Source organism: Cibotium barometz, chromosome 4, assembly GCF_041138505.1.
Source record: "Cibotium barometz isolate CiBa-2024 chromosome 4, ASM4113850v1, whole genome shotgun sequence".
Classification (NCBI taxonomy): domain Eukaryota; kingdom Viridiplantae; phylum Streptophyta; class Polypodiopsida; order Cyatheales; family Cibotiaceae; genus Cibotium; species Cibotium barometz.
The window spans coordinates 49,368,021-49,440,109 of record NC_141049.1 but is presented as its reverse complement, the minus strand read 5'-3'; the positions used below and the strand labels follow the sequence as shown (position 1 = coordinate 49,440,109).

At 42.2% G+C, this 72,089-nt stretch overlaps 1 protein-coding gene across 6 annotated transcripts; it reads right to left on the bottom strand.

The window, feature by feature from the left end:
• Positions 1–13,938: 13,938 nt before the first annotated feature.
• LOC147639354 (uncharacterized) lies at positions 13,939–43,385 on the bottom strand. 6 transcript variants are annotated; one of them, XM_086790421.1, is made up of 7 exons: positions 42,022–42,275; positions 41,594–41,925; positions 41,381–41,510; positions 41,098–41,274; positions 14,980–15,078; positions 14,653–14,898; positions 13,939–14,551 (listed from the first exon to the last, which is right to left on the bottom strand). In XM_086790421.1, the coding sequence occupies exons 3-7, from the start codon at positions 41,435–41,437 to the stop codon at positions 14,279–14,281; spliced, it is 852 nt and encodes a 283-aa protein (XP_086646547.1). In that variant the 5' UTR covers positions 41,438–41,510; positions 41,594–41,925; positions 42,022–42,275; the 3' UTR covers positions 13,939–14,278. The 6 variants fall into 6 exon arrangements, with proteins under 6 accessions (XP_086646547.1, XP_086646538.1, XP_086646533.1 ...); XM_086790412.1 differs by lacking the exons at positions 41,594–41,925; positions 42,022–42,275 and adding an exon at positions 43,196–43,385; XM_086790407.1 differs by lacking the exons at positions 41,594–41,925; positions 42,022–42,275 and adding an exon at positions 42,968–43,185.
• Positions 43,386–72,089: the final 28,704 nt, after the last annotated feature.

Below are 72,089 nucleotides of genomic sequence, written 5' to 3'. Positions count from 1 at the left end.
GGTTTTTGAAATGCTATTAAAGTTAATTAATTAATGATAGTAAAGAATTACATAAAATTCTATTTATATTCAATTCTAATGGTTTTTCTCTCTCTCACTTAAGAAATGGTCATACTCATGACCCTTTTCAATCCAAATGAAGCTTTTCATAAGGCTTTTCCTTAATCCAAGATTAAGCTATGCTTGAGGCCAAATTAATGGCTTTTTTCTATGCTTTTAGTTTATGTATATCGATGATTCAATCCATTATGGATTGATGATCCAATTAGAGACCATTCTAATTATTTCCTTAATGATAAGCCTTATCCCTTAAAAAAAATTGAGATTTATCAGTCATAGTAGCGGAGCTATGGCAAAAGTTTTATAGAAATTACGCATAAAATAATTTCATTCAAAGCATAAAAAGAGGACTTCCTACCATATTCTAGGAACTATCATCCTAGATTAATTAAAAGAATTTTATTATGCATGTAGATGTATAGATGAGGATGTAAATGGAGATGTGGATGGATGCATGTAGATGTAGATGTATAGATGTAGATGTGAATGGAGATGTGGATGTATGCATGTAGATGTAGATGTATAGATGTAGATGTGGATGTGGAGGTGGATGTATGCATGTAGATGTAGATGTGGATGTGGACGTGGAGGTGGATGTATGCATGTAGATGTAGATGTATAGATGTGGATGTGAATGTGGAGGTGGATGTATGCATGTAGATGTAGATGTATGGAGGTGAATGTGAATGTGGAGGTGGATGTATGCATGGAGATGTGGATGTATGCATATAGAAGTAGATGTATAGATGAGGATGTAAAGGGAGATGTGGATGGATGCATGTAGATGTAGATGTATAGATGTAGATGTGAATGGAGATATGGATGTATTCATGTAGATGTAGATGTGGATGTGGAGGTGGATGGATGCATGTAGATGTAGATGTAGATGGAGATGTAGATGTATAGATGTATGCATGTAGATGTAGATGTATAGATGTAGATGTGAATGGAGATGTGGATGTATGCATGTAGATGTAGATGATGCATGTAGATGTAGATGTATAGATGTAGATGTGGATGTGGAGGTGGATGTATGCATGTAGATGTAGATGTGGATGTGGACGTGGAGGTGGATGTATGCATGTAGATGTAGATGTATAGATGTGGATGTGAATGTGGAGGTGGATGTATGCATGTAGATGTAGATGTATGGAGGTGAATGTGAATGTAGATGTGGATGTATGCATAGAGATGTGGATGTATGCATGTAGATGTGAATGTACGCATATAGATGTGGATGTATGGATGTGAATGTGCATGTAGATGCGGATGTATGGATGTGGATGCATGAATGTGCATGTAGATGTGGATGTGAAAATAGATGTATGGATATAGATGTGGATGTATGGATGTGAATGTGGATGTGGATGTGGATATATGTATGGATGTGAATAAATGATATGTAATGTGAAGGAATCTGAAGTGATGAGATGGAAAATGATGTGATGGGATGAGTATACATATAAATGGAATATGGAATAAGTAATGTAGATTAATGAGGGATAATGTGAAAAAATGAAAGTTAAAATAGAAACTGTATTGTAAACTGTTTGTAAATGCTGTTTGTAAATGACTGTTTTATGTCAACAATGCTGGGGGAGCATTTTGACCATCTTGTGATTAAGGTCGTGGAGACCTAACTGATAAAGTTGCAACTGCTGTGACGGAGAGTCAATGAAGGACGTCTCGCGTAGCAAGGTCGGCCGAGGTCTTGACCAGCCTCGGTGCGATTAAAATGGTGAGCTTCCGCCGGTGTACGGTGGATGAGGGGCCAAGGAAGCGGCCTATGAGTGAAGCGCTAGGTCACCTGTGAAGGATCCTAGAGGGTGCTGACCATACGGTGCTCGGGCTCTGGGTCGCCTAGGATACCCACGCGTGCGTCGAGGAAGATATTGGAACAAGAGTAGGAGTTGTTTTCTGAAATCGGGCATGGATCTGGTTGATTGACCTTGCTGGTCTTCAATGGATGAGTCCATGGCTTTTTATATGGATCTGTTGGTTGATCTTGCTGATCTTCAACGAGAGTCCATCTTGATAAGTGATTATATTGCCGAGTATTATGGGCTAGGGATTAGGAAACGGCCCCTGAGTGGACAGGTGGTGAGCGTCCTAGTTACCAATGATGCCATAGATACTCTGATGAAGGAATGATGGGAAAATTAAGAATCAACTGGATAAATTGGAAGATGGTGATCAGTGATACTATGGTTTTATTAAAGGATTATTTTAAACTGGTTGAATCTGTGAAAAGGCAATTTCATATTGGGTGTGTGAGTGGTGTGACTAGTTTTATTTTGCATAAACATCCGGCTAGGGGGCCTTGGAACTCTTTTCCTTGGTACCCGGGACAAAACCTAACCAAATTCTTAATTGGATCCCATCACTACAGTGGTTGGGCGGTTGGCTAACCCATGGGACTGGATGGGGTTAGGCTGGACTGATGGATCCGTAAATCGAGACTCAAACTTTTGTTTTTACGATAGATAAAATAAATCCCGGACAGTAATTGTTCTATGGATAGGAATCAACGGCTGTGCCTCTTGAATGGGGAAAAAAGCGTTGATCCCAATGATCCAAGTGCAAGTTTCTTCCTTGATCTGACCAAGTATCTTATAGATGTAATTGGATCAGCTCGATCAGAAATGATCTTGACTACGTTAGAGTAAAAAGTTATCCTGGTGGAATCGCCCGTGCCTTCCGATAAAGGAAGTTTTTTCGGGTTCGGTTTTAGAACAACCGACGGATTAGTCTTTTGTCCGGATATCCGTGGGCGAGGTCCGAATGTGGGACCCCTGTCCCACGCGAGAAGTGCTACTTCCGCTGCTAGTATCCTGAATCCGTTGCTCGGTGGGAACAGGGATCTTACAGAAAGGGTTACCATCACACTGATGAACAAGGCACTTGATACATCTATTGTAAAAGATGATCCTAGATGGTTTAGTGTTCAATCTGAAAACAATATATTGTCGTTGGGATCGTTTAAGGTAAAATTTATTAGACTCGGATATGTTTGTGAAAAAAGAATTACATATAAAAAACACTAATGGGTGTTGCATTCCTATGTTTTTATAAATTTTCATTGGATTTGAGAATTGCCGGGCGAAATCGAAAATTTCGTGAACGATGGGATTCTGCATTCCACCTAACGGGATATGCCCCAAGGTATCTGGACAATGTCTTGATTACAAACAAAGGAAATTCTGCATTGTCTTTCAAGAATTTCTTGTGGAATATAATGAATTGTGGAAACTTCAATCGGTTTATGTACTCTCCTAGTGCTACGTCCATTACGAGTCCTCCCACGCGTTTGCCTACTCCGTGCCCAAGAAACTCATCCTCAAACACAACCTGCTACAAAACAATATTGTCGAGATGAGCCAACACAACAAATAGAAGAACCTACTCAGCCACACCACGATAAAAAGTAATTAACAAGTAAACACACCTTTTGATTTTTGTCATTAACAAGTAAATCATATGTCCATATATTGATTGTTGAGTAAGTGTCTTGGACCGCCGATGAGGATGCCCCTTCCCTTCCCATGTGTGAAATATTAAGTCTTTGCTGAATAGCCTGAAATTCCCCTTCAGTGGTGGGAAGGTTGGATTCATAGCTTTTTGCATCCTTGTACATCATAAATAATGTGTCGGCAGCAAAATGGAACTCACTGTCCTTGACATTTGAATCCAATAAGAGATACTTATCCAAATCTGGATCGACAAAATCTTCATCTTCCTCAAGATTCTATGCAATGATGACCAGATAGTACTCTTCCCTTATGTCAAACATACCTTGAATATCTGTAGTTAACAAATATTCTTTGTCACCAATAGGAATTGTGGGGAGTGGGGCTGGAATGTCCCCTGCTTCCTCTTTCATAGAGGGCTACTCATCACCTGTAACCACTAAGGTGTCTTCTCTTTTGAGTGTGTCAATATCCAACTGCTCACTTAAGTCCCTCTCCATAGCCAAGTTTATCTCCTCCGCAATCTCTTGAACTTCATCTTCTGCTCTTGGAGGTTCCTCTACCTTCTCCTCAATTTCTTCATTTGAAACTTTTTCATCCTCAAGGAGCACATGCAGATAGCAGATAAATCCATAGTGGTAATAAGCAATTGTGAATGGGACACTTATTGTGTGTCTTCTTCTTATCATCTGGCACCTTTAAAATATCCATGTTTAACTTTTGTCTCAGGGTTGTTGAAGGCACAATATCATTCACGTGCACGTACTGGACGCCATCAAACATGACTTTACCACTCAAAGTGATCTGCTGAAATTGTTGCCCTTTCTCCTCAAGATACAAACGAGCAGAAATGATCATGTCTTCAATGGAGAAATTGAAATTAAACATGAATGAGATTTCATGATGGCGATGATGCTGTTGAACTTTATAAAGGAAGTTAAACAACTTTTCATTTGGGGTTTCTTGAAGGCCACCATCAGACTCAACCTCAATCCCGAAAGGTTCCATCTACAAGCCAAGAAATATGTCAGGTCAATGAAAGTTGTGTGTAAGATAATAAAGGATTAGGCAAGATCAATATAACGTGATAAGCATTGGAGAAATCTCATTGACATCTCTAGTTGCGTTGTAGTAATTTGATGAAATATTAGTGAGAAAATGAATTGCAAAGAAAAATGTGCCAAAATCACTGTAACGTGATACGTATGGGAGAATTCCCAACAAGGAGCCCTCTCTTCACGCTATAGTGATTTGATGCAATATTTCAAAGGCAATGATGATTGTAAGAAAAATCACTACAAGAACAACAGTAGGACAAATCACTAACGTGATATGGGTGGGAGAGTTCTCACCGACTCCCCTCTTCGCGCTGTAGTAATTCGATCAAATATTTGTAAGAAAAAAATCAATTTCTTAAAAATCTAAACGACGAAATCTTTGAAAAAGCAAAAAAAAGAACGGTAGTAGGACAAATCACTATAACGCGATATGCTTGAGAGAGTTCGCACCCGAGACCTCTTCTCGTGTTGTAGTGATGTCAAGAAATTTATGCAAGCAAATTACCATTGTGCGCAAAATCACTACAACGCGATATGGGTACGTTAGTTCTCACCGAGATCCCTCTTCGCGTTGTAGTGATTTGATGAAATATTTGTGAGAAATAAATTAAATTCTTAAAAATCTAAAAGCAGTAATCTTTGATGGAATATTTACAAAACAATTATACAACTTCGGCAAAATTGAAACACGAAAACATTTGAAAACATACAATGAAATTCACTGGGAGAGCAAGAAGCAACCAACGAAATTGACTGTAGGAGAGCAAGATGCAACTTGAAGGTGTGATGACTACGAGAAAAATTGCACAAGAGCAAGAAGCAATGAATAATGAATGTTGGTCCACGGAAACTAACGGTCTCTGTACACGTGGCAGACATGCATGATGGCACACCACGTGCTCTGTGCACATATGATGACACGTGTTAAAAATTGATTGATCGTAATCATCCTGAGTATGACCCCGCATCCTCCTTCGCACGTGTTGACATGCCCTTTTGCACGTGCGTCGTGCTTGTCCTCGGTAAATGTGGTACTCATCCTCGATAAATGTCAAGTGTCCTTATCTTTTGCTCCCGTTTCATTCTACCTCCTTCAGTTGCGTGTATTCCTCTGTGTCGTGCCTCATCTATGCCATCTCTGCGATTTATCAAGCAAGCGTCCCATCACTTCAACATTTTCCTTGCGTAATTATTTTGTGAGTTATCAAGTAATCAACTGGTCTTAAATGTTATATTCAATCATATATATCATGTTTTACCTACGTTCATTAGATATTGGGTCAAACAAAAGGCAATGTCTGACAAATCACCACGACGCGAAGAATGAATTACGATTTTTTCTGATGTAGCCAAGCGCGTAATAGTTTTTTGGACATACTTTCTTGTCCTATACATTGTTCTATGTCGTGTATGTTATCTATGACTTATTTCCATGACCTACTTTGTGAAATGAAATGCTCTGTGCAAGAAATCACTACTACAACGCGAGGAGGGTGTGACGATTAGGTCTGATGTGCATGTATCACGTTGTAGTGATTTGGACCTATTTTATCGTCATAGGTGTTGTTAGGTGTATTGTTCTTGTGTTATTTTGTCAAATGAAAGGGTCTCTTTGAGAAATCAATATACAACGCGAGGAGTTGATGTAGATTTTGTCTGAAGTACCCATATCGCATTGTAGTGATTTGAAGCTAATTTGTTATCAAAGTTAACTTTTTCAATAGTTTTTGTATTATTGTCCTATGTAGTTATTGAGAGAAACTTATCATGTAACATTATGACTATTTTCAGATGGCACGTATGAAGAAGACCGCAAGGCTCTCATCTACAGATGATCCTCAATTAGGTAGAGAAGCTAGTTTGGGAAAGAAAATGTCTGCACTGTGCTCAATGAGGAGACGCAGGTACAACCAACATAGATCCGTCCTTCTTGAACTAAGGAAGGTGGAGAAACATATACATTGCATGATTCCAAAGTTGCCATTCTAGCGCGTAGTCCGGTCTACATGCGAGAATTTTGGCATTAATATGCATTGGCAGGCCTCTGCCCTAGGATGTTTGCAAGAGGCCTCTGCCCTAGGATGTTTGCAAGAGGCTGCGGAAGACTGGCTTGTCGAATTTTTTCAAGATAGCTATGTCCTTGCTGTGCATGCACATATAATCACTATGATGCCAAAAGGCATGAACTCGCTTCGTTTGCTCAGGTTCAGATATGACCGTACACTGGAGCCCATCCTACTTAGTGACAAGAGAATGAAAGGAATTTTGGAAATCCCTCCTTTGATGAAGAAAGTTAAGATAATAGAAGTGACAGAGTCTAGTCATTCATGTGACACAAGGCTCAACGTAAGGCTCAATGCACAAAGGATTGGTGACCAAGCCAGGATGCAAGAGCTCTAAGAATTGCGGTTGAAGAAAGCAGCTATTCAGGAAATGCATAAGTCGAATGTGAGAGCTTTGAGTTATTCTGTCCCCTCGTTTCACGTTAGACTTCCAGTGTGAGACACTAGGTAATTTTTCCCTTTCGATGCGGAGGAGATTGATGTTTTATTCAATGTTTTAAGGGAGTTCAACGATAGAATTATCATAGCAGTTCTAAGGTTTGCTATGTCCTTTTCATCATCTTGATTATAAAGTGGGTTGCTTGTCAAAAGTAACTAATATAATGTAATTTTCTTGTGCAGCTTGGTTATATCAAATCTCCCATTTGATGTTCAAAAATCGTGTATATATTATAGATTCCCTTCTTTCCTCGGTTCTTACTGCACAACATACTTCATTGGTTAATGTATGTCTGTGGTTTAGTTCGATAAATTTTGATGTAGCTCAAAAAATTCTAATGGCATACAATGAAGAGTAAGTGACATGCAATCTCATTTATAGTCTTAGTATTGTGACCTAAATTTACTATATATTTTTTATGTTACTTCTGATACTCCTAATTGCATGTTGTAGTTCACACTGGAGTTTGATCCTTTACGATATGGAATCCAAGACTTGTTACTTGGCCAAATCAGGTGAAGAATTCCATGTCACCGTGGTGAGCGTCCCAAAGAGCAACCAACCCAAGAGCATCCCGAAGAGCAAGCACCCCCTCAACACAACAACAAGAATCATCCCACACACAATAGCACGCTTCGTAGGAAAAAATAAGAACATATCAATATTTTAAATATCCAATAAGAAAATGTAAAATATTTGTCTTAGTTTCTATTGCTCTGAGAAATACAAAATGTTGTCATGATTGAAGTAACTATATGCTGTCAAAAATACATTTATCTCCATTTATCTCTATGTGATGATCGTTTGCACCATGAAAACTTGCTTCCTTATAATGTCTTTACATTGAATGGTCCTGTCTTTTCTCCTTGGTACCTATTTCCAAAATCAAAGTAATGTATATAAGTAATAATGATTATGGCGTAGTTTTGGAATGAATACTTTTTTGAGGTTAGATTGAATAACATACCTTATGGTCGTTGCACTTAGTAATCCAATACCATGTGGTGACCTAATCACCTCAATGCCCAAGAAATATCTGAGCTCCCCCAGATCCTTCATCTCGAACTTATGTCTAAGAAAGATCTTTACATCAAAGATCTCTGCATCATGTCCCCCGTAATGATCAAGTCATCTACATAGATGACAACAAGCACAACCCCTCTATCACCATGTCTCACATACAGTGAGAAATCTGCATTGGCTACATGAAAGCCAATAGTGACAAGATATTCAGAAATCTTGTCAAACCATGCTCTTGGTGCTTGTTTTAAGCCATACAAGGCTTTCTTCAACCTGCAAACATGCTCAGGGTGACTCACATCCTCATATCCAGGTGGCTGCAACATATACACCTCTTCCTGTAAATCCCCATGCAAGAATGCATTCTTTACATCCATCTGATGTAAAGACCATTGCTTTGACGCAGCCACTGCTATCACAACTCTCACTGTTGCCATCTTAGCAACTGGGCTGAAAGTTTCCTCATAATCAATGCCATATGTCTGCGCATATCCTTTGGCTACCAATCTAGCCTTGTACCTGTTTATGCTTCCATCACTGTTATGTTTAACTTTGTACACCCACTTGCATCCAATGGCTTTCTTACCTTCAGGCAATTGCACTAAATCCCAAGTCTCATTTTTTTTTCCATAGAGTGCATTCATCTCCTCATCCATAGCTTTCTCCCAATACACATTTCCAACAGCCTCATCAATGCATGTGGGCTCAACAACCTGCACAACCTTTGCCATATATGCATAGTGATGTGCCACATAACCATAATAGGTAAATCTCTGCACATGATTTTTCACTCTCCTAGATCTTCGCAGCTTTTCATTCATGGCTTCCATAGCCTTCTTTACACCAGGTGTTCTCATAGCTGGGATCCCAAGCTCCTCATCAAGGCTTATATCTGAGCCACTAGACTCTCCATCAACATGAGAACGCCCTGCAGAAATGTCAGGCAGACCAAGGGGCTCAGCCACTTTCTCTTTTCCTTTACGTGATGTACTAATCACATTTGCAGGACTGGTATTATGACGCAGCCTCCCACTCCATGGTCTATCAACAGACCCACTAGATGAGGACTCTCCTGGTCCACTCAAAAACTGTGATTGCTGACCTGCATTCTGTGCAACCACACTTCCACTCACATCAGCCCCAACAGCTTCTTTTTCAGCAGCATACCAGCTGCTCATCTCATCAAAGACAACATCCCTGCTTACCCTCAACTCACGTGTAGCAGGGTTATAACACCTGTATCCCTTTTGCTCAAGGGAATATCCAATAAACACACATTTTTCAGCTTTTGGATCCAGCTTAGTTCTCAGCTCATCTGGCACATGCACATATGCAATGCATCCAAAGACTTTCAGATGAGACAAATCTGGTTTTCTGCCAGTAAACCTCTCCTCTGGAGTTACATCATGTATGGCTGCAGTTGGAGTCCTGTTCATGATGTATACTGCTATAGAAACAGCCTCAGCCCAATAGCTATGCGGCATATTCTTCTCTTCCATCAATGCTCGCGCAATCTCAGCAATGTGCCTGTTTTTTCGCTCAGCAACTCCATTTTGCTACGGAGTGTATCTACATGTAAACTAACTCCGAATACCATTCTTCTTCAAAAATTCAGAGAACTCATTGGAGAAGTACTCTCCCCCTCCATCTAACCTTAGGCACTTTACATATTTCCCTGTTTGCTTTTCAACCAAAACTCTGAAATTCTGAAAGTGAGTGAACACCTCACTCTTCTCCTTCATGAAATATACCCACACTTTCCTTGTGTGGTCATCAATGAATGTCACATAATACCTGCAGCCTCCCATAGACATGGTCTTCGTAGGACCCCATACATCTAAATGCACAACATCTAGTGCATTTCTGCTCACATATCTGTTACGTGGAAATACATGCTTTGTTTGCTTTCCAAATTGGCATGCTTCACATATTCTCTGCATACCTTCCACTTTAAATTTTGGCAGCCCTGTCACAATTCCTTTAGTCTGCATAGACTTCATTCTCTACACATTCACATGTCCGATTCTTTTATGCCAAATGTCTGTGTCTGCAACAATTCCTGAACCATTTGTAAACATCGCAGCACTCACTTCAGGCATGTCTACATAATACAAACCAACTGAAACAAACAGTGGAGGCCCATATACGGGCGTCCCCGATATACAGTTGCATAAACGCATGAGAGGATGGCTTCATGATTGGTGTGGAAGACTAGATTTACACAAAATGCAACCAATTAAATGAATGCATGTAAGACGAGTCTAAGTGTCTCATACCATATAGGCGCGTTATATATACACACATAGGATGGTAGAAAGATAGAAGACATAAATGTGTCTGGAGTAAGTATATGAAACCAATCTGATGTCCCATACCACCAGATTAATTCCATACATCACTTCCTTCAGAATAGAAGTTTGAGGCAGAGTGGCCACTTCCCTCTGAAACTTAAATTCCGACACAAATTTTTCCTATCTAGAAATTTCATTAAAGTTATTGAACTTGAACTAATTTTAATGTTGCGTCTATGGTTTATTAATTAGGTTCTTAGTTTGGAAAAATATTATAAAAATATTATAATTAGGTTCTTAGTTTAGAAAAATATTATTATTATATATATATATATGTACATATATATATATATGTATGTATGTATGTATGTATGTATAGCATTAAGCTTTAATTAAAGCCTAAATTAAAGCGTTCCAAAAATCGGTCAGATGAAGCATATATATATATATATATATAATTAAATCTTAAGTATTAATTAATGCTTAATTAAGACAGGCACCTCTATCATGCAGCGCACGTTTTGGAAAGGAGGAGGAATTTTCGGTCATGTGCGCTGCCGGGAAATAATAAAAGATAAAGCTTTATATATGTATATATCTATATATTAACAAAGCTTTGGTAAAAGCTTTACTCTTCAAATCTCATTATTGTGAGCTCAGGGACGGCCACCGAAACAACACACAGCTATTGTGTGAATGGAGAGTAAAATTGCTGGCTGCAGAGCCGCTTTGGTCTAAATGCAAACTTTTTCAATATGCTGCACCGAAATTAGAGCAAGAGATTATATATATATATATATATAAGAGGGTGATTATTAAGCTTTATTTAAAGCTTAGATTAAAGTTTTTTTAAAGCTACAAGAAATAACGTGCAACTTGTGGGTAACCTATATATATATATATATATATATAGATTTCTCTCCACCCATCCTTCTTCATCACGGGCAAGGCAGTTTTGGAGGCGGGCTGCAATGAGGCGGTTTGGCGCTGCTGAATTTCTTCTTCCATCGACTGTTTAAAGCGCTTTGGCAGAGAAATTTACGCCCAGCGCTAAACTGAGGAGGAGAAAAATAAAAATCCCAAAAGTAATTTTGAAAAACAAATTCTCAGAACAATCCTCATCCCTCCATGATGGAATTCTTGACGTTGCAGCAGTTTGCTCTCCATGCTCCTCTCCTTATTGATTCAATCCATACGGACTGATTATGAAACATATTAGTAAAATTAAAGGTGGTTTTGTGGTTTTACAAACCCACTAATGGTTTTCTCCCTTGCTTTATCCTTTGGACAATAGATTGATTATCCTTTGGACAATAGATTGATTATCCTTGCTTTACCCTTTGGACAATAGATTGATTATCCAATGATTAAAAACAAAGTCTTTTTTCAACCATACATAAACATAAATCCATAAAGGTGTTCTTCTTTAATTAAAATTCAAAAAATTTACCAAAATCACATGTTCCTTGGTCTCTTTCACCTCTTTGTCCATAAGTCTTTGATAGCCTTCAAGAAGATTAAATTAAACCAAAACTTTGATACCACTGTCACGGGACTTTTTTTTACTTCTTGAAGAAATAATTAAAAACTCATAAAATATATCAAAATTAAAATAAAGACTTGAATTAAAATTGATGAATAAATAATTAAGCATAACATAAGACAAAAGAATTAAAATAACATCACCATCAAGACAAGATTGGGTACAATCTCCCGACATGAATATTTCAAAAAAATTATTCATAAAAATAACCCAAGGAATTAAGAATAGATGAACGTACAAATTGGGCTTGCTTTTTTCACTTTTGGGGTATTGCTTTACAAATTTTAAATCATATCAAAATCCTTAAGTTTTGTACATATAAAAACTTTTGTCTAAATAAAATTACTAGTAAGCCTTGTTACATAAAATAACTTTATGCACATTTGCACATATATTAATTTTGTGCTCACTTGCACATTCCATTAAGCTGAATCTTGTAACAAACAATGCAACAAGAAATCTACATGCCTCAAAATTTCCTTTACAAATGGACATGAAAGTGTTCTCTCATTTTTGCACCTGTTCACGAGGCATGGTTTGGAGCAATCCATTAAGTAGTATGACTATCTCCTTGCCTTATTATGAAACATATAAGAAGAAGACTCGTCAATCTTACCTCCTTGCCTTATTATGCAAAGGACATGGAAAAAGATGAAATCTAGTCAAATGGAGAGCCCTTGTGTGATGATTTCAAACTTTTGTTTAATTTTTAAATTATAGTTATGATGGATTTCCTTTTTCAATGGACTACTCTTTCTCTAATACATACACAAGAGAAACTTGTTATTTTTTTCGATTTTAGGAACTGTCATGTGATTTTGATAAAACTCCAAATAAATGAATGACAAACTTGTTTATTTGGCTTCATTTAAAAAAGTGACCTAGACGTAACATACAATATATTATCCACTTTGTTTGCAATAGTGTTAAAGTTTAGATTTACTTATAGTTACTCACAATAGATATTTACGAGCGAGGCACTATTTTTCTGTGGAAATCTACCTCAACTTGATTAAAGAGCTTAGTAAGTATCTACACAATTATTGACATCAAATGATTTATAAGCCTTGCAATAGATATTGGGTTATATCAAAATGTATGCAGGTGTATTCACATGCACATGATATGAAACACCACCACCTTGCACACCACACAATCACCCCCTTTTGCAAATTTTGCGGAACGGACCCCTTTATCTCAAGATGGACGGTTCCGATGCATCCCAGATCGACGGACTGGATGTCTCCAAAATGGGCTGAAGCGGATCTAGGTGGCCGAACACTCAATCGTGGCGATTAGCCCTTCAACAACGGCCACGATGCTTTCAACACAGACAGCTCAAATTTTCAGCAAACTAACAGCAGCCATCATCCCATGACGAAGCCTTCCTGCACGCGATGAGGCATGCAGAAGATGGCCCCTACGTTTCAATCGCTGTGCCTTTAACTGACTCTCAGCAGATTTTGTGCAGCTCTATATGCACAATCTAAGGCATTGGTTCAATGACATGAAGGCTCATTCTCACGCCACACATGGCGGGTTGTCAACAATAAAATTAGCAAAACTCATTAATGGTGTCGATTGTGTGAAAGTGCAGTGGTTAGAATGGGTTCGACAGTCCCAAGGTTGTGTGTTAGAATCTCCCTGTGCTAGGTATGGCACTTGTGTGTGGGTGATAAAGTCTGTCCTTTCAGCCAAGTTCAACAAATTTTTTTTTAAAAAAAAACTCATTAATGGTATGTTAAGATTTCTCTGCAATCATCAATGCTAATTTGAGATGGATTAAAGGAATCCACATTATGTGGAGAAGGGCATAGATAAAAGGAAAACATGGATGGGTTGATGACTTACATGGCAGTATGTGGGTGGAGAACTCTTCCTGCGAGCAAGAATACAAAGCTTTCCGTTTAAAGAATCTCCTGTGTGAGTGATGGCACTTGTGTGGGCGGGTGTGGGGGTCCGGGGATAATGTGTGTACTTTCTACTTTCCAGCCAAGTTCAACAGAAAAAAAACTCATTGATGGTATGTTAAGATTCCTTTGCAATCATCAATGCTAATTTGAGATGGATGACAGGAATCCACATTAGGTGGAGAAGGGCATCGATGATGACTTACATGGCAGTATGTGGGTGGTGAACTGTTCCTGTGAATAAGCATACAAATGTTTTTAAGCTTTAGGTTTAAAGAAGCTTCTCTTGTTTTAGAGATAAGCAATGTTAAGCCTTCAAGAGCAGCTTACGGGCTCTTGGCTGAACCTTTTCTGTTTGCACAACAAAGCACAGACCACTATCTCCTACCAGCTTCTGCATGGCATTTGCCATGACATATTTGCCACCCTAAACACCACCATTTGTAACCTCCTTAATCTCTGACGACATACCATTCATGGGCTCAGAGTAAGTATCTGCCTGGTCCCAAAATGCTTTCTTCTTAACATCATCTTCTTGCATCATTTGCCCATACTCTGTGTGATTATAATGGCCATGGAAGTCCAGCTGTATACTCTCTTTGTCAAAAAGGTCCTCTATGATATTCAAGCTGCTGGAATCACTCGTGTATACAAACCTGGCCTTCCGATAAGTGTTTGGATCAATGAAAGGTTTCCATAGCTGCAAGATTCAAGCAATCTAGTTATCATCACATGAAAATGGCAGCTCTCAAAAAGAGTCCAAACAAACAAAAAAACCTTTTTGCATTTGAGCAGTTCTACCTTCCAAGTATACTCAAATAACTTGGGTGCATTTAGCATGATGCCCAAAGCAAGCCTCTCTGGATAGTGGTTTTGCAAAATGTGTGCTGTTTCTCGCACTGTTCTGATTGGAGAGGATTTGGAGAGTGACCAGCCCTCAAAATCAATTATAAACAAGAGTTGATCTTGATCTGGAGGCAAATGGAAGGTAGCATCCTCCATTGTGTAAACCAGATGTCGCAATTGCCCATCATGTGAGCTCGTATTCTGCAGCACAAAAGCTCAGGGGAGTTATCATGCATTATAATCACAAACTTGAGAAACTCCCAACACATCTGCAAAAAGGACCTGATTTCTGGGGATCATTATGATCACTGGCCTCCCGAGCTTATCGGTGAAATTACCTCTATACATCTTTCCTGTTTCAAATTCCACTGCAACTTCTTCCTGAAATACCAAACAAAACAATAATGGCAATGTTTTTATCAATGGTGTACGTGAAAAGAAGCAAGGGAGAAGAGAGCTTGAGCTCTTGCAAGCACACACACACTCACAAAACCCTAAAAGAGCACACACAAGGTGAGAGGCTGAAAATCTTCTTCTTCTTCTTCACACAACACTCAACACACCATATACAAAGATAAGAGTACACACAATATGAAAAGGTACTCAACCAAATACATACTAGGGTTTTCTATAGTGTGAACCCAACTAAATGAGTTGGCGCTATAACTATGCCAGTCTCTAGAATGGCTGTCACACAGCCTGTCATCCCACTGGCCGCATATCACCCATGATCTCACCAACCATGCCAGTGGTGTAAGTGTGGGGCCTATCCCCCACGCGGGTCATCAGTGTCCACCGCCTCACTAGATGAGCTCGAAATCTCAACACTCCCCCTCGAGCTCAACTCCATCTCATGTACACCAAGCGAAGCCCTGAATCTGCGGAGCTTCTCTTTACCCAATGCTTTGGTGAAGATATCAACGACCTGATCCTGTGTGCTGACATAAACAAGGTCAACGTCTCCTGCCAAAACCTTCTCTCTGACAAAATGGTAGTGGACCTCTATATGCTTCGTGCGAGCATGAAAAACTGGGTTCCTGGCCAACTGTATCCTGCTAATGTTGTCATAGAAAATGACAACTAGTCTATCCACTGATAGACCCAAATCTACAAGTAGCTTTCTCAACCAAGCTACCTCACATGCTGCCATAGCAGCACCTCTGTACTTGGCCTCTGTACTGGATAGAGCAACCGTAGGCTGCTTCTTGCTGCTCCAAGTCACAGCAACACTCCCCAAAGAAAACATGAAGCCACTAGTAGATCTTCTATCTGAGATACTACCAGCCCAATCAGTAAGTGTACCCATGTACACATATCTTTGTCTCAGTTTCATAAAATAGTCCACAATGCAAAGTAGACCTCACATACCTCAGTATACGTCTCAATGCATCCAAATGCAGCTTCCGAGGAACCTGCATAAACTGACTCACCAACCCAACAGCATAGCTCAAATCTGGCCTGGTGATCGTCATGTAGATCAACCTTCCTACTATGCGCCTACACAGTAGAATCCCCCAAAATCTCTCCTGAATCTGCACTCAACTTGCCATTTTGATCCAATGGCACTGAGATAGACTTACAGCCTGTCATACCATACTTGGACAACATGTCCAAGCCATACTGTCTCTATAGTAATCCAATACCATGTTGTGACCTAATCACCTCAATGCCCAAGAAATATCTGAGCTTCCCCAGATCCTTCATCTCAAACTTCTGTCTAAGCAAGATCTTTACATCAAAGATCTCTGCATCATGGTCCCCCGTAATGATCAAGTCATCTACATAGATGACAACAAGTACAACCCCTCTATCACTGTGTCTCGCATACAGCAAGAAATCTACATTGGCTACATGAAAGCCAATAGTGACAAGGTATTCAGAAATCTTGTCAGACCATGCTCTTGGTGCTTGTTTTAAGCCATACAAGGCTTTCTTCAACCTGCAAACATGCTCGGAGTGACCCACATCCTCATAACCAGGTGGCTGCAACATATACACCTCTTCCTGCAAATCCCCATGCAAAAATGCGTTCTTTACATCCATCTGATGTAAAGACCATTGCTTTGACGCAGCCACTGCTATCACAACTCTCACTGTTGCCATCTTGGCAACTGGGCTGAAAGTTTCCTCATAATCAATGCCATATGTCTGCGCATATCCTTTGGCTACCAATCTAGCCTTGTACCTGCGTATGCTTCCATCACTGTTATGTTTTACTTTGTACACCCACTTGCATCCAATGGCTTTCTTGCCTTCAAGCAATTGCACTAAATCCCAAGTCTCATTTCCATATAGTGCATCCATCTCCTCATCCATAGCTTTCTCCCAACACACATTTCCAACAACCTCATCAATGCATGTGGGCTCTACAGCCTGTACAACTTTTGCCATGTATGCATAGTGATGTGCCACATAACCATCATAGGTAAACCTCTGCACAAGATTCTTCACTCTCCCATATCTTCGCAGCTTTGCATTCATGGCTTCCATAACCTTCTTTACACCAGGTGTTCTCATAGCTGGTATCCCAAGATCCTCATCAAGGCTCATCTCAAAGCCACTAGACTCTCCATCAACATGAGAATGCCCTGCAAAAATGTCAGGCATATTAAGGGGCTCAATCACTCTCTCTTTGCCTTTATGTGATGTACTAATCACATTTGCAGGACTGGTATTATGACGCAGCCTGCCACTCCATGGTCTATCAACTGAACCACTAGATGAGGACTCTCCTGGTCCACTCAAAGACTGTGATTGCTGACTTGTATTCTGTGCAACCACATTTCCACTCACATCAGTCCCAACAGCTTCTTTTTCAGCAACATACGAGCTGCTCATCTCATCAAAAACAACATCCCTGCTTACCCTCAACTCACGTGTAGCAGGGTTATAACACCTGTATCCCTTTTGCTCAAGGGAATACCCAATAAACGCACATTTTTCAGCTTTTGGATCTAGCTTAGTTCTCAGCTCATCTGGCACATGCACATATGCAATGCATCCAAAGACTTTCAGATGAGACAAATCAAGTTTTCTACCAGTAAACCTCTCCTCTGGAGTTACATCATGTATGGCTACAGTTGGAGTCCTGTTCATGATGTAAACTGCTGTAGAAATAACCTCCGCCCAATAGCTATGCGGCATATTCTTCTCTCCCATCAATGCTCGTGCAATCTCAGCAATGTGCCTGTTTTTTCGCTCAGTAACTCCATTTTGCTGCGGAGTGTATCTGCATGTAAACTGTCTCCGAATATCATTCTTCTTCAAAAATTCAGAGAACTCATTGGAGAAGTACTCTCCTCCTCCATCTGACCTTAGACACTTTACATATTTCCCTGTTTGCTTTTCAACCATAACTTTGAAATTCTCAAAATGAGTGAACACCTCACCCTTCTCCTTTATGAAGTATACCCACACTTTCCTTGTGTGGTCATCAATAAATGTCACATAATACATGCAGCCTCCCATAGACATGGTCTTCATAGGACCCCATACATCTGAATGCACAACATCTAGTGCATTTCTACTCACATTTCAGTCACGTGGAAATACATGCTTTGTTTGCTTTCCAAATTGGCATGCTTCACATATTTTCTGCATACCTTCAACTTTAAACTTTGGCAGCCCTGTCACAATTCCTTTAGTCTGCATAGACTTCATTCTCTGCACATTCACATGTCCATTTCTTTTATGCCAAATGTTTGTGTCTGCAACAATTCCTGAACCATTTGCAAACATCGCAGCACTCACTTCAGGCATGTTAACATTCAATGTAAACATCTACTCACTCTGTTGTCTTTTGCAACCAACCTACACTTGTCTTTAAAGTCTTCAACATAACAACCACCATCAGGGTTAAACCGAACCTGCAAACCCTGCTTAATCATCTAGCAAACTGAAACCAGATTCTTTGTTATGTTCGGAACATGAAGTACATATGCAAGGTACTTCACTTTGCCATCCTGCATAGACAATGCCACATCTCCAACATGGGCAATTGGATGAGCAGTGTCATCCCCTGTTTCCACAAAACCTAGTCTTTCAAGGTTTTTCATCTCCTTGAACCACTCCCATGACTCGTCATGTGATTCGAGGCACCTGAATCAACGTACCATACATCATCGTTATGTACTGCTTCAACATTTTCAGACATGGCATTAACGACATAACAAACAACCTTTCATTATCCTCATTGTTTTTGCTCGAGGATGCATAGTTGTTTTGCTGCAATTTTCCATTTTGCATGTCAGCCTGCTTCTTATAACAATCTACCTGCACATGTCCAGGCTTACCACAATAAAAGCATCCACGTGTATCATTATACTGCCTTTGCTGATTTCCACGACCTCTTTGACTCTCCCTGCCTCTGAATTGGCCTCTGCGTGTTGTTGTTGTGAATTCTGGGACTGTTGTTGTTGCTGCTGCCGGCCATAATTCTGATTACCTGTTCGACCACCTCCTTGGCCACGTCCACGGCCTCCTCTACCTCGTCCTCTTCCTGAACTTGTGTAGAAGGCCTGTTGCTCAGAACTGTTTGTGTTTTGTGAAGACTGTTAGTCTTCACCCAAGCTCTTCTCTTCTATAATCAACATAGACACCAAATCTGTGAAATTGGGAATGTTTTCCCGAGTCTGAATAGACGTCTTGAACGCCTTGTGTTGTGGCCCGAGACCACATAGACAGACTTCCACCTTATCATCATCATCTACTGAAACACCAATAGATGCAAGGGATACCACAATACCCTTGATCTTCAATCCATAATCATTCACAGACACTCTTTTTCTCCACAGTATGAAGTTCATTGTTCAACTGTATCTTTCGTGCCTTGGTATTGGTTTCAGAGTTTTACCAAGGTGTCCCACGCCTCCTTGGGGGACTTGGCATCTTGTATGTGCCCAATCATGGTGTCGTGTATACTGATAGAGAGCCAATACATAACTTTTCTGGCTCCTTGGTTCCAATCCGTGAAGTCTTTCACGTTTGCAGCAGTCAGATTGATCTCTGGTATCTCCGGTGCCTCTTCATACTCACCTTCTATGTAGTCCCAGTAACCCTTTCTCATCAGGAAATTTGTCAACCTGAACCTCCAAGCATGGAATTTGTTCTTATCAAGCTTCTCAGCAACAATCTGATTTATGCCATCATTTGACATCTTGCCAGACACACAAATTTATGAGAAACAGCACTCTGGTTTGTCATGCACAAACTGTTGTATTTTCTGCAACGATACTGTACTACACTCAAATGTCATAACCAGTGACCTCAATGTGCATACATACACCCACTGGCAACTGTTGACCTCCTTGCAGCACACACAATGTCTGCACAACCAATCTGTCTTCCTGCAGTTCTTAAAACAGAGTTCTGCATAGAATCGATGACTTACCCGCAGTGCTCAAAATCGCCTGCTTTCTGAAAAACGGAGGTCCTAACGCGCCCCCGAAACGCGTTTTCAACCCAAAAAATGTTGTCCAATAGGACAAAATAGTTGCCCTATAGCTTTACTCCCGTGAAGAAAGCTCCTCAATCAGAGATCGTTTGCTAGTGCCTCCCGTAGAGCTCCCGACAAGGGTGTAGTCGCTAACACAAATAAGGAAGAGTAGATGAAGCTCTTACCCTCGTACCGCTTCCTGTGCTTCTCTTGCTTGTAGCTCAGCCCTTAGCATGAACCAGGCTATGATACCATGAAAAGAAGCAGAGGAGAAGAGAGCTTGAGCTCTTGCAAGCACACACACACTCACAAAACCCTAAAAGAGAACACACAAGGTGAGAGGCTGAAAATCTTCTTCTTCTTCACACAACACTCAACACACCATATACAAAGATAAGAGTACACACAATATGAAAAGGTACTCAACCAAATACATACTAGGGTTCTGTATAGTGTGAACCCAACTAAATGAGTTGACGCTATAACTATGCCAACAGTCTCTAGAATGGCTGTCACACAGCCCGTCATCCCAGTGGCCGCATATCACCCATGATCTCACCAACCATGCCAGTGGTGAGTGTGGGGCCTATCCCCCAGGCGGGTCATCAGTGTCCACCGCCTCACAAGATGAGCTCGAAATCTCAACAGCACACATACAGATAAGTGCATGCATGTGCATGTGCATGTGCGTGTGCGTGTTTACGTGTGTATCTTGTTGGTTTTTTTTTTGGAGGGGGGGGGGATGTGTTGTGTGTGTGTGTGTGTGTGTGTGTGTGTGTGTGTGTGTGTGAGAGAGAGAGAGAGAGAGAGAGAGAGAGAGAGACTTATTCCATAAAAATAAAACAAAGCCATAAACTAACAATGTGATGAATACGAACTCTCTCACCAACTGTCCGTGCAAGCAGTCGAGTGCATGTGTGTGCGCAGGGGTGGATGGGGTGGCTGGGTGGGTGTGTGAGGAGGGGGGGAGAGGGTATTAACTTCATAGAAAAGCTAAACTAACAATGCGATGAATCAGTGTTCATGGAAAACCTGCAAACAGTTACAATGAAACTGCAAGATTTGTGGTTTCACTTGTAAATATTCAAGTATCAATTTTCAAAACCTGTAAATATATATACATCTTAGTTGTAATTTGGCAAAAAAGTTTGCAAATTTTGTAAAAAAACCTTGAACAATCTGAATTCAATTTTTTAGATTTGTTCACAAAAAACTATTCTGTGAACACTGCGATGAGTACCAATTTTCTCACAGCTGTCTGCGCAGGCAGTCAAGTGCATGTGTGGACTGTGGAGGCGTGTGCATGGATGGGTGGGGTGGGGTGTGTGTGTGTGTGAGAGAGAGAGAGAGAGAGAGAGATTCCATAATGTAACTAAGCCAGTTTGACATTCAGCACCAGGTGGTCCTGCAGGCTGGTGTCATCTGTGGGCTGCTACAGCTCATCAATCAGTGTCTACAAAAAGAGCCTCCCTACCCTATTTGAGCCATGTCCCCAAATTTCTTGCAGCTTGACGAAGCTTTCACCTCTTCTTTCATCTCTTCCTTTACTTTAGCAATGGTTTCCTCTGTGTGATCAGCTTGAAGTATACTCCTTGACTTGTTCTCTGAAGTCTTGATGCAGTCTAAAAGCATGTGGACCTGCCCCACCCTTTGATTTGTTCCATGTGGTACTCTGTCTACTCATTGGATCAAGTGGAGGAAGGTTTCTTGGGTGTCACCCGCTAATGCGAATTTCTTCGGCATTGTTTAGTCTCCCCTCTCTAAACTTATCCTTTTAATTCTGTGGTGGTGATTGACAAATTCTGAGCTGCTCAACATTGTGTGGCTGTGCCAAGCTTAACTGCACTACGCTAGGCTGGAGATCAAGGTGAAGGCATGTCACGTGCACACCCGTGCCATGGCTAATCCTCTGCATGAACATTCTTAATCCCTGACTAATCATCAGTCATCAGTAGCAGCATAAGCATCAGCAGCAGCATCGTTCTCTTCATCATCATCACCATCATCTGGGGGCATGGAACCTTGCTGGCAGGCAGCCTGACAGCTGTAAGCAGCCAGCATGGGGTCCCAGGCAATAGGTGGGACAGCACCCAAGTGAAGGCCAGCAGTGGGACATACAAAGGCAGAAGCACAGCATTAAAAGAAAAAAATCAAGGAATATTTGTCCAGCGTTCTGGCTGACAGCAGAGGAGCTGGCCGACCTGGTCCTTAGTGAAATATATAAGCATGAAGTCATTCTCAGCATTTCAGCAAGTCATCATTCATTCATAAATCATTAGAATTCAGCATTAGTCATGTAGATAGGCCAGAGATCACCCCTCTGGGGCTAACTAGGGGCCCAAGCCATGTACATTCATCAGCAACCTTTTGTACAATATAAATACAAGAAAACCTGACACCGATCTCTCTCTTCTTCTCTCTCCTCCGTCTTAATCATGTTTTAGTCAGCATCTTGTTCTTAATCAGCCTTAGGGCTATGGATCAGTACAGCAAGGCTTCCGCTCATGCATGATGCAACATTGGTATCAGAGCATTCAGGCTCAGCCCACTAAGCATTGTCCCAAGGAAGGTACTCAGTTCCAGTAGATAGGAAGCAACACGGTAGCAGATGGAGTGGTCTGCAACAAGCAAAGCCAAAGGAAGCATTCCCTGAGAGTATGTACGCAGAACTAATACATCATTAAGCTCTCAAATCAATTCCAAAGGCCTAGCAACAAGCATGATCAGTTCCGGCGAGTGACCCGCCACTTTGTTAAGGATAAGGGAAAAGCAAGCATGGGGACAACAATTGAACAGATGCTCAGTTCTTCAGTAAGACTTGGAAGTGGAGATCAGGAGTGCTGGTTCTGAGCTCTCAGAAGAGCTATGGTGTCTGCTGTAGGCGGAAGAACATGGTCTCCTTTGGGGGAGACGTCTTCCGGCTGACGAGTACTCTCATCTGTAGACATGATATTGAAGTCGGTGGTCGTGCCCGAACGCAACCAAGGATGCCCCCACGCTAGGATACAGTGTGTGTGGACAATCTGAATCTGATACCAATGTGATATACAGCAGAAGTCTTTGTATTGGAAGATCCTGTCACACAAATGCTCACACCGTCTTCTGTATCCTGAGTTTCGTGAGTTTAGCAATCCACTTTAATACTTCAAACATTAAAGAGATGAGAGAGAGATCTGTACACCAGATTGGGTCCCGAATTACCCACTGAAGGGCCCCCTATCCCGATAACGAGATAGTATTTGCTTTATTACTTTAGAGAGAATGACTGTGGACTGTAGATAAGCTACACACTCTTCCCAAGGGCATAAGGAAGGACTGCACACCTAAGGCTGCGAAAGAAGGCGGTGGACTGTTCTAAGCTATGTTAGAATGCTGTAAATGCTTATGAATGATGGAGTTTCAAGAACATAAGGCCGACTAGGATCGGGTAATGCTAAGATAGGTGCTTCCTTGACTTTATCTTTCAAAAGTCTGAAGGCCATATCCAGATTGTTATTCCAAGTGATAGGCTGATTCGACTTACGTCCACGACCTTTCAACAGTCGGTCATCGATAGTGTGAGCTGAGAGTACTCCCGCACAGATTTCCAAAGAAAAACTACAAAACCGAGAAAAGAACGAAGCTGTTTCATTGTTTGCGGTATAGGCCAGGCCAGAACCTTCTAAACTCGGTCATAGTCAATGCTCAATCCATCTCTAGTGATCTTGTGTCCCAAGTAAATGATGTCTGTCATGAAAAACTCACATTTACTTAATTTAGCATACAATCGATTCTGTCTTAGCATCACCAAAAACTCATACAATCCAAAAGCTGTCCTGAATGCAGTTTTGTAGACATCCTGTGGCACCACTCGTATCTGGTGATAACCACTCTTCAAATCAATACGGCTGAAACAAGCCGAGCCATCAAGCTTATCCAGAATGTCATCAATACGTGGGATTGAGCTTATTTAGAGCTCTATAATCCACACACATGTGGAATGATCCATCTTTCTTTTGAACAAGAAGCACGGGAGAGCAATAAGGTGAGGAACTAGGTTGAACCAAACCTTTCTCCAAAAGCTCATTAACCTACTTCATGATCTCTTCTTCTTGTGCGGCACTCACACGATATGCAGGTTTGTTAGGTGAAGAACTACCTGGAATAAGATCTATGCGATGATCCCCAGGCCTTTGAGGAGGTAGTTCACCAGGCAATGCATCAGCAAAACAATCTTTATATGCATGAAGAAAATTCAGCCTATCCTGAGTCAAAACATCCACATTTTGATGACTTGGTTCAATGCTATCACGAACAAAAACCAAGTACGCAGAAAGACTCTTTTTCATTACTTTATTAATCTGGATGTGAGATACAAGTGGGATAGAATCTCCTTCCTTGCCAGCATCAATAACATGCATACAGCCTCTATACATAAAGGAAATCCTGTTTGTCTTGTACTCTTTGCCGGGCTCAAGCCTATGATGCCATGGCTTGCCAAGCAATACATCGCATCCATTAAGTGGTGCAACCAAGAAATGCTCATGATCAAGGTAACCCTGGATATGTATGCGCAACTTCCCAATAAGTGGGGTAACCTGCATCTCTTTACCAACAAAGGCAGCTTCTGCTTCAATTCGAGGCTCCATGTCCTCAACCTCAATACCCAAGGCGGCTGCCATCTGAATAGAGATGAAGTTATCTGTTGCACAATCATCAAACATAAATAGAGCAGGCTGATCCTTGATTTGACCCCATGCTTTGCATACCATCCTCTCTTTTCCATCATGCTTTGTGTTTCCCTGCACATCGGTAACTGCATGCACATTTGCCTTGGTTTGCTTGTCCTCATGCTTTGGTTTGCGGTTAGGACATTGTCTAAACATATGCTCTTTGCTGCCACAAGAAAAGCATTTCCCCTCCTTTGCATAATGCTCCCTTTGCTTGGGGGTCAAGCCAAATTTGTTCTTCTTTGGTCCATGATCCTTGGATGAGGTATTTTCAGCTTTACCTCCCTTCTGGATATCCCGGAAGCTCTTTTTAGGTGGCTGTCCACCTTTTTGCAGGTTTGGGACAGCCTTGTCTTTGCCCTTAGAACCCCCTTGATCTTGCTTAATTTTGAGCACCAATTGCTCCGTAGCAAGAGCAGAGGCTATAAGCTGTTGCAAAGTGTGTTTCGGGTGCAATTCAATGCCCGAACATAAGCTGGTTGCAATCAGGAGCGAAACTTCCTCTTTCTTTCATCCTCGGAGAGTTACCTCAAGCAACACTTTCCAAAACTTATTGACATACTGCTGCACACTTTCATTATTTTGCTCAAGTCTATCCCACTTTTGGTTAAGAGTTTGCTCTGCATTAGGAGGCAAGAATTGGGCATAAAATCTGTCCTTAAACTCTTTCCAAGTGCAAATGGGGTCTTTGGTGGTCTTTTCAGTGATCCACCAATGGGCAGCTGTCCCTTCAAGAACATGCTTGCATGACGAATTTTGGACTTCTCAGTGAAGTCCTCATTACTAAAAGCAATATCAACTATGCCACAAAACCTAGCACCTTAGAGGCATCATACTCTCCATGAAAGGCATCAAATTTCACGGACTTGTCTCCTGCCTTGAACTCCTCGAGCTTCTTGGGATGTGGTACATGTTCTCCTCTTTTTCTCTTCCCCTTATCCAATGGGGCAGCTCTCTCTGCATGAGTTTCATGGGCAATGATAGGTGTTTGTCAAATCCCCACGGATCTCCTCGTGATCGTTCCTGGTACGAGACTCGAATCCTGCAAACAAACAAACAAACAAACAAGGGGGTGCAGGCTTGACTCACCTCCTAACCATGACAGCCGTGGGCAAGCCCACAAACTTGGCTGTCCCCTCCGAGCCACGAGCTCAGCTAACTAGGTTGACGTACCGACCAATCTCCTCCTCGCGACGTCCCATACCGCCACGAAGCTGCCCTCGCGGGCCTCGAGATTGCTACCGGCCTCGCCTGGTAAAGCAGGTACACGTCTGCACTAGATCCAGACTCCAAGACCATAGAGCTCTCACAAACTCGCGAGACTCTCTCTATCCTAATAACTAACCTTGGCCACCCTTTTATAGGCTCTTGGCCGGTCATCGGGCGTCCATACTTAGGCGCCCGCCCGTCCATACTTGGGTGCCCGCCCGTTAGTTTATCCCTAACTCAGCTTGTCAATCACCCTGCCTAGCTCCAAGCTTCCCCAAGCCTCGAAACTAGTCTTGCGTGCGTGTAGCACACGGTAGATACACACTGTGCACATGACATACTCCCCTTCCTCTAAGAGCTCACTCCTGAGCTCACTAAAAAGCCAGGGTAATCTCTCTGAAGAGTGGTCAATGTCTCCCATGTAGCGTCCTCCTCAACACGATCCTTCCACTTGATCTTGTATTCCGTGATAAGCGTACTACGCAATTTTCTTTCACGAAATCCAAGAATCTTTTCAGGTTCGTGCGGAACAAATGTCATGTCCTAGACATCTATAATTTCTTGAGGAGTAACTAACTGATCTGTTCCACCCAGTACTTCCTTAAGTCTACTGACATGAAATACAGGATGAACTTTCACATGAGAAGGCAAATCCAATTCATATGCAACTGAACCAATCCGTCGTGTAACACGAAATGGTCCAGAGTATCTAGGGGATAATTTCGGAGATCGACCTGTCGGTAAAGTCTCAGAATCTTTCGGAACTCGCAAATACACCATCATTCCTTCAGAGAACTCTCTGGGTGAACAATGTCTATTAGAATAAAACCTGTCTCGGTCTTGAGCACTTCTAATAGATTCCTTCGCAACATGTAACATTTCCTGCATATCTTGCAAAAAATTACGTGCTGTATCATGCTGAAGTCTTGAGAATCCTATTGTAACAGGTGATCTAGGTTGAAAACCATACATAAGCATGAAAGGACTAAAACCTGTACTCGTATGCTTAGTACTGTTATATGTAAATTCTAACATAGGAAGATAATCCTCCCATGAACTCTGTCTTTTGGATACATATGCTCGAAGCATATCCTCCAAAATTTGATTCACTCTTTTAGTCTGGCCATCAGATTGAGGATGATCTGAGGAACTCAAATTCAAAGTTGTTTCCAACTTCTCAAAAACAAGTTTCCAAAAATCACTCGTAAACTTAGAGTCCCTATCACTGACTATGTCTCGTACAGTCTAAACAATTGCTCGATAAACTGCCGTGCTAATTGCGTAGCTGTAATAGTCTTCCGGGTCGGTAAAAATCTAGCCATTTTTGTCAAGTGATCTGCCACAACCCAAATAGAATCGTGGCCTTGATGTGTTCTTGGCAATCTGGTAATAAAATCCATGGAAATACTTTCCCATTTATTACCTGAGATTTGCAAAGGATGCAACAACCCAGCCTGTCTAAAGCGTTCAGCTTTATTTGCCTGACAAATTTGACACTTGAGAACATAATCTTCTACATACCCTTTCATCTTTGGCCAATAAAATGTGTGTTTCACTAACGATAGTGTCCTGTGTACCCCAGGGTGTCCAGCAAAAGGGGCGTCGTGACACTCCTTAAGAATCTTGGAGCTCATGTCCGAGATCTGTGGTACACAAATTTTGTCATTACGGAATAGTCGACCATTCCGAATCATCCACTGGCCTCCTGCAGCCTGAATGGTAGACTACTCAGTCATTGAGTCTTGGTCAATCAATGAGCTCCCGTCCTAGATCTTCTGCCAAAATGGACCAAAATAACTATCAGTCCTGCAAAGCCCTCTCAATGACTGAAATAAGTCAATAGAAATCTCGATGAGCGACAAAGTATTCACCTCTCTAATTCGACTAAGCGCATCTGCAACATTATTCATGGACCCTTTCTGATAACGGATCTCAAAATCAAAATCTTACATTAACTCAGCCCAACGAGCTTTCCTTCCTCTCAAATCATCCGCATCACACACATACTTGATTGACTGATGATCAGTCAATACCACAAACTTGGAGCCATATAAATAATGTCTCCAAACCTTGAGAGCATGAATCACAGCATAAAGCTCCTTCTCAAGGGTTGGCCAACGAGATTGAGTGTCGCCTAGCTTTTTACTTTCAAAAGCAACCGATCTACCATCTTGAAATAGAGCAGCCCCGATAGCATAGTCACTGGCATCAGTTTCAAGAACATAAGGCCGACTAGGATCGGGTAATGCTAAGATAGGTGCTTCCTTGACTTTATCTTTCAAAAGTCTGAAGGCCATATCCAAATCATTATTCCAAGTGATAGACTGATTTGACTTATGTCCACAACCTTTCAATAAGTCGGTCATCGGTAGTGTGAACGAAGTTGTTTCACTGTTCGCGGTATAGGTCAGTCCAGAACCTTCTGAACACGGTCATAGTCAATGCTCAATCCATCTCGAGTGATCTTGTGTCCCAAGTAAATGATGTCGGTCATACAGAACTCACATTTACATAATTTAGCATATAGTCGATTCTGTCTTAAAATAGATAAGACAATCGTGAGGTGTCTAACATGATCCTCAAGAGTACGACTATATATCAAAATATCATCCAAGAACACCACCACAAATTTTCCCAAATGTTCACGAAAAAGATCGTTCATCATTTGCTGGAAAGTGGCTGGAGCATTGGTTAACCCAAAAGGTAATACGAGAAACTCGTAATGGCCATACCTAGTCCGAAAGGCGGTTCTTTCGACATGCCTTTCATGAATACGTATCTGGTGGTAGCCAGTACGTAAATCTATCTTCGTGAAATATTTCGCTGCTCTGGAAGCTTCTTCGTCGGAACGTCAGGCACAAATCGCAGCCCAGATGCAAGCTTTGCAGAACTCCATCGCTCTATTGACCACTACCCTCTCTACTCTATCGGGTATGGATACCTTGGCTTCAGCTTTAGGCCCCAACATTACTCCAGAACCCAGATAGATTGGTCTAGTCATATTTTTTCTTTTCAGCATAAGGACATCCAATATAGTATTTTAGGTGATTGTATACATCCCTCTCAGGGACCTCTTGTAAATACAAATGATTTTGGAAATATAATGGATTCTTCTTTGTATACCGCTTTCCATTGTGTATTGATTCCACTTTCTTCCTTTCTCATCCCTTCCTTGGATGTAAATGAATTAAGTGTGTTTGAAAGCAAAGAATTACAGAAGATACTTGATTCGTTTCAAGACGTATTTCCTAAGGAACTGCCATCGGGTTTACCACCTGAACGGGCAGTAGATCATCGTATTAACTTGATCCCTGGTGCTCATCCTGTCAGTATTCCACCTTACAGGATGAGCCAAGCTGAGGATGATGAGTTGGCTATCAAGTCGAAGATTATTTGAGGATGGGCTAGATCCGTCCAAGTAAATCACCTTGGGGTGCACCTGTGTTGCTTAGGAGAAAGAAGGACAACACCTGGAGAATGTGTATAGATTACAAGAGATTGAACAAGCTGACAATTAAGAACCGTTATCCTCTCCCTAGATCAGATGACCTGATTGATCGGTTAGCAGGGGTCGACATCGTGAAGAGGGTAAGGAGAGAGAAAATTTGATCTTTGCACAATGAAAGTGCAAGGGAACTTGAGAGCTTGAGAGCTTGAAAACTTGAGAGATATGTGGCAAGGAGCCCACTTAAGGGGTTTATAAAGGTTTCCCCAAAAGCTAAAAATCTCCAAAAGCTAAAAATCCCCAAAAGCTATCTTTAGCTTTTGCTTTTGTGTTTTTTTTAAATATATATATATATGGATATATATATTCTATACTCTTAAAAAAAATAAATACTTTTAAACCTTGGAGGAGGGGTTTTTAAACTTTTAAAAAAAAAATCAACTAAAAAAAAACGAAAGCCCAAAAAAACGAGTGCTTTCCTTGTTTTTTTTTTCGCTTCCCTCCTGGGTTAGCCGCCGGATGATGCAGCCGTCACCTTCGCTGCCGGTGCCTTCTCGCCAGCCTGCGCCTGCGACAGCCCGTGTAGGCCTGGCCACAAGGCCACGTGGCCTGGGCGCCTGCCTGGCCTAGCCTGGTCGCCTAGCTACGCAGGCCTAGGCCGCCTGGTTACGCAGGCCTAGGCTGCCTACCTACGCAAGCCTAGATGCCTACCTACACCGCCTTGGGCGCCCGCCAGCAGGGCCGCCTACAGAGGCCTAGCCGGCTGCCAGCCTCCGATAGCCAAACGTCAACACCCGCCAGAGCACAAACCCGCCAACGCCTCCTCTCACACGCTTGCTCTCTTTCTCTCGCTCTCGTTCGCGTTCAACCAAAAGCAACGAATCATGCTTTTTTCTGTTTTCTATCTCTACGTTCATGCGACTGCACAAACGAATCATGCCTCTTCATTGCAAAGCCAACGACCCTACTTAGACTACCACCTCCCATCAACATGGGTTTCTTTGATGAAGAAAAACACATACTCAATCTGAAAACAGCAGTATGCACAGAAAAAACAGCAAGCTTTTTGAATACATACCTTTCTTCGACCTCTTCTCTACCTACCGACTTGCTCGTTCACGAGGTATGCTCTGATACCACTATCAAATCCCCACAGATCTCCTCGTGATCGTTCCTGGTACAAGACTCGAATCCGGCAAACAAACAAACAAACAAACAAGGGGGTGCAGGCCTCACTCACCTCCCAACCATGACAGCCGTGGGCAAGCCCACAGACTTGGCTGTCCCCTCCAAGCCACGAGCTGAGCTAACTAGGTTGACGTACCGACCAATCTCCTCCTCGCGACGTCCCATACCACCACGAAGTTGCCCTCGCGGGCCTCGAGATTGCTGCCGGCCTCGGCTGCATAAAGCAGGTGCACGTCTGCACTAGATCCAGGCTCCAAGACCATAGAGCTCTCACAAACTCGCGAGACTCTCTATATCCCAATAACTAACCTTGGCCACCCTTTTATAGGCTCTTGGGCGGTCATCGGGCGTCCACACTTGGGCGCCCGCCCGTCCATACTTGGGTGCCCGCCCATTAGTTTATCCCTAACTCGGCTCGTCAATCAGCCTGCCTAGCTCCAAGCTTCCCCAAGCCTTGAAACTAGTCTTGCGTGCGTGTAGCACACAGTAGATACACACTGTGCACATGACAGTGTTCCACTAGCCAAAGTGACATGGGTCTTTGATTCTAGTGGTCCCACTGCATGTGACCTCGCTGAAAGATGCCTTGTCTCGCCACGAGACAACTCAATAGGCAAGGTCTTTTGGCTTGCATGCCGACCACTGTCCCCATGATGTACATACCTAGAATCCAAATGGCCTTGAGCACGCATAAATCTGTTTCCTCCTGTGCCATGAGGAGTGGATGCATGGCAAGAGGTGACCAATACTTCTTCTTTATGCAAATATGATCTCAACCTTTGAGAGGCTGGGTCTCCATGCTGCAAATGGGGTGAATTCTTGAACATAAGCTGTCCATCCTCTCCCTCTTTAAGGTCACCCTTGCGGATAAGATAAGAGAGTGCCAGCTCCCTTGGCTTCTTGCCCACTTCTCGAGCCATAGACTCAGAAGTCATGTCCACCATAGCATCAGCTTTCTTGACTGCAAGAGCCTCTTCATATGCTCCAACTCAGCCCTCAATGCATTGGGCTCTTCCTCGTGCATGGGTTTTTTACCACGTGATGGCTGTCCCATGTATGCACTGTCATAGACTCTCTCAAGAGGCTTATGCCTTCCATGCAATGCACCAGAATCCTGTGAAGCACTTCATTGGCCCCTCAAATTCGGCACTTCCAATGGGTTGCCCTGGCTGTCCATTGAATTAAGTGTTCGTGCTTGCTTCTGATCTCAAAACTCCGTCTCCTCTTGAGAAAGAGAGACGACCGAGCTTTGATACCAATGTGACCGCTCCCTACAGGAGGCCTACAAATCGGAAAACAATATACACATATTTAGAACACTTAATTTAACTGTTATTAAACAATGGAAACAACATCAGCAACACAAATACTGGAACTTAAAGCATTCTCTGAATTTAAATTTGCAAATTTCAAATTTATTCAAATGAGAAAAGTATGAGAGCACCTGGTGCGGTGAGTACAATCCAGATACAACCGGTACAATTTATAGCAGGTACAATCCAGCACATCAAGAACTTCACATGTGTGCAGGTACAACAGGTACTGTTTGTACAGTTGGTACAATGAATTCCGCAGGCAGGTATAGTCAGGTACAACGGGTACGTGTGGACAGCCAGCAGGTACACGTGGGCAGCCAGCAGGTACACAAGTAGGTACAGGCGTGGGCAGTCCTGCAGGTAGGTAGAGCAACAGGTTCAGGCGTGAACAGCCTGCAGGCGGGTACGAGGCAGGTACTGGCATGGGCAGCAGGTGAGTACCAGGCAGGTAGAGGCGTGGGCAGCAGGCGGGTACCAGGCAGGCAGGTACACAGCTCAATAGGCGGGTACAGCCAGCAGCAAGGAGGTGGGTACAGAAGTTAACCACAGTTTATGGATTTTACAATACTTACCACCTGTTCACACGCCACACCACCAAGTCAGCAAACAGCATTCCACAGTACACTGGGGGCGTCCCCGTCCAGTGTACTGGCACGACATAACAAGCAGACACGCAAACAAGTCATGCAAAAACAAATTTATGCATGCAAGCATAAATGCATGTGGACAAATAGTGGACGAAATCTCCCTTTCATGAAACTTGTACAAGAGGTTCCTGTCGGGCACAAAACTGGTGCGACATATAAATAAATATGTCCTGGTCTTCCTATGGAGTGATAGTCCCATAGGTAAGACACCATCCTGGCTAAACACAGGTGGCACCAATAGGCTCCCGTCCATACAGCACGAAGCAAATCACACACGGGTGACACGAAACTGGTTCCTGTCCATGTGACGCAACACTGGTCACACACGGGTGGCACTGATCTGGCTCCCGTCCATGTGACACCATAAAACTGGCCCTTTCACATGGGACACTGGCCCGGCCCCATGTGAACATGGCACAAATCTGGCCACTCTATGGAGTGACAGTCCCATAGAAGTGGCTCCAGAAATGGAGATGGACCAAATGGTGATAGAGGAACTCTTTCTTGAAGACTTCTTCGAATTGTGCCCAAGTCGTTGGTTTAGGGTTGAGTTCTTTCCACTAAAGCAGAGCTTTGCCTGAGAGGGAACCTGCTGCTAATTGGATCTTTTTGCCATCGTCATATGGATGAAACTGAAAATGGACTTGCCACTTAAGTAGCCAAGTGTCCACTATCTCTTTGGTACACTGCTTTTGCTCGTCCCCAAACTATTCCGGAGTAATATTGGGGCCTAAAGCAGATGCCAAAGTATCCATACCCGAAAGAGTAGATAGGATAGTGGTCAACAAAGAGATGGAGTTCTGTAAAGCCTGCATCTGCGCGGCGATTTGTGCTTGACATTCCGAGAAATAAGCTTCGAGAGCAACTTTCAACTCTTGGAAATCTGATTTTGAAACAAAATCGTCAAAAAGATCGCCATCGGTGACTTCCGTAGATAGCCGGCAAGTCTTCACATTCGAGAATGGGCTCCAACTCGGATTCTTGGGTCGACATCTTGAAGAGAGCAAGGTGAGAGAAAAGTTTGATCTTGCACAATAAGAGTGCTAGAGAGCTTGAGAGCTTGAGAGATGTGTGGCAAGAAGCCCACTTAAGGGGAATTTATAGGCTTCCCCAAAATCTAACTTAGCCTTTGCTAATGTGTTTTTTTTTTGTTATATATATATATATATATATTATTTTTATTTTTTTCCTGGTTTTCTTTTTATTTTTTTACACTTAACAAAGCAACAAAGCAAACAACCCATACAAGACCACACCTTCATCACGGGTTCCGACGATGCAAAAGTAACATGCTGAACTTGAAAAAACAGCACTATACACAAAAAAACAGCAATCTTCTCGAACTCATACCTTTTCTTAGACCTCATCTTCTCTACATACCGACTTGCTCGTTCTCGAGGCTTGCTCTGATACCACTGTCAAATCCCCGTAGGATCACCTCGTAGAACGCTCCTGATACAAGACTCGAAACTTGCAAACAAACCAAACAAACGTGAAGGGGGTGCAGGCTTGACTCACCTCCCAACCTTGACAGCTGTGGGCAAGCCCACAAGTCTTGGCTATCCCCACCGAGCCACAAGCTGAGCTAACTAGATGGACGTACCAACCAATCTCTACCTTGTGACGTCCCATACCGTCACGAAGCTACCCTCGCAGGCCTCGAGACCATAGTGACAGGGGGATGGAGGGACGCCCACGTGGGACGTGGGAACGCCATCCCGAGCAGAGAGACCTGCACACCGGGCTAGGGACGGCCAGGGGGACGAGACGGAGGGGACGTTAGCAGGGGACGGGCGTTCCCCCCTTTGGGAACGGGGAGACGTCTGCAGGGGACGGGGACGGCTGCAACACCTAAATCTTCAGGCATTTTTTCAAATAAACAGCTACTAGCCGTTAACACTGGCCATTTGAGAGAGAGAAGAGAGAGCAACACAACTATATAATGGGCTTGGATCCACTCCTCTTTTACTCAAGCCTTCCAAGACTTGAGTTCCTCTCCACGATCTCCCTCTCCTACTCTAGCTTTCCTCTCCACTATCTCCCTCTCCTACTCCACGGTCCATCACCTTCCTCTCCACCCTCTCCTACTCACTACACCGTCCCCACCCCCCCGTCCCCGTTCCCTACCTTTAGCCGTCCCCGTCCCCGTACCCGTTCCTGTCCCCCGTCCCCGTCCCCGTCCCCGTCCCCGTCCCTTGGTAACTATGCTCGAGACTGTTGCCGGCCTCGGCTGCATAAAGCAGGTGCACGTCTACACTAGATCCAGGCTCCTGACCATAGAGTTGTCACAAAGACACGCGAGACTATGAGCTAATGACTAACCTTGGCCACCCTTTTATAGGCTCTTGCCCGGTCATCGGGCGTCCACACCCGCCCGTCCATACTTGGGTGCCCGCCCGTTAGTCTATCCCTAACTCAGCTCACTAATTAGCCTGCCTAGCTCCAAGCTTTCCCAAACCTCGAAGCTAGTCGTGTGCGTGTAGCACACGGTAGATACACATTGTGCACATGTAGTCCTAAAGTTGCTGGGGTGGTCTAGCACGTCTCCCGCTTTGTCGAGAGGCATGATGGTGTGCATAGTCCATTCAGCTGGTAGGCCCTCCACTAGTGCCCTATCAAAGAGGTGAGCAACAAAGGGTGCCAATGTGTCAACTGCATAAATAAGATGCTCAGTCTATATACCTGTGTGGTCAGCCGATCTCCCATGCTGTAACCAGCGTATAGCTCTCTCTACCATCGAGGCGGTAAAGAAAGTAGAGGTGGTGGTAGCGCGGGACTGCTGTGGCTGTGGTATGGGCGGTTGCTGAGGGATATGGTAGAGGCTCTTTGCATATGTGTGCCATGTGTGTGGATCCTCAATCGGGGTACGACGGTGAGGCTCTCTCATCCTGCGCCATGCAGTGGCTGTATCTCTGCTCATGAGAAGGTGGTACATATCCCAGTATTGTGCCTCCTCATATGCACGCCTCTTACGGCGTGAGAGGGTCTGTATCTGTCGGCTCGCCTATCTCTGTGTGATGGTCCCCAGTGCTCTCTAGGCACGGAGGTGTCTGTATAGCTCTCTGCACTCATCATCATACCACCGATTCTCGGGTATGCTCCCCGATCTATCTGTGTGTGCAATGTGTATGGTCGGGGAAGCTGCGGGTGGCGGCCGTATGTAGTATAGACGACATTTGAGTGGTGAGTGTGTCTAGGGGTGACAGGGGATCCATTCGGAGTAGCCCATCATATACATGATGCTCATATATGTATGTCAGGTCATGGGTGAAGTAGAAAGTGGTATGCGATGCCTGTGTGGGCTGTGTGGGTGCTGGTGTGGAGCTCGCCAATGACAGCAAGAGGTACGTGTGATCCACACCAATAGGACAGGGGGGGATGGTGAAAGATGTCACTGCCTGTGTGGTCTCCATGGACCCCATGATGTAGTCCATTGTGCTACCTCCCCCTGACCGTGGAAAGCATGTCAGTGCTCCTGAATCCTCCCACTGTCTCATCCCGTTATAAATAACGAGATGGTGTCGGGCTCCCAACTCAAATAGGTGATGACCATATCTGGTGTTATCCGGCCCCATGTCCTCTGACACCCTGCAAGCTCCCGTGTCCTCCACCTCTAGTGTGTGCATCACCTCGGGGAGCTCGAAATCATAAATGTCGCACTGTCAGCTCTGTGTCCATGCATTGAAGTCCCCCATAAGGAGGACTTCCCCCAGGTTGGAGTAGTGTATGATCTCATCTGAAAGGGCTGCATACGGTGACTCTCCTAATGGCCCTGTGTCCTCCTCCTCTGCTATCATGGCATATCTCGATCCTCTAGGAGAGAAGTAGCATAGAGCAATGTATAACACCTTATCTGCCGAGAGCTGCAGTTTGATCCACATGTATCTAGCCTCCTGATCACGTTCTACCACCCGTAGGCGCCCATGTAGCTCTCGCCTGACGAGTACCGCTATACCTCGAGATCCTCTCGATGTGCTCTGCCATGTGGTCCCCCTGTGTGTAGACTCCCACTGATAACCCTCTACTTTGGGTAGCCCCCTCTCTGGGCTCTGGTGTGTCTCTGTAAGTAGTATGATGTCCCGTCCCTCCATGACCTCCTCTATCCTCCCAGGATGTGTCCAAAGTGCTCCATTGCAGTTCCAAACTGCTATGTGTATCTGTGAATCTAGATCCTCCATAGTCGATGTCCCATAGGCCGCCTGGCGCTAATCGGTGGCCTTGCCATTGATGATGACACGACCATCGCGATAGAATGCTCTCTTTCCGGGCCTATAGGACTCTCGGCATACATGTTTTCTTGTGTTCTATCTGCATCCTCGTAAGGTCATCATCTAAATAGATGGGATCTCCCTTTAATCCTCGTAGAATCACCCTCTTCCTCACGAAGGTGGCCCTCTCTATCTCCCCTACAAACTATAGGATGAAGGCTCGCTTGCATGTTGAGTCTTTCCCGGCTCTCCATGCTTTGGTGAAGGGGGGAGGGTCCTCTTTCCTGTAGCCGAGCTTCGTGCATAGACGCTGTCCATCTTTCTCGGGAGTGGAGTCGGGTGTCTCGGTTATACCTGTGGCTCGAAGGTTGAGGCGGCGGGCCTGCCTCATCTTCTCCTCTTCAATGGTGGTGTGAATGATTTGGTGTTCTTCCCTTTGAGTCTCCTCCCTCACCTCTTTACGGATGTTCTTCTTCACCACTTCAACCCATCCTAATTGCTTGGCTTTGAGTTTCCCCTCCATGTCTTTTGTGATCTCCTTGGAGATCTCTTCTTTGATGGCTAAGAGTGTTGCCATTGATCTCCCCTTCTTCCTTCTCGGTGTTCTTGACAGCTACCAGTTCCACTTTCAATGCACTCACCTCCTCCTTGAGTGCCATGTTCTCTTGTTCAAGTTCCGTGACCCGTACTTTGAGGGCCATGATGTGCTTGTGTAACTTGTTCTCCACCTCATTGAGGTTGGAATCAGATGTCTTCTTGTTTTCCTTGATTAGTGCCTTCATTGCCGTCTCGAGGGCCTCAAGCTTCTCTTGGAGACTCGGAGCCATTCTTCGAGATTACTCTGCAGTGCTTCCCACCGGCAGGCAGAGAGGAGCGAGAGAGGGATCGTAGTAGAGAGAGAGAAAGAGTATTTCTGGCATCGGAAGCAAGCCAGCACAATGCGAGCACAGCAATTCCAAACGGAGCACAGGGGGCGTGCAGCGCAAGCAGGGCAGTTCGGGTGGGGATAGGCGTAGCACAACGTGGACAGGGCAACGCTAGGTGCAGCACAGCCAGGGTGCGCAGCACGAGCAGGGCAAGACCACTAGCGTGTAGCGTGAGCAGGGAGAGCTTGCGCGGCGTCACGTCATGGACCAGACGGCTTTCGTGAGCCGGGCAAGACCACCAATGCGTAGCACGAGCAGGGAGAGCTTGCGCGACATCACGCCATGGACTAGACGGCTTTTCGCGAGCAAGGTAGAACCACCAGTGCATAGCGCGAGCAGCGAGCAAGGCATAACCACCAACGCGTAGCGCAAGCAGCGAGCAAGGTAGGACCACTAGTGCGAGCACGGCACGACCACCAGCGAGACAGAGAGAGAGAGAGAGAGAGAGAGAGAGAGAGAGAGTTGAGCGTGTGCGGGGGGGGGGGGGGGGGGGGGGGGGGGAGAGAGAGAGAGAGAGAGAGCATGTGCCGCAGCTCCAGCCCGCCTCCTGCTGTTCAGCCCTCCGCTTTTGCACCAATAGAGAAGCGCCCAAAAGCAGCCCGCCAGCCCCTCCCAAAAAAGCATACCATTCAGATCCAGAAGGCGCCTCCCAAAAAGCATGAGATAGAAAGAGGCGCATCCTCCAAAAGTGGAGTAGCCTCCCAAATTAGCTTTTGGGCCACCAAATGTTAATTAAATCTCTTTGTCCCCTTCACACTTGGGGTTGTCCACACATGGGTTTCTTTTTTTTAACTCCAAACTCATGCCATTCACACTGTCCACCATGTCCCCGTGCACACCTGCATACTGTCCAAAGAAAAACACAGGGTCGTGACACCTGGGAATGCTTGGAACTGAACCTAACTTGGCTGAATATTGCTGAGTACCTGTATGATTTATGGGTAAATGAAGCGCTGCATTTATATGGTCCCATGCTGCTGGTCAGCCAACATAAAGCTGTAGGCCAGTTCGATATGGACAAAAATGCTAATAAAATAGCATTAAATGCTATTTAATGCTGCACATAGGAAAAAAGATGATATTTAATGCTGCCCGACTATTGTGGTGCAATCCAACTACCTGTTGGTCTTCAACAAACCTGGCCAACTAGAGCTTGCTCACCATGGATGCTGTCGGCCTGCTGTATATGCTGGCCAACTGGGGTAAGGTACTTCCACAAGCCAGTCAGCTATCCCCTAATGCTGTCCACGGCTGTGACCAACCCCTGGACAAGCTCCTAAGGCCATGGGCTGGCCCATAACTAATACTAAGGTTGACACTACATGCACTATCTAATAAATTCTCCAAGTCGGTTAAGAGGACTGACACATGCAGACTCTCTATGGCTCTGGAGACTGACCTACGTAGCTCGTGCCTCACATGTCCCGAACTGGGGCCACGGCATACGACAAAATATTCCTAAAAAGGTAAATCCTACCGATGAATGGTGCATTGATGTAGAGCCAATGAGTCACATAGCACTCGAGTGCACGGTGCATGTGAACACCTATCGGCAGCCAGCATGGGGTCCCAGGCAATAGGTGGGACAGCACCCAAGTGAAGGCCAGCAGTGGGACATACAAAGGCAAAAGCGCAGCATTAAAAGGAAGAAAATCAAGGAATATTTGTCCAACATTCTGGTCGAGCTGGTGCTCAATGAAATATATAAGCATGAAGTCATTCTCAGCATTTCAGCAAGTAAATCGTTAGAATTCAGCAGTGGTCATGTAGATATGCCAGAGGTCACCCCTCCGGAGCTGACCAAGGGCCCAAGCCATGTACATTCATCAGTAACCTTTTGTACAATATTAAATACAGGAGAACCTAACACCGATCTCTCTCTTCTTCTCTCTCCTCTATCTTAATCATGTTTTAATGAGCATCTTGTTCTTAATCAAGCTTAGGGCTGTGGATCAGTACAACAAGGCTTCCGCGCATGCAACAAGGCAAGTAGAATAGCTGTAAGGTCGAGAGCTCTGTTCGGCTGCCCCTGCTCCTCTCACCCCCCCCCCTCGGGTCCCCTCTCTCCCTTTTTCAGCATCTTTGGTGACCCATAGATGTTATCTCCCCAAAAAACATCTATGATGAGGCTAGGCTATGACTTGATAATAAGGGACAAAATGAAGTCGCCTTAGGACTAGAACACTTTCTTGCTAGCCCAAATTTCAAAGCCTATATAAGTGGTGGTCAGGGATGCTCATAATCCCGGATGGACACCATAAGACAAGCACTTGGATCTGGCCTTGACCAAGCTCTAGCTAGGCACTCCAATAGTGAAATTTGGTAGTAAGGGAAAAGCTTGACTGTCAGTCGAGAGGCTTGAGTTGATGTGAGTTGAGCCTCAGGTTCAGGGGTTCTCCAAGAGGAAATATGGCCTTTGCCACATGATATGTATCTATGGGCAGGCTTGATGGATGAGATTGGGTACAACACCAAGGCAAGGGATGACTCACTAACCAACAGTTGCCACAAGGCCCTGCCTTCTGGATGAGGGCCCAGCTGGGGTACGTTCTTCAAGAAATGTTTAGCCCAAGGACAAGATGATTAGGGGACTCCAATGAGTGGAAAATGAAATTCAATTAATTAATGAATCTTGTTTTTGGATGGTGTAGCATTTCGTCTAAGGTATTCCGCCATCAACCAACTACGCACACTTCACATCCCCTCTCCAATCAGCGTCGATCCCCCTTTCTAGTCAGGCTTGCTATGGCGTCATCATGTTGGAGGCAAATGAGTGTAGTGTTCCATCCGTAGGCTGAAGGAGAGGAAGTATCTATGCCACCCTTACCTTGCTACGTCGTCATTGTTTCAGTGTTGGGTCTACGTGATTGAAACCCTGAACATATTGTGTGCAAAGAGAGCCACCCATTAGCCCCCTCCTTTACCACACCAGGCGAGCCTTCATGCCATTGGCACCTTGTTTTCATACGTTTGCAGAAGAAAATCAAACTAGGCATGTGCATGTGTCAAAACAAGGTACTGCGTATTGAAATTATTTTTTCTGCCGCAAAGAGGTAAACCCTCTCTTTCATCTAGGGTTCAGTTCGATGATTTTGGCAGATGTTTAATCATGGTGATTTATTTAGCAGAAGAGAATTTGATTAGCGGGTTCCTCCCTTTCCTATTACTACAAAAGCTTTCAACACATTAGTTTCTCTCCACATGAATTTTTGTCTTGCTTTTTAAAGAAACATATGGTGCAATTGACATGACATATGTAGAGAAAACATAAACCCATGTTTCAGAATTCCCAATAACTATGATCGTGCAGCTTATTACCCATCTTATATCTTCAGGTTTATACGAATCTCTCCATCTGAGGGTCTCTTTCAGCATATTCTTGGCGTTTTTCACATTCCAATTTCTGGCTCGCAAATAACGTCTCAAGCATGCATCGGAGCAATACAGCTTTTCCCAACCATTGAAAGAACCTAGTACATTTCGAAGCTCCTCCACCTGCAGTATTCATAAACGACAGGTAAAACCAGTTGTTTGAAGCCCTACAAGTTCATCTCAACCAATGAACACATTTGTCTCTCACTTGAACAAAACCTCATAATACCTTGGCAAGCTCTTCATCCAAAGTTTGATGTTTAAGAGGATCATGGCCCCAGAACATGCTGGTGGTAATCTGTGCCGCAGTGTGTCAAATAATAATAAAATAGACACAACGTTCAGATCTCCTGATTCGCCTGCAGAAACAGGAAGCAGAATTTTCAGTTCCTCATTTGAAAATCTCTGGATCCACTCACTAGCATGCAAAATACAAACTTACTTGACGACAAGAGTTGATGATAAAGCCATACAAGTCAAAATATTGCACATCAATGAAATCCTTTCACTACTACCGTCACCGAAAAAAATAGGGACGAATATTCGTCAAATGGCTATTTTTTGAGGGTCTCCAAAAAGTCATGGGCTGTTTTAGAGCAAAAAAAAATGAGTTTTTCTTAACATATTCACCCAAAATGACATTTTTGGGTAAGATTTGGCCAAAAATTCACCAAAAATGCACTAAATGTCAGGACATACAATAGAAAATTCAAAAGATTTGCCACGTTCTTCTATACTTCTTAGTTCAGACATGAATAACATTTGCCAACCTACCTCTATCTTTCTCGTGGGATTGCCCTCTTATTTTTTGCCCTGACTACTGTGTGCAAATGCCATAGTGTCTAATGATTAGTCTCAACTCACCTTCACCTCACCATGGGTATATGCTACTAACATAGCATGCAGGAGAACTATTGGAGGTGATCAATACCAGACATCGCTGCACTGCAAGTTCTCAAGACACATAAGGCCACTCTCAAATGATTCATCACTTTGCCTTCCTACCAGTCTGTTAGCTCGTCTACTTGAGCTTGTGCAAACTATGTGTTGCAACATTCAACTCATGTACATCAAAGATTAAGTTCAAAATTTATGGCATACAAGAAAACCAAATCTATATTTTGACCCTTACACACAAACAATGCTGAGGTTCTCAACCTCTCTCAGGGAGGTAAAGTTGGTCATGCTGAGAACTATCCTTAGATAACAACGCCCTCTGGTGCTATCCTTGATCGGTAATTGGCTGCATTATAATCTCTATATAAAAAGAGATGAAAAGAGATGCTGATGCCTTTTATAGCCTTACACTCTCTATGCTATGCGCATTGAAAGCATGTCCATCAATGATCTTGCCACCAAGATGAATCCCCTTTGCCTCTTTTATCCTCGTGTTATCACGTGCATGATCAAAAGGGCCTCTTTCTTTCTCTTTTGAAATCTTGGTAATAGTGTACTCTACCTTCTATCAGAAGATGAAACCTGGCTACTGCTTTAGCTAAACCATCCAGCTGTGAGAAACTGGGCTACTTTTCTGTTAAGACATCCACCTGCGGCCAAATCATCCAGCTATGGCCTGTAGCCACCGTCAAACACCATAATGACAGTTCCAAGTACCAATTATGACAGCCCTCAGATGCTGAAGATTACATTCCAAACAGTGGTCCTCAACTAGGCAAAAGAAATGGTTCAATGGAGATTCTTCTTACCAGCTGCAAATTTCTTTTCTAGAAGCCGATTATCCTAATTCTTGAACTAGACAGGCTAAGTTCCATCAATTACGTTGAAAATTTCTCAAAAGAGGCACAACACTCATTACCAGAGGAAAAATAAGTAAAAGGGGAAATTTGAACCGAATAATCAATTTCTCCACAGGAGCAGCAGGTGATTGTCCAGAAAAATGCTTGATTTGTGTGAAATTTTCCTAAAATATGCTAGAATGACACTAGAAGGTGGGTGCGAGGCCTTGCATGCAGAGATTTGAAGGATTCGCGTTAGAAGGAGGAAGTTAGGGTTCGAGAAACAGGGTTGAAGAGATGATTGTTACCAGTGAAGGCGACGGGCTTTTCGAGCTGCATCTGTGCTTTGGACGTCGTGATCAACACTAGAGACACGGAACTGTTCAAGGCTCACAGTCACGTCTGAAAGAAGAACAAGACGATGCCGTGCCTTACTATTGACTCAGAATAAGAAAGCAGGTAATTGAATGGTCATACCAATAGGGAAAAGGAAATGTTCAGAGTTTTTTTAGTTATAACAGAGGAATATATTAGAAAAAAGGTGAGGTTACAAGTCCCCATGAGGAAGGTCCATGGGGAGACCCTGAGAACTGTTAAACCCTGAAGATAATGGGATTAACTCTGAAACTTAAAAAAAAAAACTGAGACATAATCAAAACTTGATGAGCAGTTTCATGAAACAAAACTTGATGAACAGCCTGATGAAATCGGCTGAGAAGACCCAACTGAAGCTTGATTTATCTTGAAAGGCCATTGTCGGACCTCGTGAACAGTAGCCTGAGTCCGGGAGGCCTTAAAGGACCTTTTGAAAACCTGAGTGCTGGAGCCTTCTTTGACATTCGAAAACAACTCCTTGAAACATGGTTTCCTTCTTTTTGCAGAGCGAGGAGCTGTGAAACTTCTTCCATTTCCTCCATGGCAGGTCAAAAACACATGCAGCAAAGGACTTGTGAATAGTAGCCTCAGTCCAGGAGGCCTTAAAGGACCCTTTGGAAACCTTCCGAAGCCTGGATGTGATAAGCCGAGTACTGGAGCCTTCTTTGACATTCGAAATCCAATCCTTGTAACATGGTTTCCTTCTTTTTGCAAAGTGAGGAGCTGTGAAACTTCTTCCATTTCCTCCATGGCAGGTCCTGCCAACGATCCACCTCAATAGGTACACCAGTTGGTTGAAGATGATGGATTAGCTTGCGTACACTGTCAAGAAAGAGATAAAAATGGTGATTAGTTTTGACTTCATAAAGAGCTTCATTCCGTTGATTCCATACATGCCATAGAAGCAGCATTCTGACGGACTGCCATGTTAAGGGTCCAGGGTGTGACATTCTCCTAAGAGGACTTCTTTCCAGCTGAGAGGGGAGTTCCTAATCTTCATGAAAGCCTTGTTCAGAACACTCAAGAATTGCCTAGTGTCTGGGCAAGAGAAGAAAAGATGTGGGACAGTTTCGAGTTTGGTTTTGCAACGGGGACAAAGACCATTCCCATGACCAATCTTCATAGCTTTCTCAAGGGTCCAGGTTGCTTTGTGGATGACCAACCAGGCCAAAATGGCGTGCTTCCTTTCTTGAGCGAAGGCCCAGATTAACTTGAAGCGGAAGGCCCATTGATGATTGTTCCATGACAAGGACCATCTATTGTTGAGCTTGAGAACCAGATTCCCTGCATGAAACACATTAGGCAACTTGACAAGATTACTAGAATACCCCCACCGAAGGGCTTTAGAAAAGGTCTTGCAGTCACAAATAAACCCCAGAGGAATGGAAACCTTCAGAGCATTACATCTTTGAATTACAAGCTCAACTCCACCCGTGGTGGCAAGATAAACTTATTACTGATTTGCTCACTGTTTAACATGCCAGATGTGTCACATAGGTCACCGCACACCTTTATACCAGCTTTGAAACAAGAGAGGCTGATCTAAACCTGTTCATTGGAAATCGGAATCACAAGATGCCCAAACCAGACTGAATCCGTAGCATATGCATACCTCCCTCTCTTGGTATAAGTTTGAAAGCAGAAGAGCTTCTTATAGTTCATCCAGGACTCCCACATTCTGCAGAGCAGAGCTTGCTGCCTATTGGAGAGAGATGTGCCTTTGAGAACAGAGAGAACCCCTTCCAAGCCCTTTTTCCTTTGAGCCAAAATTTTCCAACATCCCTTTCGAGCAGGTCTGCCCATACATCATTTGACACAATAGCTCTTTGGACCCATTTAGCTGCAAGCTTCTCAGCCAGCAAACCAATATTAATTATGCCAAGACCCCCCTACTCTTTATCCAAGCAACATACCTGAAATGCAACTTTGCTGATCCTCTTTCTGTCAAGTGACCCCCCCCCAAAGATAATTACCCATGATAGAGTTAAGGGATTGGAGTTGGGTCTCGGAGGGCCTCCAACAACAGGCCAGAAAGTAAACAACCGAGGGGATGATGAAGTGGTTAAGGACAAAGGCTCGAGAAGCCACCCCGGTGTTAATGTGACTCAATAAGAGATTGTTTGGACACATAGTAGACATAATGGAAGATAGTAGATAGCTTGGATCCCAAAGAGAAGCTTGAAAGAGAGACCTACTGTGATGAGAGAAGGGCTTGGGGGGGGGAGAGAGAGAGAGAGAGAGAGAGAGAGAGAGAATCTTTTAGTTGTTGAGTCAGACAGAGAGGAGATGTGATAGTAATCAATGAAGAAAACAGTTTTTAGGTGGGTTTGCTATAAAATATAAATTTTAAATTGCTAGCCTATCCAAAAATTTAAATTTAAATTAAACTTTTTTATTTTTTATGCATTTAAAAGTGAAAAAAATAAAAAAACATAAGTTTTCCTTGTCTTTTAATGACTTGATTTAGAATTTGTGGGAACTTAAAAAATGCAATGAAAGTGTATTTAACGAGATTGTCTTTTAATGACTGTTGATATGAAATTTAGAGGGAACTTCAGAAACACAATGAAAGTGCATTAAATGTGATTGAAAGTTATTTTGAGATAATTATTTTGAATTGTAATAAAAAATATTTTTGGGGCCCCTATATGGACGAGATTGATGATGTTTCGAGAGTTTTAGTGGCTAGAAAGAGAATCCTAGAGAGAGAAAACTAGAGAGATCCCCTACTTTTAGGGCCAAAAGTAGGCGTCTTTATGAGGTTTATCTCCTTAAGCCTCAATAAAATTAGTCTTGATTCCTTAAAATTAGGGATCCTTACAAGGCCCTTTTTATGTTCAAATGCCCCCTAATGTGATGATCTAACTCATCTATGCCTACTGCATGGAGTACAAGGAATGCATCCTTAACCTCCGTGTGGGAAACTCGGGGTGGACGACCTAATGATTATAGATGGTGAGTAAATGGCCAATTCTAAATACATAATTTGTTGTATGTTGCCTTGAAAGGCTATTTTTACTAAGCAAAAATTGTATTACTTAAAGCATTAAAAAGAATAAGGCATGAGGGCTGGAGGAGAGACCCACAAAGGTCCCTATCGAGTTTCCTGTAAGTTTAAGAATACAACATGAGGACCGGAGGAGAGGCACAGAGATTTCCCTATCGAGTCTCTTGTAAGTTGCATGAGGGCCAGAGGAGAGGTCTAATGAGGTCCCTACTAAGCCATTTGTAAGTCCAAGAATACTGCATGAGGGCCTGAGGAGAGGCCTAGAGAGGTCCCTATCGAGTCGCTTGTAAGTCTAAGGAGGAGGCCCAAAGAGATCCGTACTAAGTCGCCTGTAAGTCCACGAAAAATGGAAAGAAATCCGTACTGTAAGTCCACGAAAAATGGAAAGAAATCCAAAATAAAAATGTTAAAAGCATAAGAAAATTGTAGAGGAAAAAAATGTAATGATTTCTAGAACGTAGTTACTTGTTAGGTGTTGTAATTTCACGACCCAAGGGAGGACTCACTTTGTGGACACCTGGAGCGAAAGCAAACTTTCCAGACTCTTAGAGATGAACTTCTCAAGATAAAGTTGACTTCCTGGACAAATGGAGCAGAAGAAGATGGCTACATCGAATCACCTACAGAGCCTGTTGATGTGGATGACTACATCCACATCCACAAAGAGGAAGAGAAGGCCAAAGTTGGTGGCCTACACTAGCAAGCTTCATTGACATACATGGTAGCACACTTGAGTGCCCATGGACAAGATTCTTCATCGGCATATTCTCGTGGATTCTTCATTGGATTGGTGGAAATCATCTTCCCACCATCTCCTTGGTCTACCACCACTAGTTTTATGTGGTTCTACATGATTATATTATCTACCACATAAAACTGATGGTCTACCACCATCAGTTTTATGTGGTTCTACATGATTATATTGTATACTTGAGATGGCTTGCTTCTCATTCATCAATGCTCTTGCCACTTTTCCTATCACTCGATTCTTTCTCTTAGCAACCCCATTTTGCTGAGGAGCATACCTACATGTAAGTTGCTATCTAATACTATGGTCTCTCAAGAATAATCAAATGCATGTGAGATGTACTCACCACCACCATCTGTCTTCAAACATTTAATCCAATGACCATATTGCTTTTCCACAAGTTCTTTGAATTATTTGAACTTACCCAATGCTTCACTCTTCTCTTTCAGAAAATAAATCTCTGTCATCCTGCTGAAATCATCAATAAATGTGATGTAACACCGGAAAATGGTAACCTTGCTTGTTTCCCAAATTGGCATGCATCACAAACATGTGTATTTCTATTATATTTGAATCTTGGTAGATCACCAACAATGCCATTCATTTGCATAGATCTCAACTTTTGTATGTTTACATGGCCAAGTCTTTTGTGCCAAATATCGATGTCTGGCACTATCCCACGGCTATGAGAAAGCATGGCTAACTTCAACTTTAATATTATTGTATCTAGCTTAAACAATCTCCTTCCCTTTTGACCTTTGGCAATCAATTTGTAGCCATGCTTAAAGTCCTCAACAAAATATCCTTGCTCATTAAATCTCACTTGTAATCCTTGTTCTACCATTTTTCCAATACATGCCAAACTCTTTGTAATAGATGGCATATACAACACCTTAGACATAGTTTTCCCTCTACTATCATGCATCCTCAACGGCACACTATCAACATGTGTAATAGGATGTTGAGTCTCATCACCTATCGCAACATAACCCTGAGTTTGTGTAGGCATCATGTTATCAAACCACTCTCCATGACATATGTGTTTTGATGCACCTGAATCCATGTTTCATCACTCTCTTTGCAAGATATCATAGTACCCATTACATGCTTCATGGCAAACAAATGATCTGTATGTCCATTGGCTAGATGATGCATAATTACCATGTTGCACTCTGTTACCACCACGAACATCATTTTGATTTTTGTAGCAATCTCTAGCCATATGTCCAAGTTTACCATAATAATGACACTCAATGCCATGCATATTCTACTGTTGTGGTTGCCAATGACCTCTACCATGAGATCCAGACCTCCCTCTAGCATGAGGGTAAGAACCTCTACCACCATATGCACCAAATGATGCCTATGAATCCTGCTGTTATTGTGGTGGCCTATCATGCAAACCACATCCGCATGTACATCCTCTCAAAGTAGATCTCCCCCTACCTCTAGCACCTCTATGAGTGTAGAATGCTTGGTCGCTTGCATGTCCACTGGTACTAGATGAAGTACTTAAAACCAAGTTTCATCTCCTCCATGATAAGCAAAGAGACCAACTCATCAAAATCTAGGGAGTCTCCACCTCTAACTCTAATAGAGGTTTCAAATGCTTTGTAGCCTTTGCCCAAACCATTCAATGTAATGGAAACCAAATCATCATCTTCCATAGGGGCACCAATAGATGCAAGTGCATATACACATCCTTTAATCTCCTACGCATTGTTATTGATGCTCCTGTTGTTGCGAGTCACACTATGTATCTTTTGCTTTAACTACATCTTCTTTGGTTGAGTAGTTGTATCATACAACTTCACCAATGTATCCCATGCATCCTTGGGATTATCTGTATCTTGAATATGGCATAACATCCCATTTGTCACAAAAATTGAGAAATAATGTAGCACTTTGAATTCCCTCTCTATCTAGTTCCTATGTGCTATAAGTTGGGTGGGTGTTGCATTCTCACTGGTGGAACCCTTGGTTTTGTCTCCTTACATGTCACCAAATTCCAAAGTCCTTTGCTTTTCAGAAAGTTTGTCATCCCATACTTCCAAATCTAGAAGTTGTTTCTTTCAAGCTTTTCGCCAACAATCTTATCTAAACCATTACTAATCTTGTTATGCACAATGTTCACTGATATAGCAACAAACCAACTTACACTCATACATACATGTGCTTGATCACCAATGCTGTCCACACATTCCGTAATGTTTATGGTGACAGAATTTGGGACCCAAAATGTATGTTTACATAAGCTAAAAATCACTTGGCTCCGCTCACAACTTCTAAAAAACACATCCAAAACAATCCTCCACTTTCTAGAATAAACTTAGTCACATGTAGTACATGCATACATCACATGAGCATACCATATGCTTGCATCACATACACCTGTCCACAAATAACATTCTTTGTTTTTGTTGTCTATTGATTTGCAACACTCTCTAGATTCCAATCATGAGAATATGGGCTCCACACATTTCACATATTACATTCATGTATGCCATGCACATGCACAACATCACCATTTCATGTAGACTTGTAGTGCTAGATAACCAATCTAGGAGCCTCCTCACTTGTTGATGAATTTGCAGGTTTTCAGATATTTTGGCAATTGTATTCACCACTTGGTTTACTTTCTATGGTTCCCTTACAAGCTATGGTTCACTTTATACCATCGAATTCATTATCGAAGCACTTGGTTTTGCTCCAACTCTACCACTATATGGACTATAGTTTAGACCTGCTGTGCTACATTTCCTGGCTGTCGGCCTATTCGTTTATCAATGTTGTGACTTGATCCAGCTCCCAAGATGTTTTGTGAGGCTTAATTTGAGTTGATCCAGCTCCCAAGATGTTTTGTGAGGCTTTATCAATGTTGTGAGACTGCTTCGTGCGCCTCTTGCATTGGATTTCTCTTGCATGGGATCTGATAGTATGGATGAACTCGGCTCTTGCAAGGGATTTCTCTTGCATGGGATCTGTATACCCATCTTGAAGGGTATCGTCTGCAATCCACTGTTTCTCTATAATGGTCGGTTGGGATTCAATCCAGAGAACTAAGGGCTCTCCTCCATAGTCAGAAGAGGCTTTTCCCACCATCTCTCCTTGTCCAAAGAAGGCTTGTCAAGGCTTAAGCATGACACATATTTCCTCAAGGATTTCAGTATAGTAAGTACTCCTCATAATTACTTTATGATGACACGAAACCCTACTTGCAACAAGAGAGTATAGAATCTCTACAAATGACAATTGCTAGTGAGTGATTCAAGAGGGAGGCATTGGAGGAAAAATTACAGCATCATGGGAAAAAGAGGATGATTTCACATGAGAGAAAGTGAGGATGAGGATGAAAGTGATGATAACCACACTAAGAAACTCATAAAAACTATTGAAGCTGTGCTTAAAGTGAATAAAACGAAATGGGAATGTAAAATTGGTACCAAAGATTTAATTAAAAAGAACTTTATGTCACCTATGTATCGCTCCACCATGGGTCAAAAATGGGAATGGCTTAATCAAAATGAAAATGAACCCATTGCATTATACATTGAATGATTTTTCAGAAGCTATACTTTATACCTTATAATCATTTCAAATTGATGAGTAGAAAGAAACTTGCTTACCATGTAATCTGTAATGTTGGTATCATCCCATGTATCGACCATGGCTTTTGTAAAATTTTGAAGCTCTTCTTGAAATTTTTGGCACTCCTCTACAGTCGTCTTGGTTTTGCTCATTAATTTAACCATCTTATTGAAGTCTGACCAAACCTTCTCACGTAGAACTACAAGGCTTGGATTGGTGTAATCAAACATTGTGCATTTACACAAATCCTTCCACAAGTCCTAGGACTTTGAGTTCTTTACTTTTTCTGGCCTCTCTAGAAAATGTCTTGCCTTATATCCACTCATTGACACCTGTTGAGCCAATTCATGATGAGATTAATGCCAGAGGTCTTCTTGTTAACAGTAATCTGCACATTGTTGCCATGGCACCCAATTAAGTTCAATAGTTCCTCTACTTTTTGAAGAGCTTCATGTTGTCTTTCCTTGCCTTGCATAGTAAATGCATAATCAACGTGAACTTGAGCAAACGATCAAACACACACATGAATGCATGCAAAGTACAAAAGTGGACATTCTTGAGTTCGAATGGAATTACAGGATTCCATTCAGGTCTCTCAAATGCCTGTTTGGCTCAGCTAGCATGTTAGCAGACAAGACACCACCAACCCAATTGCCAGCATTATCATCCACTGTGTCATTCTCATCATCTTGATTCTCTAGCTTCCTCTTCCTTCCTGCCTTCTTCTGTTTCTTTTCTCTCACCATTCTCATGCACCATGGACAAGGATTTGGGGTGTTAGCACCTTGTGGAAACCCAAGAAGGCACTTTATTGTCTTCAAGTCACCTCCTAAATGCCAGTCTATTGTATAAGTGCCCTTACCCTCCACTTCTAATTTTTCCCCCTGAATCTATACTTTAATGACATTGGTAATCCATGGTATCCTATCAAACATCCAAGCCAGCACTTCATGCATCTTCTTTGGTACTTCAAATGCCCCAAGACACCATATCTCTCTCTCAAATTGGACACTAAAAAAGGGAAAAATTAACTTGCAAACCCTCTCCCTATTGCTCATCTGATTGTCTAGGTTTTCATTAGAACCTTCCAAAGGTAACTCAGTCTCCTCAGTCATGTTGATCTCACTCTTTGCATATGCCATTGCCTCATTCATAAGTGTGGTACTCATTCGTTCTAACCTCTTGCCTTTCACAATCTGACATTCATCCACTTTTAACACAAAACTTACCCTGTCACCTTGCATGACAAACAAAAGTAGATAAGTTTTAGTACTTAAAAGATTTTTTTATTAGCTCGCAAAGAATGTAAAAAATTACTTACATTGTTTAGGCATTCCATAGAATAAGATCATAGCTCTCTGAAGACATTGTAGATCAACAAATATATTGTTGAACTCATTGTAGGATACATGATCTTACCATGTGTGCTTCGCTTTTTCCCCCAAGCTCTAATGGTTCATGTATCATTGATGCAATAGTATTCTCCAATTTTATGTTGCACATCATCATTGCACATCATTGTGCTTTGCTTTTTCCCCCAAGCTCCAATGGTTAATGTATCATTGATGCAATAGTATTCTCCAATTTTATGTTGCACATCATCATTGCATGTCCTCTTTGCTAATCTTATCTTTTTGGGGACAGGAAAAATATTCCTTGTGATGCCTTGTTTGTGGAGTGTATCTTTTAGCAATTGATGGAGGGCTTGATACCCTTTTGTGCTAATGCCCACCTCATCGCATGTATTCTAAACCTCCTTAATGCTTAGAAGATTGGTAATGTCATCCATTATCTCATTTACGAGTACCTGACGTATCTTCTTGTGGCATGGGTCTCGAATGATGGAAAGAATGTCACGCCTCCTCACACAACTACGTTATATTTCCCCAAAATCGTGAGGACCATTATCACCACATGCTTCTTTCAAAAAGTTCATATCACAAACCAATAAAGATTACCAAAAACACCTTAATCTATTACTTATAACAACCACAACAACCAAAAATACCTTAATCAAAATTACTCGCAACAAACAATAATAGCCAAAGAACAAAAAACAAACCTTGATGCATGGATTCTTCGCTTGCGACGAGCACCACCACCAACTATGAGTTTTTGAATGTTATTGTTTGTCCTGTTTCGCTCTCTTGCTCCCACGGGGGTACTCTTCATATGCAAGAGATTGTGTCTTGTAGCTTTATAACACGAGCCTTTTTCTCTTTGTCTCTTTCTCTAGCTCTAGAATATTATTTTGTGCATCTTGTAGTGCATGTTGCGCACTACTCAAAGTGCTTTTTAAGCTTTGTGTTTGTGAGTGGAGAAATTGGACTCTCCATGCATCGCTCATGCTTAACCTTCTACAATACCCAAGGAGCCCATTCTCACCCTCTCCAGAACAAACTGAATAAATGAAGGGAGATCAGTGAAGGGTGGAGGATAATGCGAAGAAGGATCAATAGGATATAAATATCCATGAATCCAAAGATCCACATTAGTACGACCCTGTTGTCTTCTTGCATGCTTCTCATGTGCATTCAGATGTTCTTTTTTGATTGGTGCATATTCATTCAATATGTGAATATGCAAGTCCACCTTCCGCACTCTTGTTAAATCTGAAATTTTTGCCATTCGAAAAATGGAAGAGACTAATCTGAAGTGACTCAGGGCTATCCTATTGTATTCACAATAGGGCTATTCTATTGTGAAGAGGGAGAGAGATAAAGAGAGAGAGAGAGAGAGGGAGACAGACTCAGGGTTGTCCTATTGTATTTGCAATAGGAGAAGAGAGCTTGGGAAAAAGGGAGAGAGAGAGAGAGAGAGAGAGAGAGAGAGAGAGAGAGAGAGAATCTTATTGCAGAGGTTGGTAGGAAACTTGATGAATAATAGTAATGATTGAAAGAAACGGAATGTGGGGGGGATTTCAAATATGACTATTAAAGTGGAGTAAATAAGAATGAAAGCGTAGATACTAGTGATCTTAGTAGGGGGTTTTAATAGATAGAAAGAGAATCCTAGTTCAAAAATTAGAGAGATCCCCTACTTTTGGGCCCAAAAGTAGGCGTCATTTTATGAGCTTTGTCTCCTTAAGCCTCAATAAAATTATTCTTAATTCCTTAAAATTAGGGATCCTTATAGGGCCCTTTTTATGCTCAAATGCTCCTTAATGAATGGAATACATCTTCATTCCATAAACTTATATAAAACCATAGCATGATTCATACATGTCATGTGACATATCATAGCATGAAAATGGCTATGAATGGCATCTACAACTTTCCAATGGCATGTAACAATGCATGAAAGGATCTCAATGCCATTGATTGAACCATGGAAATCCTTAATTGCCAAGCAATGTTGAAAATAGAACCACATCCCCAATACTCAAATCTTTCTTAGGGTTCTCCTAATGCTTCAATTGAGAACATATGGTTGCATATGGTCTTCATTGAGGCATCATATAGCTCTCCGTACAAGTGAATAGCATGAGTATTTGACCAATTGCAAGAAATTAGGGCTATTATTATAAAATCCCCAATTATATCACTTGAGAGTTGGAGAAATTGAAGGAATCAACTAATGTAGAGACTTAACCAAGCTTATTATGATTAAGAGCTTAATAAACAACCAATTAAGCCACACTATGCATTCTTATCTCCATGGAACCCTAGAAAAGAAAAATGCAGTCCGCTTTTGCTCAAACACTGCTAATCCCACAAGTGCTAGCCATTATGCACTATATCTTATGTAACAAGACTCTCATAAGAGTTATTAGCCATAGCAAAGTCGATTAAACTAAAGGAAGCACCTACAAGTAAACGACGAGTTCGTGTAGCCTGTCGAAGAAGAACATCAGCGATTCGGCGCCATTCACAACCATTGGAATATCATAAGTCTTCGTTTGAACTCCATGTTGATGCTTCAAGACTCCAAGATGAACAAACCTACTTCCAAGATACCCTAGAATAAAAAACGTGAATGGGAAGAAGGGGAAAGATGAAGAGGAGGTCCACACCACACAAGAGTTATCCATTACACATTCACTTTGGCCAAAAATTTATCCGCCTATCAAAATTGATCCAAAATGTCTCAAATTTGAGACAAATCATGTCCAAATGCCATGGCCAACAACCAAGATCACCATTGCCCTGAATTTTATCATCAACATGAGTGATTTCTCCACGTTTGCACTATTTTTTTCAAGAAAATCTTGAAAAAACATCTAGATTAGCTTATATTGGCCTTACCGATGAGAATTGAAAGTAAGACTCGATCACGAGACTTACCCGAAACACATGCAATGGAAGTAAGGCCCGTTACGCATACCCCACCACCCATGTATGGGTGGGGGATTGGGCATGGGAGATTGCTTGCCCATGAATTATGGGCGGTGGGTACTCCCACCACATCAGCATGGGGAGGCAGTGGTATGGCAATGTGTAATGGGGCTATGTACATTATGTGTGCATATACTAGGAGGCTAACCCACATTAGGCTTGTGAGCATGGGAGCATGGGAACAAGCTCTAGTGGAGCATGGGTTAGGACTAACCTTAAAGGTTAAGGTTACAGGCATCCAAGGGTCACACATGGGGAATGGAAAGTCAAGAGTCACTCGAGGGCCCTCCTATATAATAGGGGCATGGGGCACACTCAAGGGGGCTTGGGGGGCTTGGAGGCTTATGCTATGGTCTCTTGTGTAGAGGTCCATATCTACTCATCTACCATTTCATACTATAGCTACATGCTATTGGATTGGAATTATACCTCTTGATGGTATGGGACATCAAGGTAGAGGTATCATTTATGATTCATGTGTGCATCCTTTGGGCTCGGGGGTGGTTGGGTTGTTGAGTTTATGCCTGATTTATGCATGTTTATTCCTAATTTTTAGGAATTTTTTGTGCATTTCTATGATTAAAAATGTATTTTTTATACATTTTTGCGAGTTTTTTCCGCGGGTATGCGATCAAATTTCTGTCGATTTTCTACTGAAATTTAGTAGGACAGCGTGTTGATGCATGAAATGCTCTCCCGTGTGCGTGGGACTCTCTCCGCCTCTCACATCTGATTTTTCCTTCTTTTTTCCGTGAGAAATTCTCTTAAAAATGATTTTTTAAACATTAATCATAATTAATGGTTATGTTTAAGTATTGTTTAATTAAAAACTTTAATCAAAGATTAAAGTTAATCTCCCTGTGGTTAATAGAGGAGAGATAGGAGAGGAGGATTGTATTTTGGATGGAGAAAGAAAGGAAAGAGGGCAGAGGGAGGATTCACTCTCCATCACCTCCATCAGGCGCAACGCGGGGGGGACCGCTGCAGCCGCCGCCGCCGCTGGCGAAAAATTTGCCCCCCCCTAAAAAAATCAAAACCCACAAAAGCTTAATTAGGCTTTTTAAAAAAATAAGATTTTATATTAAAAAAGCTTTTGATAATATTTCAAAAAAAGCTTGAAAAAAGCCTAAAAAATAGTGAGAAATTATGGGATTTGAGATTAAATTCTCTGAAAAATTTTTCTGGAAATTTTTTCTTGAAACTTTTTGGCTTTTCATCTTCCGGAAAACCTTTGGCTTTCCGATTTCCCGAAACCTTTTGGCTTTCCGAATTCCAAAAAAACTTTTGACTTCCGTATTCCGGAAACCTTTGACCTTTCACATTCCAATTTTTTTTTGTCTTTTCATTTTCTCAAAACTTTTGGCTTTCCATATTTCGGGAAAACCGTTGGAATTCTGAAATTTTTTGACCGTTCGTATTCTAAATGCATTCGGGGTAGTTTAAAAATTTCAAAAAATTCCTGAAAATTAGTGAAAAATTAGACAAAGGTTATTTTAAATTTTGGAAAAATGTGGGGTTGGTGTTTGGCATGTGGTGTGTCCATTCGGGCGCCCGTGACCATTCAAATTCCTTTAAAAATATATTTTGGATCTAGAAAATTAAAAAATCCATTAAAATTGTAAATTTTCATTGGATTTGAGAATTGTCGGGCAGAATTGGAAATTTTGTGAACGATGGGATTCTCAGGAAAAATTAGGAAATTTCTAGAAATTATTTTTAAAAATCCTAAAAATTGATATTTTTAAAATATCAATGGTATTTTGGCAAAATTAATTGCTAAAAATATTCTGAAAAAATATAAGTTTGGAATGCCATAAGATAGGTTTGGTGGAATTCAAAATTATTATATTTTGAGGCCCTAGAAAATTAGGTAAAATTAAAAAAAAATCATGATAATTCTTTTTCTCGAGAATTTAATATTTTTGAGGGTTATTTAATATTGAGGTACGTTTTCTCGTGCTGACATTAGATAGATGCAGGTTATTCGCATATTATTAATACGATTATACCTTGTATTAAATGGATATTTATGTTTAGATTAATTCTAAACGATGTATTCATGATTTTTTACCATTGTTTAGCCATTCTTTTTGGACATGTTCCTTATTTTCTTTTGATGGCTGTAATTTGCGTTCAAAGTGTGTTTCACCTTTGACACTTTTCCATGATAACTTATTTTGCACTTGTTTAAGTGTGGTTTGTGCTTAATTTCTTAAGCCTAAGATAAATTCTATCATGGGTTAGTTGATCGGTTTGTTTTGGTGGATTTTTATTAGATGTTTTTCAAGTTTTATTTGGACTCATCAGGTTCTACCTAGATCACTTGTGTCTAGGGGTTTTTTATTGAGTGCTACACACATGTGTTTCACTTGCTTACTTTGGAGTTTTGCTTGAACGACACAATGTTCATATACTCCGGATTGATGAGTTGGCCACCAATTTTAATGCTTCTTTTGGGATGATTAATGTCCATTAGATGGTATGCATTGATTTTTATAATCAACTATGGTCTTTATGGATTCGAGGAGCTTCTATGCTTTTATCCATGGTCTTATAAGGATCTTTTCATCTTTTGAATAATTACATGTGCTTTGAAGGTAGCATTTGCCTTCGTTTTTTGCACATAATTTTGGAGTATATTTCTTGTACTCTTGTATATATTCCAACTCGGATACCTAGTTGCTTATATATCTAGGCGAGTTATTTTTCTATCCTAACTTTGTTGTATTTTGGGTAGTTATCATTATAAAGGCGCCAATAATTCAATTTCTTTTCTAATGATGTACTCAGAAGGAGTTATTCCTTGATGTAGTCTCAAGTATATAGAGACAGGTTTAGTATGTGAAAGTCTGGATAAGGCCATCTTATTCCTTTTATACAGGATTTTATTCATATTTCCTAGACAGCATACTAGGGAGTTTCAAATTGTTAAGGTATGTATGGGTGGTATCATAGTGGTATGGGACGCTAGTGATCCCTCACATATATTATCTTATGGGATAATTTGGGCTCAAGATTGTTGCTTTGCTTACATCACTTAGCATGTTGACCTCAACATTCAAAGACAATCTTATTTTCTAAATTCATTAGAAGTTATAGTGTGGGCATTCTCTAGATAAACTTCTTTTATCTATAACCTGCATGTTTTGATGGAGGGTAATCTTATTGGCGTTTTCACTTGCTGAAATCTCTTTCTTTAGAGTTCAAACAAGTTTATCTTGTTGTGTTTGGATAAAGAAATTTGGATTCTTCCTTTGTTGGCATTTCTTTCTCTAGTTCCATACTTTAGGTGATTTATATAGTCAACCTGATTGTTTTCGGATGGACATATGTGACTCATCGAGATGTTGATGACTCTCTTTGTTGATATGGGTAACTCGAGACGTCGATTATTCCATATCCAGATGTGGGTATATCGGGGCGCCGATGAATCCCTGGTTTCTGCTGTTAAAATGCCATGTTTTCCTACTTTACTCCAAATGGTTTACAACGAGAAAGTTACTTTGAATGTGAATTGCTCTGATCATCCGCAGTCTGATGGGCAAACAGAGCGTATGAATCAGATTATAGTATATATGCTTCGTACATATGTCTCTAGAAAATCATCATATTGAAAAACAGATCTTCCAATGATGAAATTTGCCTATAACAGTTTTAAATATACGGCTATTGGTTTTAGTCCGTGCATACTTATGTATGGGTATCAACTCAGGGCACCTATTGATGCTGGTCTTAAGGACATTGAGCTTGATGTATCGAGGGATTTCTTGAGTGATATGCAGGAAATGCTGACCGAAGCTCGGGATTCTATCAGGAGTGCTCAAGATAGGGCACGGTTTTATGCTGATAGGAGACGCTCATCTCGGTCTTTTGAACCACGAGCGTTGGTTTATTTTAATGTTCCTAAAGATTTTTCAGACTTTGTCAATGGAAAAATGCTCGAATTTATCTCCTAGATATGGTGGTCTATTTTCAAGTTATACATCGGATTGGCACGGTTGCGTTTGAACTTAAAACTACCTCCACATTTTAGAGTTCATCTAGTCTTTCATATCAATAGATTGAAAGGAAAACTGGGAGGTGAGGATAACACAGTTACTCCTCAAGAACTCGTTGAAGTCGAAGAATTATCCTATGTTCCACATGAACCTGATAAGGTTCTTAAATTCAGGGAGGAAAGGAAACTTTCTAGTTGACTAATCCCTGAGGTTAAAATTTGGTGGAAAGATAGGGAAATTGAGGATTCGACTTGGGAGTCGGTTAAGATTGTTCAGCGCAGTTCTCTTTCTTTTCATTGCAAGAGTGCAATGTTTTAAGAGAGGGGAAGTATGTTATATGTACATTATGTGTGCATATACTAGGGGGCTAACCCACATTAGGCTTGTGAGCATGGAAACAAGCTCTAGTGGAGCATGGGTTAGGACTAACCTTAAGGGTTAAGGTTAGGGTCAGGCATCCAAGGGAACAAGCTCTAGTGCATATACTAGGAGGCTAACCCACATTAGGCTTGTGAGCATGGGAGCATGGGAACAAGCTCTAGTAGAGCATGGGTTAGGACTAACCTTAAGGGTTAAGGTTAGGGTCAGGCATCCAAGGGTCACACATGGGGAATGGAAAGTCAAGAGTCACTTGAGGGCCCTCCTATATAATAGGGGCATGGGGCACACTCATCAAGGGGGCTTGGGGGGCTTGGAGGCTTATGCTATGGTCTCTTATGTAGAGGTCCATATCTACTCATCTACCATCACTATTGGATTAGAATTATACCTCTTGATGGTATGGGACATCAAGGTAGAGGCATGTGTGCATCCCTTGGGCTCGGGGGTGGTTGGGTGGTTGAGTTTATGCCTGATTTATGCATGTTTATGCATAACAATTATCTAGAGAGATCTTAGGGTTTTAACTAGCCCTTGAGTGACTTTACATCCTCCACTCCTGCACCTAGGACATAGCTTGAATAACATAGAAAATAACCTGCTTGAGAAGGCCCAAAACCAGGGTCGTATCCAAAGATACGGATGGCAGCACACTTCTCTATAAGCATGACTTTATGTATATTATAAGGTATAAATGCATACCCTGTATACCTAGATAGGGCTTTCAGTGTAAGGAGTGAAATCTTTGCATCCCTGGAGTACTTTCTATGATATATAATAAATATATTTTTGTTGATAGAAGAGATGTAGTGTGCAAGAGCGGCATCTTGCCCAACTCTTGCACGACCAGCATCACCTCGTCCAAGAAATCCATCGGCGTCGTCAAGCTCTATCTGCATTGACAACAAAGAACTAGGAGGGAACAAACTAAAGTAAGAAATAATTCAAACAGACTAAAGCAATAAGAATTAAACCAGACTAAAGCAATAAGAATTCAAACAGACTAAAGCAATAAGAATTAAACCCGACAAACTAAAGAAATAATTAATTCAGGTAACAGAAGCAATAATTTACCTTCTAGTTCTCATCCTCCTCCAACTTCACTGCATCCCAAAGGTTGATGGATCCCTCTTCATTTTCTTGGTCAAGTTCGGGAACAGGTTCCTTACCAAACTCAGAAATGCCCATATCTTACTGAAGGGCTTGAAATTCTTCCTCTGAAGGAAGAGAAGCTTCATTCTCCTTGGCTTTTTTAAAGCACAAGGACATTACTTCTGGGGCCTCTAAGAAGTTTTCTATCACTTATGTGTCCAATGTAAGAAATTCATCCTTCTGCTCATTTTATACATCGAGAACACCGGATGCAACTTCACAATCGTCTGCTATTATAGCAAGATAGTAATCCTCCCTAAAATTGTAGAGTTTTTGAATGTGGGAGAGGTAATACTTCCCATTAATTAGGAAGGACGGTAGCCCAGGCATGACAAAATTGGATGTCAATTGCTCCCCATGGATGGATGACATTCCTTCATCAATGATGGTGGAGGCCTTAAACTCTGCCACATCAAAATTTGTGCTGAGAAGTTCCTCCTCCTTCTCCGACACAAGGTCCAGGATCTCTTCTTCTGTAGATTGAGCACTTGAAATAAAGGACTGTTCTGATTTATCAGTCCTTCCTTTGAGCTCCTCTTTTGTGTAATCCTCCTTATCAGCATTAAGAAAGAGATAGGCAACAAACCCAAAATGATATTCTAGCAACCTGCATTTCTTGCCATGCACTGGGCCCATGTCAACACAAATGTTAATGCGTTGATCATCTGAGTAAGTGTCTCACCTCTTCAACATGCTTGAATTCTGAGATGAGGTGACTGTGAAGCTTGACATGTGGACATACGTAATGGACCCATGAGAGACAGTCCCTCCGCTGACCAACCTAAAATAGTCTGTCCACTCTCCCTCCAAGGATGTCCTTGTCATGTCCTTGATAATCTCCTCCAGACTGAAAGGAACGTTGAACATAGGCTCTACATGGTAAAGGGATTTCTCCTACCCAGGCCTCCTCAGCAGATTAAAGAGATGATCTGTGGTGCTAAGCTCGTCCTTAATCTCCTCTAGCAATAAATCATCCACATCATCTGCAACATTGTACAAGTGAGAACCCTTAACCTTCATCGCTTCTCTGATCCGGGTGGAATCCGTTCACCATGCGATAAGGGAAAAGCAACGACGCAGGAATGCACCTATCGCACCATGAACGGTATGGCCGTGGAAAAAGCTGACTCGCACCATGGTGGATGGTATGGAAAGCGAGAAATTTTTGAGCGCAGAGAAAAGCAGAAAAAAACTCGCACCATCTTTATATAGGTCAAATAATAGGGCTGATGTCACATGATTGAGGATCGAATGCCATGTGTCAAAGGGCTTACATCATCGTCGATTCACAAATTGCCACGTGTAGGGCTGACACAGTCAACGCATGATTGTGTTTTGCTCTATAAAAAGGAGGAATATTTTATTTTCCACGCTTTTTTCTTCACAGTTTTTTTCACGATTTTTTCCAATTGCATTTCTCCACACTTTGCTCGTACAGCTCACTGAATCCATCCATCCCAGCCCTTTTTTCAAGTGCTTATAAGTTTTTCTCTCTCTTCCCCTTTTCTTTTGCTGATTTCGTTCACGGTGCGATATGGAAGTTCTCCATGTTTTCAAATTGACATATCGCTCCGTGGGGACGGTTGGGTGAATTTTATTGATAAGTTCTCTCTTTCCCTTTTCTTTTGCTGATTTTGTTCACGGTGCAATATGGCTATTCTCCATGTGAAATCGAATTGACATATCGCTCCGTGGACGGTTGGGTGAATTTTATTGATAAGAGATTTTGTTCATGGTGCGATATATCTATTCTCCATGTTTTCGAATCAAAATATCGCTCCGTGGATGGGTCTAAAATTTTTATTGATAAAAAATCAATGATGCAACTTATAGATTAGACTTACCACCACCACCACATTGGCACATTCACAATTCATTTCATATTCACTTACTTAAACCTCATAAGGGACCACTTCCACCTACACCAATCTATGATGATCCACCACTTTTAGATAAAAATGAAGAATTATTAGAACCTCATTCCATTATTGACCACCAAAACACTACTACAAGAATTGATAAGACATGTAAAATATCTTCTATCTCTTAAAAATCATCCTAAAATGGTTTCCTGAGAGTTCCTTTTTTACCTATCCTTCAAATTTGTCTTCTTATTTATCCCCTAGTTGAGGTCAACTGCTAACTCAAGCAAGAGGAATGTGACATGTTTTGTATTTCTCTATTTTTATCAATATTTGGGGACACCTAATATTGGGGCATCATGCTGGGATTTATGTGCTAAAAAGGTTGATCCTTGTTAAATGACTAGTGTAAATGATGTGAGCTTGGGGCCATTTCTTGGTGCAATGTGTGTCACGGCATGCGGATGTGGTGTATGGGATGGTACATGATGTTATGAAAGTGCTAACATGATTTAATGATTGAAGGAATGGATGTGGCAGATATCTTGGTGAAAGCTAGCATGGAAAACACCTCTTAGGATTATTATTGTGAAAGCTTTGTAAATGATGTAAATATTTAAACCGAAGGTCTTTGTATTAGTTGATACACTTTAGTAGTTATAGTGAGCCATGTATTTCAAACTTGGAAAGTGTAAGCGTGAGGTACAGGTGTATCTACCCACTTAGCATGTAATGAGATGTCTCATGTATGATATACTTTCCTCATGCTAATGTACACAACATACCCAAGCACTATGGGACTCATAATAATAAAGATTCCAAATACTCACGCATATTGGGCATGTGCGTGGGAGGGGGGAGATTTAACCCATTGATTGTGTTCATGCTTAATTTTAATCTCTCTTAATCTTGCATGCACGGCTTGTGTTATTGCCATCAAAAAATTTCTTTCTCCATGTGAAATTCAACAAGGCACATTACTTAATCTATGTTTAATTAATTATCTTTATGGGTTATGTGCTGCTTAATCAGATTACTTATGTATTTCTCTATTTTTCCAATATTTGGGACGCCTAATATTGGGGAATCACGCTAGCCAAGGTAAAAGAAATAAACACTGTAGACCCGAGAAAAGACCCGAGGCTAGTATACATTAGAGAAGACCTCTCTACTACAGAGGAAGAGAGTAAGCTCATCGCTCTGCTTACAGAATTCCTGGATTACTTTGCCTGGAATTACATGGATATATGAAAGGTGTACCTCCGGAAGTAGTTAAGCACACCATCTTGATGGTTGATGAAGAAAGGCCTGTCAAACAAAGGGCTTATCCTATGAACCCAAAATATTCCAAGATGATCCGAGAAGAGATCAATAGACTCATTGACGTTAGATTCATGTACAAAATAGAGCATCTGGAATGGGTATCACCCATTATGATAGTGCCCAAAAAGAATGAGAAGGTAAGGGTGTGTGTGGACCTCAAAAGGTCAATGCCGCCACCATAAGGGATCATTATCGCTTACCCTTCCTTCACTGAACATGTGCTAGAATGAGTAGCAATAAAGGAAGCCTATAACTTCCTTGATGGATTCTCAAGCTAAAACTAGGCGTTAATCGACCCCAAGGATCGACACAAAACAGCCTTCGCCACCATCGAATGGGGCACTTATGCATACCGTGTAATTCCCTTTGGGTGACCAATTCCCTTGGTACCTTCCAACATCTAATATGCATGGCCTACAAGGAATATCTTTGAGAATTCCTTGAGGTCTTTATGGAAGACCTTTGTGTCAACTTCTCATGGAAGACACACCTTGACTATTTATGTAGGGTGTTAGAAAGATGTAGGCTGTATCGCATATCATTGAACCCATTCAAATGTCAATGTTGGGTTAGGCATGGAGTTATTTTGGGACCCATTGTCTCCAGATAGGGAATCTCCACAGATGATAGAAAAGTATGGTAGCTGCCCCCACCTACCAACTTTAAGGGAGTCCAGCGTATCATGGGACATGTGTTGAGAGATGTAATCACGGTGTTGTGTGTATGTGGGAAAGCACCCTAGAGGTACAAGATATTTTGGTAAGATAAGTATGTCACATGTGATGTTGTATGGTGTGTGAGTGTTGACCAAAAGAGTGAAAAATGAGTTGCCACATGGATGATGATGTGTAAAGTGGGATATGGCTAGAAAGCATATATCATTGTATGGCTCATTGTGAATGCAATAGAGATCTTGTGTTGAGTGTGCAATCTCTCTCTCTCTAGTCATGGAGTTTTTAGTATGGTATAACCCACCTTAATCTTATGCTTAATCTTGTGTCAATCACCATGATCAATCCCATTTTAGGATTGTTAACATGGTATTAGAGCTCAGGTTTGTGTGAGAGCTAAGGAGGCAAGCAAGAGGCAAGAACAAGCAAGCAAGGAAGCAGTACGGGTAAGAGTATCACCATCTCTTTTCCTTTCTTGGTTTAGGTACAACACTCCTCGATAGCTCCGAGAGCTACAGATCTCCGATTGAGGAGCTATCTTCGCCAGGCTTGGATGTGACTGTGTGGTACATAGTACTTTGTACTGAAGTTTTTCGGGTAGGTGTATGATGATATGTATGTTGATATAGCTCGACCTCTTTATGGACTCTTAATCCTTTTTGAGTGGATGGAGGAATGCCAACAGGCTTATATGACCCTTAAGAAAGCCTTGGCTAGTGCTCCTATTTTCAGGTCCCCCAAACTGGGACATTACCTTTCATGTCCACATCGATGCCTCCGCTTTTGCTACTGGATGTGTGTTGGGAAAATCGGGTGAACACAAGATGGATTTTCCCATCAGTTTTTCCAGCCACCAATTCAACGAGACTAAGGGAAAATATACTACGACCAAAAGAGAAGGGTTGGCCATGGTCTACACCATTAAGAAGTTTTTCCATTATCTTCTAGTGTGACCAAATTCATCTTCTTTGTAGACCATCAAGCTATTCTGTACTTGGTAAACAAGCCCTGTACAACAGGAAGGATCACCAGGTGGTTGCTTATCTTCCTTGAGTTTGAATTCATTGTTATAGTGAGGAAAGGCTCACAAACATGTCTTGGCAGACCACATGTTAAGGATCCCTAATGGCGAGCCGCCCATGGGTGTGGATGATGATTTACCAAATGCCGCCCTATTCCAACTATGCTTAATTCTTGAGTGGGGCGAGGAGGTAGAATACTTTTTAGCCAACAGCTTACCAATACACTCCCTCCTAAACAAGGATTGTGCTCGTCGCCTAAGTAAACAGGCAGCCCTCCAGCTTATTGCAGGCCAACTCTACAGGAAAGGGAAAGACAAGATTCTTAAATGCTATGTCCGTGAAGATGAATATGTCTTCCTTCTAGAATAGCCTCACTCTGCTTGTGCAGGTGGGCACTTTGCAACAGATATCACTACATGCAAAGTCCTCACAGCCGGGTTATGGTGGCCCACCTTAATGGTGGCGGATGCAGCAGAATACGTCAAGCAATGCGATGAATGCTAATGTGTGGCGATTCTTTTCTTTAAGGACAATGTGCCCTTGAACCTTGTCTTGTCCTTGTTGTTGCAACCATTTGAAAATTGGGGCATTGATTTCATTGGGCCCATTAATCCCACATCCAGATATATAATTGTGCTACAGACTATTACACTAAGTGGGTTGAATCTCGAGCTACCCGTAAAGCTGATGCACGATCGACTGTAAAATTCCTTTATGAATCAGTTTAATACGCTTTGGTTGCCCCCTAGAGCTTGTGAGCGACAATGGAATGCATTTCATTAATGTGAGGAAATCCAATTTCTCTCACAAGAATTCCTTGTTACTACTCATAGAAAGTCTTCCCCCTATTACCCCCAAGTGAATGGCCAAGATGAAAGCACGAACAAGGCTTTGTGTGCCATTGTAACTAAAACTATGGAGGCCAATCACAATGATTGGGAAAAAAAGTTTACAGCAACACTCTGGGCCTATAGAACTTCCTACAAGGTAACTACCAATGGAGTTCTTGGTCCCCAGCTTACGCATTGTTGTACAAGAGAAGCTCATAAGGAATGTCTTAGGCTATCGCCTTTTCGAGCTTGAAAATCTTGACAAAACATGCTTTCTATCTTTATATAACATGATTGTTGAAAAGCTAATTCGTAAACAATGGTTCAACAACCAGCTAAAAGACAAACAAATGAATGAGGGTGATATGGTCCTCCTATTTAGTACAAAAACACATAAAAAGAAACTCAAGCTTATAGGCTTAGGATCCTTCCTGGTCACGGAGATAACCCTACAAAGAGCTATGCGCAAAGAGACACTTGACAGTGTCAAAATCGTGGGCTATTTCAAACGGTAGTACATTAAAATGCTACTATGGCCCACTCACCGAAGCCACCGTAAGGGCCATTCATGAGTGACAAGTAACAACAAAAAAAGGGCCATGAAGACATGAAACAAGCCACCCAATAAGAGGCTAGCAAGGTAAGCCAAGCTTTGGCAAAAGAAAATCATGGTCAACATGGCCCAAGTGGTAGACCTCAAAGAGGAAGAATGGGAGGTGAAGCCTGCTCGATTGTAGCTAGGAATGACCACCCTGACGAGCTTCACCCAAAAACTAGCTCTCGTAGATACATGGGATAATTACAATTTGATGTCTCACAAAACATGGTGTTCCTTTGGGGAACATTCACTGAAAGATACCCCTACCACTATCACAACAGTAGCATCTCAGGAAGTTCACTGCTTAGGCATAGTCACACTTTTGTTCCACATTGGAAATATTCCCTTGGAAGGGAAGTTCTATGTGATGCCTGAAGGAACAATGCATGAAGAAATACTCCTTGGAAGGGGTTGGATGGGACATAACAGCTGAAACATCAATTGGGATGCAAGGACAACTACCTTACAGTTGGGCCTTCGGCCAACTTTCAGCCAAGTTACTATCCTCATGATGGATGAAGAGCCCATATCCGCTACTCCCCCATGCCAAGAAGTCACCCCTCCACTCCCCATCATCATTCCATCCTCAAACTCCCACAAATCCATCCCGCTCAAAAAGAGGCTGATCACCCTTCCAAACTGTTGAGATATCGAGCTCGTCTAGTGAGGCGGTGGCCACTGATGACCCGCTTGGGGGATAGGCCCCACACTTACACCACTGGCATGGTTGGTGAGATCATGGGAGATATGCGGCCAGTGGGATGACAGGCTGTGTGACAGCCATTCTAGAGACTGGCATAGTTATAGCGCCAGCTCATTTAGTCGGGTTCACACTATAGAGAACCCGTGTATGTATTTGGTTGAGTACCTTTCATATTATTGTGTACTCTTATTCTTGTATATGGTGTGTTGAGTGTTGAGTAGAGAAGAAGAAGATTTTTAGCCTCTCACTTTGTGTGTTCTCTATTAGGGTTTTGTGAGTGTGTGTGTGTGCTTGCAAGAGCTCAAGCTCTCCTCCCCCCTGCATCTTTTCATGGTATCAGAGCCTGGTTCGTGCTAAGGGCTGAGCTGCAAGCAAGAGAACCACAAGAAGCGGTACGAGGGTAAGAGCTACAACTACTCTTCCCTATTGTGTTGGTGACTACACCCTTGTCGGGAGCTCTACGGGAGGCACCGTCAAACGATCTCTGATTGAGGAGCTTTCTTTGCGGGAGTGAAGCACTAGGGCAACTATACAGTCCTACGGACTATATAGTTGCCCTTCGCAGGACTGAGGCTTAAGGGCAGAAAACGCGTTTCGGGCGCGTCTGGACCTCCATTTTTCAGAAAGCAGGCGATTTCGAGCACTGCGGGTAAGTCATCGATTCTCTGCAGAACTCTGTTTTAAGAACTGCAGGAAGACAGATTGACTGTGCAGACACTGTGGGTGCTGCAAAGAGGTCTACAGTTGCCATTGGGTGTATGTATGCACATTGACGTCACTGGTTGTGACATTTGAGAGTACGACAGTACCGCTGTGCAGAAAATACAGCATTTGTGCAGAAAAACCAGAGTGCAGTTTCTGGTAAAATTGTGTGTTTGGCAAGATGTCAAATGATGGGATAACTCAGATTGTGGCTGAGAAGCTTGACAAGAATAACTTCCATGCTTGGAGGTTCAGGTTGACAAATTTCCTGATGGGAAAAGGCTATTGGGACTACATAGAAGGTGAGCATGAAGAGGCACCGGAGATACCGGATATAAATCCGACTGCTGCAGATGTGAAAGAGTTTAAAGACTGGAACCAAGGAGCCAGGAAGGTTATGTATTGGCTTTCCATTAGTATACAGGACACCATGATTGGGCACATTCAGGATGCCAAGTCCCCCAAGGAGGCGTGGGACACCTTGGTAAAGCTCTATGAAACAAATACCAAGGCACGTAAGATACAGTTGAAGAATGAACTTCATACTATGGAGAAAAAGAGCATGTCTGTGAATGATTATGCGTTGAAGATAAAGGGTATTGTGGAATCCCTTGCATCTATTGGTGTGTCAGTAGATGATGATGACAAGGTGGAAGTCTGTCTACGTGGTCTCGGGCCACAATACAAGGCGTTCAAGACGTCCATTATTCAGACTCGGGAAAACATTCCCAACTTTACAGATTTGGTGTCTATGCTGATTATCGAAGAGAAGAACTTGGGTGAAGACCAACAGTCTTCACAAAGCAAAAACAGTTCAGAGCAACAGGCCTTCTACACGAGTTCAGGAAGAGGATGAGGTAGAGGAGGCCGTGGACGCGGTCAAGGAGGTGGCCGAACAGGTAATTAGAATTATGGCCAGCAGCAGCAACAACAACAGTCCCAGAATCAACAACAACAACAACAACACGCAGGTGGAAGAGGCAAATTCAGAGGCAGGGGGAGTCAAAGAGGCCGTGGAAATTGGCAAAGGCAATATAATGATGCACGTGAATGCTATTATTGTGGTAAGCCTGGACATGTGCAGGCAGAATGTTATAAGAAGCAGGCTGACATGCAAAATGGGAAAGTGCAGCAAAACAACTATGCATCCTCAAGTAGAAATAATGAGGATAATGAAAGGTTGTTTGTTATGCAGCATGTCGTGAATGCCATGTCTGAAAATGTTGATGCAGCACAAAAAGATAATGTATGGTATGTGGATTCAGGCGCTTCGAACCACATGACGAGTCATGGGGAGTGGTTCAAGGAGATGAAAAACCCGGAAAGACCAGGTTTTGTGGAAACAGGGGATGACACTGCTCATCCAATTGCCCACGTTGGAGATGTGCCATTGTCTATGCAGGATGGCAAAGTGAAGTACCTTGCAGATGTACTTCATGTACCGAACATAACAAAGAATCTGGTTTCAGTTGGCCAAATGATTGAGCAGGGTTTGCAGGTTCGGTTTAACCCTGATGGGTGTTATGTTGAAGATTTTAAAGACAAGTGCAGGTTGGTTGCAAAAGGCAACAGAGTGGGCAGAATGTTTACATTGAATGTAGACATGCCTGAAATGAGTGCTGCGATGTTTGCAAATGGTTCAGGAGTTGTTGCAGACACAGACATATGGCATAAAAGAATAGGACATGTAAATGTGCAGAGATTGAAGTCTATGCAAACAAAAGGAATTGTGACAGGGCTGCCAAAATTTAAAGTGGAAGGTATGTAGAAAATATGTGAAGCATGCCAATTTGGGAAGCAAACAAAGCATGTGTTTCCACGTAACAGATATGTGAGCAGAAATGCACTAGATGTTGTGCATTCAGATGTATGGGGTCCTACGAAGACCATATCTATGGGAGGCTGCAGGTATTATGTGACTTTCATTGATGACCACACAAGGAAAGTGTGGGTATATTTCATGAAAGAGAAGAGTGAGGTGTTCACTCACTTTCAGAATTTCAGAGTTTTGGTTGAAAAGCAAACAGGAAAATATGTAAAGTGCCTAAGGTCAGATGGAGGGGGAGAGTACTTCTCCAATGAGTTCTCTGAATTTTTGAAGAAGAATGGTATTCGGAGATAGTTTACATGCAGATACACTCCGCAGCAAAATGGAGTTGCTGAGCGGAAAAGCAGGCACATTGCTGAGATTGCGCGGGCATTGATGGAAGAGAAAAATATGCCGCATAGCTATTGGACTGAGGCTGTTTCTACAGCAGTATACATCATGAACAGGACTCCAACTGCAGCCATACATGATGTAACTCCAGAGGAGAGGTTTACTGGTAGAAAACTAGATTTGTCTCATCTAAAAGTCTTTGGATGCATTGCATATGTGCATGTGCCAAATGAGCTGAGAACTAAGCTAGATCCGAAAGCTGAAAAATGTGTGTTTATTGGATATTCCCTTGAGCAAAAGGGATACAGGTGTTATAACCCTGCTACACGTGAGTTGAGGGTAAGCAGGGATGTTGTCTTTGATGAGATGAGCAGCTGGTATGCTGCTGAAAATGAAGCTGTTGGGGCTGATGTGAGTGGAAGTGTGGTTGCACAGAATGCAGGTCAGCAATCACAGTCTTTGAGTGGACCAGGAGAGTCCTCATCTAGTGGGTCTGTTGATAGACCATGGAGTGGCAGGCTGCATCATAATACCAGTCCTGCAAATGTGATTACTACATCACGTAAAGGAAAAGAGAAAGTGGTTGAGCCTCTTGGTATGCCTGACATTTCTGCAGGGCATTCTCATGTTGATGGAGAGTCTAGTGGCTCGGATATGAGCCTTGACGAGGAGCTTGGGATCCCAGCTATGAGAACACCTGCTGGTGTAAAGAAGGCTATGGAAGCCATGAATGAAAAGCTGCGAAGATCTGGGAGAGTGAGAAATCCTGTGCAGAGATTTACCTATGATGGTTATGTGGCACATCACTATGCATATATGGCAAAGGTTGTGCAGGTTGTTGAGCCCACATGCATTGATGAGGCTGTTGGAAATGTGTGTTGGGAGAAAGCTATGGATGAGGAGATGGATGCACTATATGGAAATGAAACTTGGGACTTAGTGCAATTGCCTGAAGGCAAGAAAGCCATTGGATGCAAGTGGGTGTACAAAGTTAAACATAACAGTGATGGAAGCATAAACAGGTATAAGGCTAGATTGGTAGCCAAAGGATATGCGCAGACATATGGGATTGATTATGAGGAAACTTTCAGCCCAGTTGCCAAGATGGCAACGGTGAGAGTTGTGATAGCAGTGGCTGCGTCAAAGCAATGGTCTTTACATCAGATGGATGTAAAGAATGCATTCTTGCATGGGGATTTGCAAGAAGAGGTGTATATGTTGCAGCCACCTGGTTATGAGGATGTGGGTCACCCCGAGCATGTTTGCAGGTTGAAGAAAGCCTTGTATGGCTTAAAGCAAGCACAAGAGCATGGTCTGACAAGATTTCTGAATATCTTGTCACTATTGGCTTTCATATAGCCAATGCAGATTTCTCATTGTATGTGAGACATGGTGATAGAGGAGTTGTGCTTGTTGTCATCTATGTAGATGACTTGATCATTACGGGGGACCATGATGTAGAGATCTTTGATGTAAAGATCTTGCTTAGACAGAAGTTTGAGATGAGGGATCTGGGGGAGCTCAGATATTTCTTGGGCATTGAGGTGATTAGGTCACCACATGGTATTGGATTACTGCAGAGACAGTATGGCTTGGACATGTTGTCCAAGTATGGTATGACAGGCTGTAAGCCTATTTCTGTGCCATTGGATCAGAATGGCAAGTTGAGTGCAGATTCAAGAGAGATCTTGGAAGATCCTACTATGTACAGACGCATAGTAGGAAGTTTGATCTACATGACGATCACCAGACC

What these genes read in the sequence shown, in the direction of transcription:
- LOC147639354 (XM_086790412.1), bottom strand. Translation starts at nt 41,437, where the DNA reads ATGTTCTGGGGCCATGATCCTCTTAAACATCAAACTTTGGATGAAGAG. An exon ending in TGGATGAAGAGCTTGCCAAG is followed by an intron (nt 41,275 to 41,380) that starts GTATTATGAGGT and finishes TGAATACTGCAG; the next exon opens with GTGGAGGAGCTTCGAAATGT. An exon ending in AACCTGAAGATATAAGATGG is followed by an intron (nt 15,079 to 41,097) that starts GTAATAAGCTGC and finishes TTGGTATTTCAG; the next exon opens with GAAGAAGTTGCAGTGGAATT.